The sequence below is a fragment of the Typopeltis vanoorti genome, chromosome 4 (assembly GCF_054136105.1).
Source record: "Typopeltis vanoorti isolate ZY-2024b chromosome 4, IOZ_Tvanoo_1.0, whole genome shotgun sequence".
Taxonomy (NCBI): domain Eukaryota; kingdom Metazoa; phylum Arthropoda; class Arachnida; order Uropygi; family Thelyphonidae; genus Typopeltis; species Typopeltis vanoorti.
Genome location: NC_143552.1, coordinates 60,163,648 through 60,235,736, shown reverse-complemented (window position 1 = coordinate 60,235,736; position 72,089 = coordinate 60,163,648). Strand labels below are relative to the sequence as shown.

The following is a 72,089-nucleotide window of genomic DNA, read 5'->3' as shown; positions in this document are numbered from 1 at the left end:
TTTGAATTAATGCTAGATTTAATATCCACTCGATTTTTATACCTTTAACTCATAAATTTAACTCATTGTTTACCATCTACCATAGATCTGTACCTTCATCAACCACTTACAGAAAATTCCCATGAATATAATATAATATTCAGTCTGTAATGTCCTTGGCTCAAAATGCGTAACGTTGCACTTAATATCATTTTTATTTGACTACAGAATGTTCAATGTCAGCCTGCAAGATTTATCAGAAATATCCCTAATCAACTCGACCTAACTTTTCATCATCAGCATATAAATTGAACATTTCCGTCACAACCATCTCCAGTGTCATTATACAAGTTAAACAGGATTGGTCCAAGGAAAGAACTGTGTACTCCACTAGTCACCCATTCTCTTAAATTCAGCTCCTCCATCCGGAGTGTGTATTATTCATCACTCTGTACTGGAAATTTCCTTAATGTTCTATTAAATTACAGTAATCTCTCTATCATGCAAATCATGTAAAGGAATTTTCCTCCCTGAATCATGCATTGTGGTTTATGCCAAGCAGTTCTTCTGTGGAAACAAAATATGAATTTGTATGCAATGATCTAGCATAAACCTGTTCTAATGTGGATGGTTTGGAGATAACCGTGTGATGCATGATAGGAGGAATGCATCATAACAAATCCTTTAAGCATTCTCCATTCCTATTCCCCCCCCACACACACTACCGTTGTATTATATGTTGTCTTCTTTCAGTTCATGATACAACCCCAGTATCATGATGTAGATCAACTCTGGTTATGTAATTAAAATAAAAATTCTCACTTAAAAAAATCAGGATAGAAGCATGCTGATGAGTTCCTTAAACTTGCAACTCTGTCCTATTTTCAGTAATTCACTTGTCTGTAATTATACTATGCTGTGACGTAATTTGTCACTGGTACACAATATTCAAGAAAAAGAGGATGTCTACCAGCTAAAAACGCTAGCTAGGCTTTTCAACAGATTCCTGATTTATCTTTGCAGCAAGAAGTAAAGGAATTTTCCTCCCTGAAACTCGAGTTTTAAATCTCACAACACAAAAATATAAAATGCTGAATTCACAGTTGCATCCATATATATAACGTTTGCATATATAGCACTAGGCTACCAAAAGAAACACCATTATAGGTTCGATTGCAGTAGCTGACAGGGGTACACTCTGATCCAGCGTTGCTCTAACAGCTATAGAGCCAAGTCAAGGTTTTAAAAGTTAGATGGCTGGGAGCATTTTTTTTTTTTAAATATATACATATAACACGATGCAAACATAAAGATGACCTGCTTAATTTATTAAAACAATTAAGCTCTTAATTAATATCAGAACATTTCAAATTAAAAAAAAAAACTTACTGTTAAGGAGATCACTGTGAACGCTTAAACGCCACTAAAAGTTGTTGCATCTTCGATGCTTATCGTTGAAAGTCGAGAGAAGTATTTGCACAAGAGGAATCATTCATAATATTCTGGTGTTCTGACTTCATGTATCTCCTGCCAGAAAATACCTTCTCGTATATAAGTACTTCCAAACACAGAAATCATTTTTGATCCCAAATATCGCATGTTTAGGTATTTCTCAGTGAAAAAAAAAAATATATATATATAAATAATTCCACTGTAGTCTCTGATCAAGCTTTAATAAATGCATTTGCTTAGAGTTCATATACTCCATTTGATAAACAAGATTTGAGCTTTCAGTGCCAACATTCAATGACCTGAGGTCAAATTATTTATGCCTCCATCAAAATTCTTAATAAGAGTGTCGAGCAGACGAACAAATACATTATAGTTTCACCAAGGATTGTCATTTCATCAAAAAGCTACCTGCCTGCCTGCTGGATTCAAAGTGAGTCAAAGTATTTGATTTTAACAAATGGCAACTTGTTACGAAAATCAGCTAAAAGAGTATGTCAAGACTATAGATAATTTGGTCTTTCCCTTTTATAGCAATATCTAACGCATTCAAATTCTGCGTGATATTAGTTAAGAAAGCCAGTGAGCCAAGGAACGCGGCAAGACTTTTAGTAAGATCAGTATCGGATTTTATTTTTTCTAATTAAAAGGGATGAAATCCTTTCTGAAGTTTGAGAAGTTTCACTAAACGATTTTCCAGGCAATCACGAATAGACTCTACAGAAGCCATACCGGAATCAAGTTCGTTTAATTTTTTTTTTTTTTAATGAGCATGAGCACGGGTTCTGCCATTAATCAATTTTCACTACCTGGCCCATTGCATTATATAGCCACACACAATGCTTGTTGATGTGCAATGTATTATAACGTTTGAAATTTAATTTCATCTCTTTCAGCAACTCCAATACTTTCCTAATTCATGCCATTGTAAAGTCAAGCGGTCAGTAACAAGGAGCACATAGATGAAGGTGTGCTCAATTATTTTGAAATGAAGTAAATATTACATTTATTAAAAAAGATTATAGACCTATATACCGCTGCTAGATTACGACTGAGAAACCGTGCTCTAAGAAATGATAAAAGAGCAAAGAAAATTCGGATGAAATTTAGTTTATTGTTTATTTGAAGCGCTGCAAAACTTCATTCAGCGGTCCAAGGGTCACCAGTTTGGACGGCAATGCTGTAATCTTTTCTGCAAGGCTGAGGTGTTCCTGAGTTAGTCGCCCTTCAGCAGCAAGTAGGATCCCCCCCCCCTAGGAAACTCGGATTTTTAACACCATACACAAAAAAATTCGACCATGCCATATATCTTCTAGTAGAGAATTCATTCAAGTGCAGCAAACTCCTGCTTATCTTATACAGGTAGTTCTCACTTTATGAATTTTTATTTTAAATTGTGCGCAGCGAAGGACGTAATGATCGTAATGACCAGTTGGAACGAGCCCTGGCGACACGAGTGTGTTATTCGTAGTTTTCTTCAATTACACCCCGATTTTTTAGTTTGTTTTCTTTTTTAACTATAACTCTTGCACTTTTCCAATAATGTCAAAAAGAAGCAAAAGTGCAAAACCAGAAAATTAGCAAAATAAACAAAGAAAAAGGAATTACGTTAGGGAAAAAATACGAAATTATTAGCAGCCATCTAGCGGTTAGCACTGTTAAAAGCTCTTTCTGAGAAATTTTCTCTTGCTCCTTCTATAGTTTGCACCATTTTAAGGGATGAAGAAAAATATAAGAAAGAAGTAAAAAATGTGCAATCTATGCTGTCTACATGGTTGCATAATAAAGAAAAGAGCAGTATAATTCCTCATATGAAAAAACTAACTGCTTGGATAAACGACAAAACTCAACGATTAAACATGCCTATTACATACGCAACGATTTGTACTAAAGCATTAACCGTTTTTAAAATGCTGAAAGACCAAAAAGGGGATGACTGCAAAGAGACTTTTGCTGCAAGTATAGTTCGTCCACCATTTCTAGATCCCTTCTTGGCTTAGTGCCAACAATAGTCGATTCATGCTAAAGGGGAGAAAGAAATGAAGGATGAACGAATTGGTCGCCAACATGCGAAATCACGTGATTTCTTGTCTGTCGCTGTAGTAGTACTAGCTTGATTTTTGTTGTTCTCTTTTTGCATTATTTTTTTATTATTAATTTGTATGATGGATCCAGTACAGTCAACAAGTTCTATTGTTACACGTTTCAGTAGCTCTTGCAAAAGAATACTGAATAATGTGCTGACATTTTGCGAAAAAGAATCGTCAGAAGGCTGTCTTCTTGTTCCCCTTTCTCAAGTCATAAAACGTGCAAGTGCAATTGCGGGCGTATCGGGGTCGACTGTTAAAAGAATTCGTAGGGAATCAAAAGGTGAAGGTAAGCCAAAATTTAAATCTCCTAAAAAAAAGCGCCAGAGAAAGAAAACCATCGAAACCGTAGCTTTGAATGATTTTGATGTAGACGTTATAAGAATAGCTATTCACGAATTTTACGTGGTCGAGAAAAGAGTGCCAACTGTTCCGAAATTGATTCCTGTGCTTAAAGAAAAAATTAATTTACTTTGGAAAAGAGAAACTTTTAGGAAAATACTTCATGAAATCAGATTTTGTTTTAAAGTCCCAGAATAAAAGGAAACTTATCATGGAGCGAAGTGACACTGTTTTATGTAGAACGCAGTATTTGCACGTATTAACACTCTACGTACATTTTTCCAACTGTTATACAAGCAAAATAGTTACACTTTAAAAACAGCAATGTTCGTAAAAGAAAAGCTAAATTTTCCGACCTGTAATAATAAACAAACTCAGTTTGTTTATTATTACATCCCAGAAGACAGACTGATTACCCTATTATTGGAATGGATTCTCCTTTTTCTGACATGCGCAGAAGTGTTGAGGGACCTCAAATCGGTGGGCGAACTTTTTTTTATAGTGGGTGGTTTGACCGCTATAAAAAGGGAACTGGTTGGCTAACATTAAAGTACAAGGTGAAGCTGCAAGCGCCGATAGCGACGCTACAAAATCTTATCCAGAAAATTAGAAGAAATGATTAAAGAAGGAAATTACTCGCCATTGCAAATTTTTAACATCAATGAGACGGCCTTTTTTGGAATCGGATGCCTGCAAGAACTAACATCACAAAAGAAGAAGAATTCCCAATGTCAGGTTTTAAAGCGTCAAAAGATCGCATCATTCTACTATTAGGAGGAAATGCTACTGGCTATTGCAAATTAAAACACTTATTTGTGCATCGATCAGAAAATTCAAGAAGCTTAAAAGGAATCAATACAGATACTCTCCCAATAACACGGAATGCAAATAAGAAGGCTCGGCTCACGAGTTCCCTATTCGAAGATTGGCTTATTTTTTTTTCTTTGTGAGAAAAAAAAATTCAATTAAAGTGCTTCTGATAATTGACAATGCACTTGGCCATCCCTCATCAGTAGCTTACATTTGATCTAATGTAAAAATAGTCTTTTTAACTCCAAATACAGCTTATCTTTCACAACCAACGTGGATCAGGGAGAGACTGCGACGTTTAATGCATATTATCTCAAAAAGACTTTTGAAATGTTAATAGAAGCAACTGATAAAGATGGAAACTTTTCTATCAAAGAATTTTGGAAGAGATTCAACATTTTAGACACAATTCGAGTAAAGCAGAGCTCCTGACATCAACTTTGTCTTCAGTTTAATAATAATTTCGAAGACTTTGAAAAACCAACAAAGATTGTAAATTCTGAAATTCAATGAGCTGCTTAAATCTCACACTATGGAACTCTCACCCAATGATCTCCTTGAATTAAAGGAACAAGAAATAAACGAAGAAGAAAAAGACAAAAATAACGAATATGAAGCTCTAACTAGATTTTTCAGCTTAAAAGGTCTAGAAGAAACATTTAAACTTCTCGAAAAAGCTCAAGCAATCTTTGAATAACAAGACTGAGATATTGAACGATTTAGTAAATTTTCCCGCGAAATGAATAAATCTTAAGACTAATACATTTATTCCAACGATGCTCCAGGCCCTTATCCAGTCCCTGTAGTGGTTCTCCTTAAGATCTGCAAAATATGCAGCTGCAATCACCTGTTGATTCGAAAAAAAAAAAAAAAATGCTGACCGGCGAGGAAGATTTTTAGTTTTTGGGAAGAGACAGAAGTCAAAGGAAGCCAAATCTGAGGAATTGGATGGATGCTCCAACAATTCATAGTGCAGATCCTTTAATGTTCCCATTGCCAAAACACCTTTGTTGGCAGGTGCATTGTACTGATGAAAGGTGATTTTTTTTCTTCTGCTCACGAATTTTTTCCTGTAGTCTAGTTCAGTGTTTCATAAAGTGTGGTACGCGTACCCCCGGAGGTACGCGAAAGTTCGTTAGGGGGGGTACGTGGCAATTTTCGGCTATGCATGATTAAAGGAGTCATTGTATTTTTCAACAAACAGTGCAATTAGAGACAACCGGGATTAAAAACGGCACTAACTAATGAATCCCATCCCATCCTCCAACATAAACTGCTGTATAGACTGACCTTGCAAAACCATATGTTGCCGGTGGAACATATAGTTTTGCTTGACACTACCCCGTCGTTAACGTGTTAAAACTTAGAAATATATACTGAATGTGTTTCAGATATTATGTTATGAAATTCAGTTGAAGAAAATTAGCATTTCAACTCAACTGTTGAAATGGATTTATCTTTGGTTCGCGCGATCTTTTGTTAATACCGCACCAAACATATGCAGTTCTTCGCTGCTCTACGTATCTCAAGTCTTGTAAATTACTGCTAATTTTTGCTTGAAATAATGGGAAAGACGATGACGCTATTTGGGTAGATGACTTTGACGATGCACACAAATAAACTATTCTCGATGCAAGTAGTAAGTCGCACCATTTTCAGTTTTTTTTCTGAAAACTTTAGTTTCCGAAAATCCCCGCACATATCTCGCAATACGATTTTTTAGCTTTAATTTCGGGAAAATAGTTATATTCGAGTAAATACGGTATTTTTTTTAGCTTTCAAATTCTTACGTATGGATCATTGGTTAAAGATTGGATTTATAAAACACCCAAAAAGAGAGCAATATAGCAAATACAAGTAGCTATAAGCAACAAGACAACATTGATATTTCATCTAGATCAAATGAAATTGATAAGTGTGTCACCTGACATCTGTAGAGAACCAACTAGGAAGAGGATGAAAATCCTTTGTAAGTATATGAATTACTTAAAATGTGGATTTTCATGGACAGGAAATGAAGAGGAACCTATTCCAAATTTTGTTCTATTAAAAATAAATCATATTTTTTGTTTACATGAACATAAATGCAAATAAAATAGATATTTAATTATTTTAAATTTATTTATTCTTTTTTAATTAATTTATTTTTTAAATTAATTAATTAGGGATACTTAGTAATAATGAAAATTTAAGTAGGGGTATGTGGATATCTGATGTTTGAGAAACACTGGTCTAGTGAAAAGATCCGAATAATATTCCCTGGTTATTGTTAATGCCTTTGGCATCCCAAAACACCTATGCCATGACCTTTCCTGCTGATGGAACCGACTTTGTCTTTTTTGGTGCTGAACCGGCTTTTGTCCACTGTTTGGATTCTGGTGTGTAATGGTGAACCCAAGTCTCATCCATAGTAATAAATCGACGCACAAAATCAGTTTTATTCTTGTTACAACACTCCAAGCACTGTTCAGAGATTTTCATGTGAGTGCGTTTTTGATCTGCTGTACGCGTGGCGGCCGGTGAAAATTTTAAGTGGGAGCGCTGCATATACAAAAAAAAAAAAAAAAAAAACTTTTTTCCCTAATCAGTAACGAATTTATTAATAAATTTACATATTAAAACTTTCTTCATTAAAAATATTTCATCCTCACCACGAGCAAACACCAATATTAAGTTTCGTGTAGCAATGACAAGCGCAAACGAATATCGGCGTTAGATCGCAGTGCATTTGTTTCGTGTAACGATAATTGAATAAAATATAATTATTTTCATATTTTCAACAGTGACATTCGTCGTAATTCAGCCTTGTATCTATACTAAATAAATGTTATTTTAAAATAAAATAAGATTGACAAAAAATAGTTCACCATGCACACGCACCAATAATGAACATTTCATATCCCACGGAAATAACGTGCGTATGGACACTAAAATACACTGACGTTTGGGCAGTGCTGAATGACGTAACGTGCAATGACAAGTGCCAACGAATATCGGCGTTAGATTGCAGTGCATGTTTCGTAATCTAAAGCGTTAATCGAACAATCCCAATTATTAACTATTCAATGTCAAAACATAAGCTGTAACCTTTAACATGTTGTATTGCATTCATATATTGTAAACATTATTATTTATAAACGACCGCGCGGTTAGCCTAGTGGCTTTGTGCTTTGCAACCATATGACTGGGGAAGGAGTGTCCCAGGTTCGATTCCCATTGTAGACGTGAGGAATTTGAGGATCTTCCTCAGGCATAGCCAATTTAGCTGGTCTTGGGCGCTGTCAGTAGGGTTTTTTCCGCCAGTTTATCTGGCGTTTTTCCTCCCGCAAACCGGCCCCGTGAACATACGCCTCTACAGTCAAAAAATATATATCTCTCCCCCCCCCCCCAGCGGCAGACCAGGCGACGGGACGGTTGGGAGTAGTACTAACAAGAAGTCGCATCTAAGTAATTCCCGCTTCCCTGCATAGGAAGCAGGAATAACGCGTAGAAGATTATTTATAAACACAAACAAAATTTTCACTTTTTCCTTGGGAGGTGCTGCAGTACTTATGTATGGGCCACCACTGCATGGCACCCATTTTGCGCAAAGCTCTTTCATTTGTAATTCTTCATGCAAAATATATTTTACACCTACTTTTGAAATGCATATAGTCTCAGCAATTTCACGCACTTTGACTCGCCAATAATCCAATACCATATCGTGCACTTGGTCAATGATTTCTGGTGTTTACACTTTTTTTTGGACGTACTTCACGTGGATCATCTTAAAGACTGGTACGGTGGTGTACCTAGAGCTTTTGCAGCCCGGGATGATCCCCGAGTTTGCTGCCCCTCTCAATACACACCAAAAATACTACAAAAAGTCAAAACGACGTATAAGGAAATAAATTAAAACACTATGCTTATTTTGAAGTAAAACTTTAATTTCAACATTTTAAAATGTTATTTTTCTTGATTTTTTGTTAGCAAAATCGTCGATGACATTGGCGAAGTCTATTTTACAATAAGGTAGGTAATTCTTAATCAATTTTATTTAGAAAAACTCACAACTAGCAACACATACAGCAATTGGGAGGAAAATTCGCAGTAGCATGACGCAATAGCGAGACTGTATTTTAGAATTAACTGCAAAAGTTCAAAAAGATTCGAAGTGCGGCCAGGGGCAGACCGGTCCCTCTGCCCTCCCCTAGCTACGCCTCTGCTAGTATGGCCACCTTTAAACTCGGCAGCCCATTTCTTAATTGCCGAAAAAGGAGAAGAGTGCATATAAACTCTTATGATGAATTCCTTTTGGCGTTAAACCCTCTTTACTAAGAATTTTATAACCGCACGATGCTCAATTTTATCCATTTCAAGGGATAAAATTCAGACAACACTTTTACTTCAAACAGCTGTATAAAACAAACTACTTGACAGAATGAGTTGCAATTACACATGGATGCTTATGACAAATGTACCAACTAAGGAAAAAAAAATCTTGCCGATAGTGGTGCCATCTATGGGCGAGGTCGTGAACTTTTCAGCCCACCCTCGCATATTCCTACTACCTCCAAGAATCCACGACTGCCGATTCACCCGGTGATACAGAAATGAGCTAATTTTTTTTTCAAAGAATCTTTTTTAATTTAAATTTTTTTTATTTTTTAAATATTCAATATTCAAATCTTTGGCCAGTGAAGTCTTTTTTATCATTTATATGTTCCTTCTTACGAAGGTAACTCTCGCTTATAGCATTATTTCTAACAAATACTCCCACTTTACGAATGGTCGCCAGGTACCAATTAATTCATAAATGCGGGAACTACCGATATATGTTTTGAACTAATTTATAAACATTAAATCTCCTCTACATCTCATGATAAATTCAGGGCTGGTTTTTCGTGCGTCAGACCAAGGCCCAGCACTTTCAAATTTCTAAAAAAATTTTATAATAGAATTATTATTTTTGATAAAAGCAATAGGAAATAGTTTGTAAATTATGTTTAATAAAAGTATGATTTTTCGATAAAATTTTTTTTGCAAATATTTTGGGACCGCACTAGTAACTTTTTCCCCAGGCCCCACAAAACCTTCACCCTCCCCCTGGATAAATTCAAAGAATTACAACGGACTAAGAAATAATTATATTTCATAACAATCCTGTTTCAATTCCTGGATGGTCTTCTATAAATACCTTCGACATCCACTGAAAACCTCGACGACTAGAACTATCAACCCACAATTTAATATCGGCATGAGTAGAGACTTATATAATGGTATAATAAATTCGTCTCCTACAAGTGGTTTCTTTTAATTAATCCTATAATCGGCTGACTATCTTACCAATACAGTTGAATTTAAATTCTCTATCAACCAAAATCGTTAACAGCTATGAGAATGCGAGCAACGTTCAGCATTCTTTACGAAAGCGTAAAAGCCCAACAAAATCGAGATAGGAATGCGCAAGGCAGTACCACCTGAAGTACAAAATATGATTTGGGAACTAGCACAAAAATGCAGAGGCAGGATTGAAGATAAACTTGGAGAAGAGAGAAAACCAAAGTAATGTTCAACAAATTTACAGATAAATCATATATGTTGAAGATGTAATGCTGAAAAATGTTAACTACATTTACCTAACTCAAAGAATTACAGATGGTAGAATCCAGTGACAAATAGATGTATGTATGAAACTGATATGTAGTGCTGAAAGTTTCTTTTTCACTTGATTAGACTATAATAAATTTAGTTTAATCCTTTATCCAAGTGTGAGCAAACAAAGTTTGCACCTGAAAATATCTTCAGGACTGAGCTAAGATGGTGCAACACCAAGCTTTTGCAACGAGTTGCCTGGTGTTGCACTACCTTAGCTCAGTCCTGAAGATATTTTCAGGAACAACCTTTGTTTGCTCAAACTTGGAAGGATTAAACTAAATTTATATGTAGTGCATTTGGTAAAAAAAAAAAAAACATATCTTTAAGAGTGCCTTACCCCTTATGTCCAAAAATTCTTAGCTATGGAGACTTAATCCTTACCCAGAAAGACATCCAAAGGCTGGAGACTGCTCAGAGAAGCATAGAGAGGTGATGATAGGAATTAGAAATGAGAAATGAATTTAGACAATAGTGATAGCCAGAGTTGAAGATATCGTTACCTATGTGAAAACCCTGAAATGGCAACAAGCAGGCCATATTGCTAGAACTGACCAACACTGGACCACAAGAGACTGTAAAAGACCAAAATGACAATTTAGCCAGCAGAGAGATGAAATCAGGAAACAGAGTGACCTAGCAACAAGAAGCCCAAAACAAGATTAAGTGATCTTGGAAAACCTTCATCAAGCAGTAAGCTGAGAACGGTTGATCAACACAATACCCAAATCCATATATTCATTAACTTTCTCTGAAGCCTGCTCATTCAATGTATATTCATTTAATATCTTTACTGAATCGTTTATACTTACATTTGTTCCCATCATCACCTTATTGAACTATATATATTTACATTCAAACTTAAATAACTGAACTTATCATTCACAAATATATTAATATTTGAACTTAAATCATTTATAAATACAGGGTGTTCGGGATAAATTTGACAGTTTCGTAAGGAAAAAGAAAATCTTCTTTGTATCTATTAAATTTAATGAATTGACAAAAAAACATTACAGCAGAGTTAATTACAATACTATCAACAAGATTTACTCAAAATAACCACCATTAGCATCGATCACAGCTTCAATTCTGCTTCGGAACCTCGAACAAGCTGATGCTACAGTCTCCCTGGGAAGGGCCGCAAAAACTGTTTTAATTTTATCCATTAACTGGGCTTTTGTATTACTGGAAGTGCGATTGGTGTCTTTTTCAACTGCGCCCCATACAAAATAATCCATGGGGTTAAGGTCTGGAGAGTTTGGAGGCCAAACATTTGGACTGGTGAAGTCGTAGAAATTTTCAGACAACCATTTTTGACTTTTCCCAGAGGTGTGGCAAGGGGCCGAATCCTGCTGCCATACATACGGCCTACCATTGGCTACCCTTGTTATCCAGGGCTTGACTACAGTTAGCAACTCCACGAACAAAGCCCGAATTCCAATGCCAGGGTTCTTCAACACCTGTTCCTGCAGATTTGCGAGGAATTCTGCTGTACGAACGCAATCAGATCGTCTGCTAGGGATCTTTCTTCTTGCTACATCCTCGTAGTCACCATTGCAAGTCTCTAGTTCATGCCTGATTGTTTTTACTGTATTCAGGGAGCATTGGGCAGCAGTCGTAATATCCTTATTTTGATGGCGGGCACGAATCATCATGATACAAGTTATTCTCTTCCATGATTCAGGTGGGTTCCAGCTATCCATCCTTTCTGACATCTTGTATATGAATGAAGAAGGGTCCAAACTTTTAAATGAAGAGAAGTGTGTGTTAATACATGTAACTTACGGAAAAATATAATTAATTATAAATATGTCAAATTTATCCCGAACACCCTGTATATTAAACAATTTGAGTCTAACAGCCTCGTTATTTGAATATCTCACTACTTCCTGTCATTTATCACTTTGTCTATCTCACTAGCTGATCACTGATACATATTTTAATCATTAGGTTTTATGTGTTGGACACTATCAAAAGCTTTACTTAAAAAAAAAAAAAATCACTGTAAATTACCTTGGTTTATTTCTCTCGTGACTTCAGTATAACAAATAGACAGGTCTTGTCATAATGCTGTCCCATTAACAAAATGTTGCAGTGCTCAAACAAGTAATCAATATCAACAAGTAATTTTTAAATCATTATCAGTCCCCATGGGTAGAATGTTTGTTGGTATCTGATGCTTTTTACACCATTCATAGCTATCTGTCCATTGCAAGGTGACTCAAACAGTGTCTACACCATCCTTTCACTTAATTTACCCATTTTCATTTTTGATCAAAATATTGGACAGCATAAACATTTCTGTTTATACTGTCCAATGTATAAAAGATCAAAGTTTTGATCTTTCTATTTTTGGCCATCCTGCAGACATGACCAAAAGCTTGTTTCCTTCAAATTATTTACTGCATTAGATTCTTTGCGGTTTACTTTTCTATACAATGCATTTGTTTACCTTTTGCAAGGTAAAATGCCATTATCTCAAGTCTCTGACCATTACCCAAGTCCCATAACCAAAGAACACTTGTGAACATGCAAGTTTCCAGAAGTCACAGCTTTGTAGCAAGGCTTGCTGATTTACTTTTCCATGTCCTGTCCATTACCTGCAGGTTTACTTTCGCTTTTGTTATTCGCAATCTTCTCTTTTCTTACAGTTTAAATCATATTGCCAGGTTGTGCCCTAAATAAATGTGGTCACTAATCTCTTCCAATTCATGTCAGTTGTGCCCTTTATTTGCTTTTTCATCCTCAAAGCCAAATATCGTTTTAATTTTTTTCAATGTTAATCATGTTGCCGTGCTCAAGCAATCAACATTCTTGCACATCATCTAATTATTTAAACTCATTGATTTTTGCATCATCCTCAGTGGGGTCCAATGCTGCTCTTTTTCACCATTTTAGTGGGTCTCCCATGATAAGTCTCTTAACTCCATGGAAATATTTATAGAATAACAATTATCCAAGAGGCTCTGTAGCTGCTGGTTTCGATGTAGCCCTTTGGAAAGACCCGAATTAGAATCCTGTCTATGACACAAGGAATATTTATAAGAGACTTTCAATCAAAGGTGAGTTAATTAGTCGCATACAGGAGAAGAGTTTTTTTTCCCTCAAAAAAGGCAAACAGGCCCTGTGAACACACACATATCTAAAAATAAAATACACACCCTTAGGGATAGAGCAGAGGAGTAGCAAAATGACTGCATTAATTGTCTAAAACCCTAATTATAAGACTCAACCCATCTATCCATATCTCTTGCCTTCTTTACTTCAGCACTGTTCATTCTAGTTCATCTTCTTCAATAATGAATGTCATCTCCATCATCCATCAGTGTCTTTAATAGGAATTTAAGCACCCATAGTCTTCCAAGTATCCTTGGACTTCCGAACCATAATGTGGACAAGGCAGTTATCCCCATGCCTCTAAGTATTCTTGTCTGTAAATTGCATGTTCTACTGGCCGGTTTGTCTGTTTTGAGGGATAAAAAAACTAGAGTTTCCAGGAGAAAAAACCTTCTACCTCCATATGGGACTAGCTAACTCACCTTTAGTTGGAAGAGACCAGCTAAATGTTCATCATGTCACTGACAGGAATCGAATCGAATGAATATCATCTACAAATCATAAACTATTGATTTTTATGCCTTGAATAAATTTCCCTTATATTTTCCTTTATGACATCCATGGTTCTTTGCAAAAGAATGAATGATAAAGATACTTGGAGATATTGGGTCTCCTTGCCTCATGGCTCTTGTTATATTAAAGATGCCAAGAAATTATGTTCTTGTTTAATTCTTTAAGTGTAAGCAAAGTTTGCATGTGAAGTATCTTCATAACTAGGTTACTTGCATATAGAGGCCAGTGAATTCAAATTAATATAATTAGTATCTCATACCGCACGGTTAGCCTAGTGGCTTTGCGCTTCGCAACCATATGCCTGGGGAAGGAGTGTCCTAGGTTCGATTCCCGTCCACGACGTGAGGAGCTTAAGGATCTTCCTCAGCCATAGCCAAGTTAGTCGGTCTTGGGCATGGGCAGCAGGGTTTTTTCCGCCAGTTTATCTGGGGTTTTTCATCCCGCAAGCAGGCAAACCGGCCCTGTGAACACACAGGTTACAGTCATAAATACTTACGGCAAGGAAGGCAACGGGAAACCACCTTGCTCTAATCATCTCTCCCTAGAATGGTAGCATATAGCTACCCTCCCTCGGCCATATGGCAGATGGGAACCAGAAGAAGAAGTATCTCATAATGCAAAAGCACATATCCTTTTGGGTGTGTGCTTTTGCATTATAATGCTATGCATTATGGGAAGGGCAACTGCCCAGACCAATTTCAATTTTTATTGAGGTCTCATCTTTGGGAGCCAGACCCAGACAAGATATCAAGCTTGAAGTAATGCAGAATTCATACAAGTAGTGAAAAGTGTAACACCTTAATATTAAAATTATCTGGATTATAGCATCAAAACATAGCATTATGCTATAAAATTATGACAGTTGTAATGCTGCCAAAAGTAATCACATAATGCAGATATTAGATGCACTACCAGCAATCTAATTAATATTTCCTTAAATAATGCCATACTGGTGTGTTGTGTGTATGTGGGGGAGAGGGAGGAACCACCACTAGCACCAAACAAAATAAAATTAAAATATCAAAGTAAAAAAGTTCAGTAATTATCTTCCCAAAATTCTAAGGGAAGATAATTCCAAAATTCCAACATTCCAAAATTCTAATTTCACATATGCAAGTAATGAAAAGGTGTATCACCTTTTCATTACTTGTATATGTGAAATATAACTATCTCCGATCCTGAGCATTGGCACACCCAGGGAGGGGGTGTGCCAATGCTCTGCCCCCCCCCCCCCCACCCCCAAAGAAAAAGGAAAAAAACACTAGAAAAATTTCCAAAAATATTTTCTTAATTAAAATTATTATTTTTTAAATTTATGTTGTATATTCTATTTCTATGCTACTTATGAATTAGCGATCACATAAGGTGGGAATACCCTATAGCACTCGCAAATCCTGGCCACTGTGAACACAAAGCGAATGAAGTAGTGCCAGGGCACTACTTCATTTGCCCATGTCAAGCCAGAGGAAATCACGGGTATCATGTATTGGCGATCACTGCAGATGCTTAGTCATAGCTCGTATGCAATGCGTAGTGTGTATTCTCAAATCGTCTACCCAACTCCCCCCCCCCCAAGATTAAATCCTGAGTGTGCCACTGATCCTCAGTATTTCTAATACTCAGGATCAGAGATAGTTGTAGAAAGCTTTTTTTTTTTTTTTTTAACTTGGTTATAATTTAAATTAAACTTTCTAAGAAATTATATTCTATTTTAATCCTTTATCCAAGTACAAGCAAACGAAGATTGTGTATGAAGTATCTCTTCACAAATACCCTACTATATAGAGGCTGATGACTTAACATCAATTGCCTTATTGTCTGCACGGTTAGTCTAATGGCTATGCGCTTCGCAACCATATGCCTGGGGAAGAAGTGTCCTGGGTTCGATTCCAGTCGCTGACGTGAGGAGCTTAAGGATCTTCCTCAGCCATAGCCAAGTTAGCCGGTCTTGGGCGTGGATAGCAGGGTTTTTTCCTCATTTTATCTGGAGTTTTTCATCCTGCAAGCAGGCAAATCGGCCTTGTGCATACACGGATCTACAGCCATAAATACTTGACACCCCCCCCCCCCCCCATGAGGAGGCTCAACTCGCCACAATAAGGATGGGAGAGAAAAGGGAGGAAACTCCATACGAATAAATAAAATAAAATAAAATAAATTGCCTTATTATTCCATAATGCAGGGAACACATCCTTTTAGACATATAAGGCAATGAATTATGGGAAAGACCACTATCCAGACTGGTTTCAATCTTTATTGAGGTCTCATCAGAGGGAGCCAAACCCAGAAGAGATACCAAGGGTGACATAACACAGTTGTCAAAACCAGTCTGGGTAGTGGCCCTTTCCATCATGCATAGCATTATTCATATCCAAAAGGATGTGTGCTTTGTATTATCGGATACTAAGGCAATTAATGTGAAGTCACTAGCTTTTATATGCAAGTTAGCCTAGTCACGAAGATACTTCACATGCAAACTTTGTTTACTTACAGCTGAATAAAGAATTAAACAAGAATATAATTTCTGGGCAACTTTAATTTAATCTATAAAAGTGAAAAAAACTTTATGTCTGTTGTTTGGAACAATCTTCCTGTTTCTCCACAATTTCTCACAGCAGTCCATGCATTAACACTGATATTCTGCAAAGACATATCAGATTCCTGTCCACTCCATGAGATTTGAGTATAGTCCATGCCATTTTCTGATCTACACTGTTGATTCCTTTTTATTTATTTCATATGGGGTTTCCCCCTTTTCTCCCTTGTCCCTTAGGACGAGTTGAGCCTTCCAAATGAGGGATTAGGAATGCATTGTATGTGTGTGTTCATGGAGCCGGTTTGCCTGTTCTGAGGGATGAAAAAAACCAGTTTCCAAGTGAAAAAAAAAAAAAAAACCCTCTATCTCTATATGAGACTGGCTAACTCACCTTTAGTTGAAAGAGACCAGATAAATGTTCCTCATGTCATGGATGGGAATCGAACTCAGGTCTTTCCAACCAAACGGCTTCATCTATACCGAATGAGCTACGGAAGCTTTGATTCTTTTCTGAAAGTCAACAATGCAGGCATGAATATATCACCACCTACCATCATATTTCAGCATCTCCCCAGTGACCTCATCATTTCCAGGACTTTTATGGTTCTTCAGGTGCTTTACTGCCTTTACATCATCCCTCAGTATATCTGTCTCTCCCTCTGTGCTTGGTGGGGGGAATTCATCAACCAACCTTTTTTGCACCCCAAAGTCTCTGTGTCTTATACAACTCTGAGCAGCATGTTGTCCATGTGTCTCTTTTGTTTATTTCTTCTCTGTCCATCAAGATTTCATCCTTCTCATCTTTTATGGTTCTCTGCTTTAGGCTTTATTTCTTGTTGATGCAGCTGATCATCTTGTAACAAAAACATCAACTTTTCTTGTTTTGTATTCATCACAATAAAAGGCAAAATATTATTTTCTTTTTCTATAGTAAACCAGCCTTTCCCAGATATCCTAATCCTGAGTCTTCCTCAGTTTACAAAACACCCATACACATACCTACACTACATAAACTTTCCCACCATCCCCTCTCAACAATATGGTGTTATCAAACCCTTGTTCATTAAAAGAGCCTCAAATCTCTGTTCCACCCCAAGCTAAATTCTCCTTTTTTTGTCAGACCGTCCTGTCCAATGGTTACAATGCCAAAAAGATTAACAAACTGGTTGTTCCTCCCATCTCTTCAAATCCATCTCAACATACAGACTACAGTAATGCTATTACTATTCCCTATATCTGAGGCACCTCAGAAAAAAATATCCAGAACTAAATCTATAGAAATATATTCTCTCTACTGCTTTCAAACCTTAATTGAAGGATATAATCTAGCTGCTCTCATCTCAAGGATCCACACTTTCCCTCTTTGTTCCACGTATTTACAAGGTTCCTTGTTATTGCACATCTTATGATCAAAGTGGGAGACTGCTGATGCTATTACTATTACAATGCTATGCTATTTCCTATATCCCTGGCACCTCAGAAAAATAGCCAGAACTCTAAAGAAATAATATCTCCACCACTTTCAAACCCCCATCTGAAACTGGCTCCCTTATCTGCTCTCCTAATGATTTACGCGTACACACGCACACTCTCTCTCTCTCCTTCTTTGTTCCAGGTGTTTACAAAGTTCCTGATTCTTGAATTATCTTATGGTCAAACTGGGAGATCTTCAAATATCCACCTAGAAGAGTAAGAAATACAACTGCTGCCATAACTATGGTTACTCAGATCTAGTTGACCATATCTTGGATTCCTTGCACAGAGGAAAAAAAAAAAAAAACAACTGCAATGCTTAACTGCAACAAATATAAACATAAACTTTTCTTAGAATCAGATCTGAGGGGGGGAAAAAATCCATCTTAATAAATAGTTGTTTTAAATTTCCCAAGACTTGGAAAACTAATTCTTTGAGTTCACATTCAACAGTTAAGGCAAAAGTACCCATAGTGAATGCCACTCATAGGACTTTAGCCTTTTAGTCACTTTTTTTTCCCACTTAGTTTGTGTGTTCTTTTACAAGTGACTGTATCTTTGTTAATGTCTCTGTGACAGAGATAAAATATAGGATCCATTAAAATTGTGTTTAATTGATTCATGCACTATATTCATTTCATTAATACAATTTAGGCATATGTGTGCAGGCTAATGAGTTTAGCAAGCATATATGCCTAAATACTCAACCAAGAACAGAGATCTTGTCTTGACTTTTGAGATGAGCATTATCAAAGCTAAGAGTTGAGATTGATTTTGTCAGGAAAAAAAAGACAAAATTGTGTTTTGAAAACACTGAAGTTAATTAAGTTATCAATCCCACTACAAGATGGCATGGCATGACATGGAGATCTGTGTTTAGAACAATAGCTGTAAAGGATGTTGAAGCTTAAGATGTCTGATTAGTGTAAAGATTGACCCAAACACCATCTCACTGGCATCAAATCTGTGGCTAGTACTTGAGGTCAATGAGAAGGTATTTATGTATGTGAAGATGGATGAAATAACAGATCCCTAGAACACCCACATTAGTAGGAAATTCTGAAGAAAGAATGTTTTCTACCATTACAGTAAATGGTGGACCTGAGAATATACTGGCAATCCAATTACAAAGGGTGAAAGGAAGATAGAAATCTGTTGAGAAGCCATTGTTATCAGACCTTATCAAATGCCTTAAAATGTCAAGTGTATAACAGGTCAGGTTTCTCTAAACCTTTCCATAGCACAATGCCTAGAGGCAGATGATGTAGGTGAGGTGATCTACCGAGAACCAACCAGTGGAGTCCACATTGTAGTCACTGATTAGTTTAGAACATGTTTGCCAAGTTGAGAGTAACAGGTCAATAGCATGCACTTAAAGTTGGTACTTAGTTTGCTAAAAAAAACTATGCATCGCACTTTTCAACTTTGTGTTTAGTCCTAGTTTTTATAAAAAATTTTCTTATTGTAAATAAAGTAAAATATGTAAAGATTTACATCTGAGCTGTTAATGTTCATTTTAGAAAAAAAATTACTTTATAATTGACAATTTTTTTTTCTTTACATGAATGATACTTAGTCAAGATGAGTACTGCACTATGTATGGTGGAAAAAACACAAGTTCCATTTTTAAATACTACAACCTAAAATACATAGACTCCACCTGCTCTGATCCTAGTTACAAATTCTTGACAGCATTAATATGAAGCAGCATTCATTAAACACACCAGGCGTACCATGATAATGAAGAGATTCTACAGATAGAGAATTACATTTTTTTCCCAAAGAAATTCTATTCCAAATTTGCCTCCCTCTCCCTGTTTTTTTTTTTTTTTTTTTTTTTTTTTTTTTTTTTTTTTTTAGCATTAGGTACAGATGATAGCATCCGGGAACATGCCTGAACATACTGGAGAGACCACAAACCTCTCCCGTTTAAGGGTACAGCAGTAAAACAGTTCTGCAGATGTACAGTTCATCAGGCCTGTCCCATGTAGTATTTGGATGTTAGATACTACATGAGACAGAACCCAATAATGCATCAGATTTCTCAATAAGGTAATAATGATCCTGCTACCACTTACTTTGTGAGGTCATGCTTTTTTTTTTTTTTTTTTTTTTTTTTTTTTTTTTTTTTTTTTTAATACCAACTCCACACATGACAAGTAGCAGAACCAACAACACATTAGTGCTGTGTACAAGGTAAAGGTGAGAACTGGAAAAGAAGTTTATTGACATTTTTCATGAAGATTTGGAGGTTGTAATTGTTTGGGAACACTTCACAAGGAAGGCTGTTCCAACAGAAGTGGATAAGATAAAAGAGGAAGAGGTAAAACAAGTGTGTTTGCAGTTGTAGTGAAAAGAGATGTTGGACAGCTGTTACTCTCAACAGGCCAACAGAAAGTGGAGCAGTGAGGAAGGAAGTACCTGAAGAAAAGACACAGGGCTAAAACAGTGTGTGAGATAGATGTTGATGTGAGTCTGTTGTGAGGAGCGTATCATCTATGAGCTGCTCTCTTCTGGACAGTACTGAGAATGTGAGAGAACTGATGCACCCCCCTCCAAACAAGTGAACACTATTTTCACCTGCCCAGCTACTAACTCTATATCCATCCATCCTTAAAATACTGTTATCTATCTTAAGTGGGAAAGAATGCCTATTTTTTAGAATAGGAAGCTATGGATGTGAGGTGTTTATGACAAGAGAGACTGAAATAACTGTCATTCCAAAAAAAAGGAGATACGATCCTGTCTAGTGATTTCTGCAGGGCCATCGCCAGATTAGATTGAGGCAAACAATTAAATATCGCCCCTGATGGATTATAAGACAAAAATAGAAAATCTCCAATTGCTATTTTGTTTTTATTACAAGAGAAACATTAATGCAAAACAATTACACAATAATATTAATTAAATGTTTGCTCTATGAGGATATCGTACAATAAAACTGTTTTTAAGCTCTTCTAAATTTAAATTATAAGCTTATGTCCAACTCGATTGATATAGTTGCTAGACCAACCAATCTTTCTTGGGTCATTGCTGTTCGCAATAATTTTTAATCGGTTTAAATTTGAAAAAATTTTTTCCTGCACTTGCTAGGCTAACAGGAATTGTTAACAATATCCTTAGGGAGGTGGTTACATTGGGATAAATTTCTACAAGATTTTGGTCATATATATATATAACTTTGATATGATAAAATTTGGTGAGGACCACTTCTCTCGTATTATTTTTGAGAGAATTTTTAATTCTTCTCATAAATCTATTGCATCTACATCAGATGTAAAATATCTTGTTGCCATAACACAGCACCTGCTGAACAAACACCCTTATTAAGTGGCACTGTGAGACAGGCTGCCTCTATGCTAGACCCTGTCGATGGTATTCTGTATTACTGAGAGAAGGGGAAGGTGAACTGAGATCCCTTTTTGCAACAGAACAAAAACTGTTTCATGGAGATCATTGTTTAAGGCATTGATTGCAGTAACCTTTAAGCTTGGGATGTCTGAGCACCACAAGGTTTACTGAATGAGAAGGATGAATGGAGTGTACTATCATAAGCAAAACCGTGGACAGGATTAATGGTGACTGAGAGTAAGTAATTTATATAGAAGAGAAAGAAGCAAGGTAACAGAACAAGTCACTTTGATTGATGGCAAAGTGCAAATAAGAGGGAGCCACTAACCATGACTAGAAATGTATAACCAGAGAGAAAAAGCTGTTAATTAAAGAGGATGGCAGGTAGACTAAAAGATGGCAATTTGTTTAGTATGCCTTGATGCCAGACATAATCTGAGGCTCTGGATATGTAAAGAGTGACAGCACGTTTCTCAACATGATACACGTCAGTAATAAGTAATAATTGGTAAATTTGCTCGAATCTTATGTAGTATTATTTACTTTTTGTATCTTAGCATGTCTGGGTGAATTTTGTGCGTTTTTCCAAGTTGTTTCACTTAGTAATTTGATAGATACCATTATTTGTGCACATGGCGCTGATAAGAAGAAATACAATGGCTTCCAGGTCGCCATCTTTGTCTAAAAATTTTAATTTAAAGCATTTTATTCAGTGTACCGTTTGCGAAATGTATGTTTTGAGGAGAGCGGTTGGAGTCTGGTTAGACAACGATAGTGGAGTGAATGTGTGCAGAAAGTGAGGATTTAAAGAGTGTTTCAGGTCGTGACAGTGATATCGTTGTTGAAAGTGAGAATATAGAAAATAGTGATATGCGAGGTATGAATAGTGATATTTGCAAGGTAATACCAGATAGCTGTGAGAGTGGCGTTGAAAGTGAGAATGAAGGTAAATATACAGAACGAATGAATGAATTAACAGATAATAAAAATGACGAGAAAGATCAATGAGTGAGATCGCACGGTTACGTGGAGCGATACACAGGGCAAATCGGCAGCTGGAACGTTGGCAAAAATGTTTACCGAGCGTACCACCTAATAAACTGCAAAAGTATGATAAGAAAAATAAGAGTATGATAGTGAGTGTAAACAAAATGAAAGAGCGAGTATTGTATGGAGAATCATTAGTAAGAGGTGTGATAGATGAGAGTTTAAAAAAATCGTACCAACCCGGTGCGAACATTAAGGATGTAAGAGAGTCAATTAGAATGCGAAAGCAGAGGGTGAAAGAATTGATAGTAGTAGCAGGAACAAATGATTTGAAAGGAGACATAATGGCTATGAGAGAGAGGATTTGAAGGAATTGCTTGAGATAGCAAAAGAGAAGAGTGAGAGAGTTAGGATAGCGAGTCTGTTGCCACGGTATGACAGTGAACAGTGTAGGAGGGCCAAAATTGTTAATGACTTCATGAGCGGATTATGCAGGAGGAGTGCATAATCCGCTCATGAAGTGTGGAGTGCATAATGTGTGGAGCGAGTTCGATGGGCAAAAGGATTTATATAAGATGGATGGTTTACATTTGAATGGATTTGATGTACGGACACTTGAAAAGGTGTTGTTGAATGAAGTGGAAGTGGATATGCAGAATCAGGGAAACTAGAGTTATTAAGGGGGGGGGAAGTAGATATGCAGACTTTATGGAGACAGGTGAGTGTATGAATGTGTGTAATATGCCTGAGCGAGTATGAAGGATAACAAATCAGGATGGGATAGTTAGTATAAGGCATGAAAATGGGAATGGGAAAAATGGGCTTCTGAAATTCATGTATACTAATGCCAGAAGTATTAGGAACAAGAAGGAAGAATTTTTGGCCTTGGTTGGCTCTTCCAGGCCACAGGTTATTGGCATTAATGAAACATGGATGACAGAAGATGATATAGCTAATGGGATTGAATGTGAGGGGTATGGTGTGTTCAGGAGTGACAGGGAAAATAAAATGGGGAGGAGTGTTATTGGTGATAGCTGATGAGCTACAGCCAAGGAGAATAGAAGTGGAACTGCAGGATAGAGAAAAGAGCACATTTGAGGCTATTTGGTGTGAGATTGAGACTAGCAGAACAAAATATACAGTTGGGTGCTGCTATAGACCAGGCGATGGAATAGATGGTGGAGATGGTATGCATAAGCAAATAGAAGAAATGAGTGGAAGGAGGGTAATTATTATGGGAGATTTCAACTATGTTAACATTGATTGGAAGGAGGAGAGGACACACGGGAGGAAGGAATTGGATTTTATGCAGTTATTAAGGGATAACTATCTGCGACAGCATGTAATGGAAAATGCTAAGGGTCAGAGAATGCTTGAGCTAGTAATTGCATCTGAAAATTTGGCTGTAATGAATATGACCACATTGCCACCAATTGGTGAGAGTGATCATAGGGCCTTGACTTGGGACATGGCTAAAGGTGTGGAATTTACAATTAAGACAGGATACATATGGAATTATCGGGTTGGTAATTATGACAAGCTTAGGAGTTTGATTAGTTCAGTGCCATGGCATGTAAAACTGCAAGGGCTGGATGTTGATAGTGCATGGGAGGTGGTTAAGAAGTTTGTATGAGGCAATGGCTGACTGTATGCCTAGAGCCAAATAATAAATCAAGTAGGGATTAAATGGATGAATAACACCATTAAGCTTGAGCTGCAAAAAAAGAAACTATGGAGGGAATTTAAGGAGAAAGGTAACCAGCAGACACATGAACAGTATAAAACGTACGCCAGAAAGGTAGCGACTGTGGTAAGAAAAGCAAAACCGGATTATGAAAGAACATTAGCCATGCAAGCTAAAGAGAATTCCAAACAGTTTTTTCGATATGTAGCAAGTAAAAGGAAAAATGTACATGACAGAATGATTTAAAGAATGCTGATGTAGGGAGGTAAGCAAATCAGTTGATATAGTTGAATTACTGAGCGAGCACTTTGCAAGGGTATATCATCCAGGTAGTGACATTGCAGGAATGAATGAACCAATAGCTTATACGGGAATTGTGGTGGATGAAATGGAGATGAATAGTCTATTACAAAACCTCAATGTCAATACATCTGTGGGATTGGATGGTATACCAGCTTGTGTTGTACATGAAGCAGCTAAAGAACTGTCAGTGCCCTTGACCATTTTGTTTAATTTGAGTCTCGGGTCTGGGTTAGTCCCGAAGGGGTGGAAAGAGGGGGAAAATAGTTCCACTGCATAAAGGAGGTTCCAAGACTGCTGTTGTAAATTACTCACCGATCAGCATATCAGGAATCGTTGGCAAGATCTTGGAGAAATTAGTCAAGAGAAAAATACAGGATTGGATAGATGAAAATGGGATACTGTATGGGGGAACAGCATGGTTTTGTGAAGGGTAGATCATGCCTCAGTAACTTGCTCACGTTTTATAACACAGTGACGGCTAAACTGAATAGGGGTAATGGGTTTACAGTGATTCTACTGGACCTTGCTAAGGCCTTTGACAGGATACCACATGGAATTCTAATCAGTAAACTGCAGCATATGGGGGATGGATATAGGGTTGGTGAGATGGATAGGAGGGAAGTTGATGGAGAGATATCAGAGAGTGGTTTATTCAGGAGTAGAGTCCAAAAGAAGGCATGTGACTAGTGGTGTGCTTCAGGGTTTTGTTCATGGACCACTACTTTTGAATTTGTTCATTAAAGATATAGGAAAGGATCTGAGAGGAGGTGTTCATTTGTTTGCTGATGATGCAAAGTTGGGTAGAGCAATTGTGAGTGCATAGGATATCAAAATTTTGCAAGATGATTTGGATAGTTTGGAGGACTGGGATAAGGAGAATGGATGTCAATTTAATGTGGCAAAGTGTAAGGTTATGCATTTTGGGGTGACAAGATTAGCAGCGGTATATCACATTGGTGGAATCGTACTCCAGGAGATTGACGAGGCAAGGGATCTGGGAGTGTTGGTAGATAGGGAGTTGAAGTTTAGGGGGCACATTGCAAAAGTGGCTAAATCAGCTCATCAACTCACTTGGTTGTTGAAAAATACCTTGACGAGCAGAGAAAAACAAGTTATTATTCCACTGTATCGAGCCTTGATAAGACCTCATCTAGACTACTGTGCCCAGATATGGGCACCAGGGTTTCTTCTTGATGGGGAGGAGGTGGAGAGGATCCAGAGACGAGTGACCAAGATGATAATAGGTCTATGGAATGAACCTTATGAGAACAGGTTGAAGATTTGTGGGTTGCAGAAATTGGTTGATAGGCGGAAAAGGGGTAATATGATTGAGACATTCAAATTACCGAAGGTTTTCTATAAGATTAATTCAGAAGATATTTTTGAGAACAGGACTGGTGGTGGGAGGACTAGGAACCATACGTGGAAGCTGGACAAGAGTGTGGTTAGCAAGGGTTGTTAGAGCTAGGTTTTTTACTTGGAGAGTGGTGAATGAGTGGAATAAGCTGCCAGAGTCTTTGTGTGTGCCATGACTGTGAATGAGTTCAAGGCAAGGTATGATAGATACTGTGTGAATGTCGAATAGTTGTTCTTGACATGATGTTAGGACCTCCTTCGAAAAGTCTGTTGACTCCTTGAAGTTGCTCATAATAATAATAATGTCCAGTGGTGGGCAACACAGACCAAGAGATCAATCAATGATCCAGATTGGCAGAATCCATACAGGGCATTGCTGATTAACTTGGGACCACTAGGTAGTTGAAAGGTTGACTGTTAATGATTTTCTCTCTCTCCATTATTATGGAAAGGACTGAAGTTATAGTGATTGGTTGGTAATTTGATTGTAGACTTATTTTTGGAATAGGCTGGATATATGTTTGCTTCTATGCATTGTGATAAGAGTTAGCTCCACAGCACAATATCTCAGTATCAATGGGGAAATATCATTGGAACCAAAAGACTTTTTCGTTCATGTTTTGAGTTTTCTTCTGATGTCTTCTTGTTTAAAAACCATGATGCACTCAGGTTCTGGTATTGCAGGAGGCAATTTGCCTTTTCATCTATGTAATAAAAGATTTATGCCATTAGATCAGCTTTAAGTGCTATAGTAGTGATGCCATCGGTAGAGAGAAGCACAAGTGAGTATGTTTTGTCCAGCGACCTTTACAGTAAACATGAACATGGCTTTCATTTTGAAGCAGGTTTCCAGTTATTGGCTTTCATAAGTTAACTGATAAAGTCATCTTATAAAGGCTGATTGCTGTTTTGCATTTATTGCTTTCTTCGTTATAGACTCTGTATGAAGCAATGGTTCTTGTTGTAAGCAACCTGCAGTGAGTGAGTTCTCTTGTCTTGGAGAGTGGATGAGAATTTGATAGAATGGAGAATGAAGGTCTTCATACTGGTTAAGATAATTTCTGTGACTTGCTCAGAGCAAGTGTTTGGGGCAGAAGGAATACTCTGACAATGGAAAGGAAGAGTAGTAGTTCTGTAAGTTATCCCAACTTGGTATCTTTATAATGCCAAAGGACACAGAGTTGGGAGGATATGAGACAAAACTTACATAAGATTGTGATCTCAGTTACTAAGCAGTGACTTCTATGGCATATATGAAAGGAGAACTGGTTGAAAAAAAAAAAGATCAAGTATACTGGGAGAGTATAGAAAGTTACCAGGAATTCTTGTAGGTAGATATACAATTTTGTCAGGTCACTGTTTATAGCAAAAACTTTTGCAGCTTGGTCAGTGGTATTTTAAAAGGAGAAGCCAGTTGGAGTTGTGGACTTAGGTAGGAAGCTGAATTCACTCTTTTGACATCTGGATTGCAGAAAGTAGAGTTTCATATACAGAAAGTTAAACAGGTCAGAGTGGTCTTTGGAGTTTGGAGAGTGGTAAATACAGCAGAAGAATGCTGAATGTTACTGAATATGGTAAGGAAACTTTGAAACAGAGGAGATCACAAATGCAAGGGATTCTAAATATCAGTTCCCACAAAGACTCAGGTGAAATCCTTGTAGCAAAAGGAATCATTAAATGTATAATTTGGGTGGTTGATGTAGATGCAATTTTTTTCTGAACAAAGTAGGTCTGTTAAAGATACCAAGCAATTTTAAACCTGGTTTTACTCCATTTCCCAAGTAAGCAAACAGACTAAAAGTCAAGTTTGCGCCTGCAATTGATGCAAGTCTAACTGATCCCACAGGTAGTGCAGGACCAGGACAACTCGTGGCAAAGGTGGAATAAGCTCCGATCACTAATCTTAATATTTACCCTTAATGCCAAAACACATCTCCAAGAAGGGGATGTATGATGTTTTGTATTAAAGGCAAGGGGCCACTACCCAGACCGGTTTCGACCTTTATTGAGGTAGAATGGGAGTTCATGCCTTTCATCACTGGCCTCTTTAGATTTAAAAAAAAAAGTTGTGCTGAGAGTCAGCTTGATAGTGAGAGAGGAGGAGAAAAGATAGAGTGGATAGTAGTAGATAGTTAAGAGGCCTCAGTCGATCTACTTGGCCTGACTTAAATGTCAGCACCAAGCAGATCTCCGACATTATCTCCCTCCATCCGTTCTTTTCAGCTTTCCTCGGTCAGTCACCTCTTCAGGTGTCTGCCCGAGGAAAGTGGGGAAAAACAAATGAAAGAAGCACCACATGAAAAAGAGGAACTAGTAAATAACATTAAAAATTACATATAACAATTTGTAAGAAACTAGATAAATTATGAAATTTCAACCTGAATGACCAGTTTAATACTGAGAAGAGCGGGGGCAGAGCCTGGCCTGGGTGATGCAGCCCACAAGGAGCTGCACCGCCTTGGTGTAAGCCTTCGCAGCCCAGGTTCTCAGGATACCCCCTCCTGTGTGGAATAGACATAGACCTTTTTTACAACAAAAATTCTAATCTGAAAGAGGACAAAAAGAAGAAAAAAAACAAACCAGAATTCCCCCCCCCCACGCACTGGCAGATCCATACTAGGAGTCGACTGACTTGTTAGGCGAGGTTTAAATCCTCCTGCTGTCTATTGTTGTGGGTTTTAATGATGAGATCTGCTAATTTGTCTCCACGGACGTGGTTTCGCATGAAGAGGCCTCTGTGCAGTGCTAGTCCCACGTCGTCCTCTGCATCGATAAGACCAATGATCTTTTCAGGAGTGATTTCATCTATATTATCGACAAACACGTCGTTCCATTCTGCACTGACGACTCTTGGCCCGTTTTGTCCTGTGAGTATCAGTTGAATGTCTCCGAATGTTTCTATTGCTTTTCGTAGTCTCGCCGCCTCCTCGGGGAAATCTTTTAAGAGATGCAATATAGGTGCATTGGCCTTTGCATGAGGGAACTTTGTGGGTTCTGAAGTTGACTTTATATTTCCAACTTGTGCCGGACTTCCTTGTTTCGATTTTTTAATATTTACTTCTTCAGGGCTGGCTGGCCTCTTTTGTGTGGTTTCTGCATTGTTGATTTCCATATCTACTGCCTCCGTGTCCTCGTCTATTGTGACTGCAGTGATAGTTCCGTTTTGTTGGTGCTGCTGGTTATTTTCGGTTGCTACGTCTGTAGTGGCGGTTTGATCGGTGGCCAGTTCCTCCTGCCCTTCATGTCTCCTGGTTGCAGGCTTCTCCACTGGTGTACTTGGCAGTGTTTCGGAGGTGGCGGCATGATTCTTTGTTGTTCCCTCATGCGCGGCCTTCAGGGTGGGGAAATCATTCGGTTCTGCGCCGATAACATTTTGGGCTGTTGTTTCCTTGTTGGACGTAATAGTGCCTCCCAATTTTTCGGCCAGATTTCTGTCCGGACAGGTGTCTATTTTATGGCTGTTAATGCCGCATTTTAGGCATGCCGATTGGCACTGTGCTAGTGTATGACCCGCTGTTAGGCAGTTCTTACACTTTAACTTCGGGCACTGGGCCCCGAGATGAGTAAGGGCTCCACATTTAAAACATTGCCTCTTTACTCCCGGGTAACTCACCATTACCCTGGCCGATCCGATCATTACAAAATTCGGAACTTCTGTTTTCATCGTTAACGAGAACGTGACTTCCCCCGACATCCATTCAGGGTAGTCAGCGTCTTTGCCTACTTGGACATCTCGTACGGTTCCCCATTTCGAAAAGACTCGATTAATTATGTCGTACCCTCCTTCTAGGTATTCCAGAGGGAATTGCTCTATTCTCATCTTTTTAGAGATGCTACCAACGACTAAAGGATGGCAAAGTTTCCCTTGACACTCAACCCCTTTGAGTAGTTTCTCCCTTGTTGTTGTATTTTTGCAAACTACTTGATATCTGCCACCCCCATAGGGGGTAAAGCCACAATTATAATAATAATTAATAATGCCACAATAATTAATAATGCCCCTACGCAGTCAATTAGCGCTTTCGCAAACGTCCTCTTGTGTACACTTGCGTCGATTTCGAACCCGAGGGTTCTTGCTCTCGGTAGAGCCGAAGACATACTTCAAAAAAAAAAAAAAAGGGAAGAGTAGACCCTTGTACGATCCAAGTCCACAAAAGGACAGACCTGTAGAAAAGGCCAAGCTTTCCCTGTTTGCAGATAAGAAAAACCTGTTAAACTTAGGTACAGGGGGAACACAAAGAACCAAAGAAGAAAAAAAAAGACAAAGGATTCTTACCAATGCAGCAGGACTGTATGATGTTTGTATTTGCCTTTAATACAAAACATCATACATCCCCTTCTTGGAGATGTGTTTTGGCATTAAGGGTAAATATTAAGATTAGTGATCGGGGCTTGTTCCACCTTTGCCACGAGTTGCCCTGGTCCTGCACTACCTGTGGGATCAGTTAGACTTGCATCAATTGCAGGCGCAAACTTGACTTTTAGTCTGTTTGCTTACTTAGAAAATGGAGTAAAACCAGGTTTAAAATTGCTTGGTATCTTTAACATATTTATACCCAAGGTAAAAATACTTTCTACATTTATATCTCCTCCAGAGATTTTTATTTAATAAGGTTAAAACGCCTTATGGTAACTTGTTTTGGTGAAATACTTACAAGCTCTGTATTACTAAATCTTGGTATTTCTAGCCTAGCTCCCACTGACGAGACCTCAATAAAGGTCGAAACCGGTCTGGGTAGTGGCCCCTTGCCTTTAATACAAAACATCATACATCCCCTTCTTGGAGATGTGTTTTGGCATTAAGGGTAAATATTAAGATTAGTGATCGGAGCTTGTTCCACCTTTGCCACGAGTTGCCCTGGTCCTGCACTACCTGTGGGATCAGTTAGACTTGCATCAATTGCAGGCGCAAACTTGACTTTTAGTCTGTTTGCTTACTTGGGAAATGGAGTAAAACCAGGTTTAAAATTGCTTGGTATCTTTAACATATTTATACCCAAGGTAAATATACTTTCTAAAAGTAGGTCTGATTTCTTATGTTGGTATTTATTTATGCCACGCGTTGATAAAAGTAGGTCTGATTTCTTATGTTGGTATTTATTTATGCCACGAGTTGATAAAATGAATATGAGTATGAAAGTGAGTATTTCTTGTAAGGATTATGGCATGTTTTGTGTATTGTGCTCTGATTTTTTTTATTTTATTTTATTGTTGGGATTAGTTTCTGAGGAGATTATTTCATTTGCAGTGTTACTATCATTACTTGTATGTTTCATTTTTGATTCAGAGTCAGATGAAAGGATAGGATAGGGACATGCAGTGAGATGAGATAAGACTTTTGGACACTCCCAAGACATTCTCCCTCCAGGCAAAACATAGGAGAGTGTATAAGCAGCTAGATTATGTGCCAGAAGAGGAAGAGAGTTCAAGAGTGCAGAGAAAATTGAGACCATAAAATGAACTGGAAATTGGGATGCTCTCTTTATTGTGGGAGGCATACTTTTATTTGTTAACATTAAACAATCATTAAAAATAACAAGAAATTTCATTAGTACTGCACCTTCTTTTGATGACTCATCAGAAGAATACAGAAGCTTCAATATCAACAAGTTTCTGTTCTTATGCTCCTGAACTAATAACAGTCCTGTATCATCCTTTCAATCTCATATTTATCTCACATCTACTTTTCACCATGGAAATTATATTTATTCAACCAATCCCAAAGAAAGGAGTTAAAAGCCAGCAATCCAATTATTATTCAATTGTGTTCATCTTAGTTCCATCAAAAATAATGAAGAAAGTCATCAACAATCAACTCCTCACCACCTAGAAGCCCACCAGTTAAACAGCAACCAAGATAGATTCTGTCACTCTTGGTCTACAGTAGATCTCTTTGGCAATCTCACTTCTACATGGGCCCAAGGCAATTTCTCTGGTCTTCTCAGTCTAACTAATGCCAGAGTATCCCAGGACTCTGTACTTCTGCTCACATCTTTCTTATTCATAAATGAGCTTATATCACTAATCTCAAATCCTATCTACAGTTTTGCTGAAGACAGCACAATCCATTTGTCTTGCAATACAGTATAAATTTACATTACTGTTATGACAATCTTCAAGTTCTGCTTTTTTGAATATTTTTGACAGAATACTGCAATGACCATTTTATTCTTTGACCATAATACTATCTCCATTCACTGGAATAAGCTAAAGACATAAGTTCATGATCATTGCCAGATCTCATCTAATTCAGTGATTCTTAACGTGATCTGTTTGATGGTGCTGAGTAAGAGTTCTTCCAGCCATCACAAATTACTCCATTAAATAAGTCCAGTGTCACATATAGGAACTACAGGAATAGTTTTATACAGTGAATATTCATTATAATGAATAATGAACTATAATAAATTTCTTTTAACAAAGCACCATGTCTATGGGGCATTGGCCAGGACTTTTTAGTAGTTTGTTAAAATGATTTCTACTGTAGAAAGAGTCAAGTGTATATTATTTTTGCTAATAAACCAACTTATACAACAGACTCTCACTACACTGTTCATTGTAACAAAATGATCAAAAGTCACAACAAAATTTCCATACGTCAATGCTATGCTGAAAGAAATTCACTACAGCAAATTACACTGTAACAAACTATTCCTGTGGTTCTTGTAACAACTTTGCAATAGTTAGAGTCAACTGTAATTAGCACATTAGTTTTTTTTTTTCTTTTCTGTTCAGCCTATACAACCCCTGAGGGTACACATCAGGAATTTGAGGAGGGTGATGACAACTGTTGCTGATGTTTACTCTCTTCAAAACCAGATCTAAAATCTTCATTATTAGGATTTAATAGCATGGCCTTCTCCATATCTGCAACAGCCAAATCAAAATCACCTGCAGGAAACAAATACATATAATTAAAAAGGAGAGACTTCAAACTATATTTATTATATTAACATTATAAAAAGAGCGAGAGAGAGAGAGAGAGAGAGAGAGAGATTTACTTTATAAATGTACAAATATTCAGGCCTCGTGGTTTCATTAAAATCACAAAATAAATTATACATGACAAGAAATTATATTCTTGTTTAACAATTTATTCAAGTATAAGTAGACAGAATTTGCATGTGAATTATCTTCATAACTATGCTACTTGTATATAGAAGCTATTGACTTCACATCAATTGCATCAGTATCTCATAATGCAAAGCACACTTCCTTTCAGATATGCATATTGTTAAGCATAATGGGAAGGATCACTACCCATAGACGGTTTCGATCTTCACTGAGATCACTTCAGTGGGGGCTAGACCCAGGAAAATACCAGGTTAAATTATATCAATTATAATTGAATTACCTATTCAGATATGAAATCTACACTTGGATTAGGTTCATAATTTATGAGCATACTATGAGTCTATTGTGGACATACTGCATTGCATGAAATTCCTCCTCTTCATCAAATTCCTGATATTTATATACCCTCAAGGGGTGTACAGGATATGACATGAAATATTTACATCATTACTAACTTCCTATCTACAATTTACCTCCAAATCAGTCTGTTACCTGCCAAAACTCCAATATTATCAAATCTTATATTTCTGTCTTCTAAGGCACTTTTTACTATCAATCCACCTATATTGTGGTCTTCCTCTGGGTCTCTTTCCTGCCAACTTGGCATAGAACACTTGTTTTGTTAATCTTTCCTCTCCCATTCTGTTTAAGTGACCATACCACCTGAGATCAGCTCTGCTAATGCATTCCTGGATGCTGACGATGTCAAGTTCTTTCCTAATATCCTCGTTTTTAATATGATATTGCCATTGATGCCATTTATTCATTCCCCTAATCTTTCTCAGGACTATCATATCTGCAGTTCTCTAGTCTTTGGTCAAGTGTTTTACTTCTAACCTAGTTCTCAGATCCATAAGTTAAAATTGGTTTGAACACTGACTTGTATCCAAATAATTTAGTGTTTTGACTAATTTCTTTGTTATTCCATATAAATTTGTTCAGTTGACTCCCTACCATGTCAGAATGTTGTCTATTTCCATATTTAATTTATCATTTTCACTAAAAATTGTGCCTAAGTAGCTGAAATGTTTTACTTGTAGTATAGGTTCTCCATTCACGAGTTGATATTTTCAATGATTCGGACTATTTTCAATGTCTTTGTCTTTGTAATGCTGACCTTCATACTATATCTATTACAACAGTTATTCAATTTAGTCAGGAAATTTTGCAGACTTGTAGCGGATTTATTTAGAATTATAACATCATCCGCATAAAGCAAAGAGCTGACATTAACATCTCCAATTTTGATATCAGCTTTAATACCACTTTCCTTCATAATGTGATCCATGAAGATAATGAATAACAGAGGGGATAATATACATCCTTGCCTGACACCAGATTTAACATTAAACCATCTTTCTGTACTTCAATTCTAACTGCTGACTTACAACTTCCTAGGAGGGACCTTCCACGATGAGTCTTGATAGACTTGCGTTTCCTAGGAAGGACCTCTCGCAATGAGTCTTTTGACTCCTTGGAGGCGTAAATAATAATAATAATAATGCCTCATTGACACCATATAACTGTATTCCTCATGTTATGCAAACTGGCTTCATTCTATCTACCTGCCACTGTCTATAACCGGATAGACAGGTTTCTCTCTGGTCATTCAAAGCATGTCATGATGGATGGCATTTTCTCTTTGAACTTTGCCACTGGTGCATAAATGCCTTAGGGCTCTAAGGCATTTATGCACTCTATTCTATCACTTACCCTCTTTTTCCTATACATAAATGACCTACTCTGAATCACCACTAATCCTATTCATAGTTTTGCTGATAATAGTACAATCCATTCATATACTCTTTTGACAAATCATGTAGTTCTCAAACATCCTAATCTTCAAGATCTGCAGCCAATACCTAAACTTTGATCTCCATACCATCCTACAGTGAGACAAGAATAATCTGGTCACTTTCAATGCAGCGAAATGCAGTCCTACCTTCTCTCAAAATGGATTCACCCCACTTTTCCTTCCCCCTCAAGTAACATACAAAGAGTTTTCGCTCTCTTAAGGTTTCTGCCTAGTCTCTGATGAAAACCAACCAGTTTGAAACAGCTGTCAGAACGGTGAAATCTTATCAAAATGGACCAATAGGAGTCGAATATATGGATGCTCTGGCAATAGCGATCATGTCTCCTATAAGGTTTAGCTAGGGCAACTCGTAAATGCTGGCAAGTGTTTTCCGGTAGGCTCTCTGGTCAATTTTCATACAAAATTCTTATAGTTTTTATATTTGGCTTTGAAATAATGCTGGATTTAATATCCACTTGATTTTTATCATTTTTGCATCGCCAAACTGAAGCCTTTTGGCTCTTTATGTTAGTAAATGTGTAAAAGCTTAGCAGCCACATTTCCATGGTAGTTAAGACATCAGATTGGGTAACTAACTGCAATGTTGTAAAGAACACTAATTGTGAGGATAACGTCCCCCCCCCCTCAATTTACAATGGCTTGATAAGACTATATTTGAACTACTGTGTTTAGGCGTGGTCACCTGAGTTCCATGAGTTCCAGAGAGATGAAGCAATCTAAAAGGATCAAGCACTGGCTACCAAAATCATATTGCTTATGGAATTTTTGCACTTGAAGACAAATGAGTGTGGCCTTCAAATTTGAGAACAATGAAGAGGAAAGGAGGAAATATGATAGAAAATCTTAGTTGACAAGAGGATCTTGCAGCATGTATACAGGGAAACTTTTGGAGCATTATTATGGCAAATTATAGCAGATGGAATGGGAAGGGGGGGGGTAAACTTGGTGTTATCCCTGAAACCTGAGTAAGAGTGTGGTCAGAAACAGTAGCGGCTCATAAGAATTTGTAGTGGTGGGGCTGTAGCAATAAAAGTAAAAAAAAAAAAATCAATATAGATTGAAAAAATTATATCATTTACTTGCTAAGTCAAGTTATACACATAAATACAATTGAATGTAAAAAGAAAAACAATGTCAATAGATAATTCTATTTATATTTAAATTCCCTTCTTCATTTTATGATTTACATATTTATCTATGACCTTATTAAAATTTGTCATTTATTTAACAGAATTCTTCTCTTCGTTCATTTTTACAAATATATAAATTAAATGCTAATAAATGCACAATTACTATATATAATAAATGCCTCTTATTCACATCAACTTCCTAGAAAAATTTTTTTTTCCAAGTTGGAAAAAAAAAATTCTCTCAAACTGAGCATGGATTACACTACCAATAGAACAAAATGTTTTCACTATATACATATATTGTTCAAGCATATATGCCCTCATGTTAAACCATGTTTCAGACTGTTACCACTGGCAACAAACACATTCTTCCAAGTCTATCATTCTAATTAAAACCAAACGTGTTCCTGTGTATTAGGCCTGGTTGGCCGAGTTGTTAGCATATTCACTCTCCAGCCAAAAGGCTGTGGGTTCGAATCCAGCCGTGGGCATGATGTTTGTGATTGTCTGTGAAAATACTAGTAGTGTGGTGGAAGATGGCGTTGGTGCAGATGATGCGGTTCACTGTAGTTGGTGGATTGAGTGGTAGAAATGGAGAATTGTAGAGTAGGTGCCCTCCCTGGAGGTGTCACATAATAGTAATAATTATAATAATAATTTAAACTAAAGCATCTGTTTTGATAATTTCTGTATTATACTTGACAGATATGCACAAAAAATATTTTATTTTTTAAGTAGTGATAATGTAAAAATTTTGTTACTTACTGAGTCGATAATGAATGGTGCCCCTGTTATATAATGCAACTGCTAAAGTATTATAATTTAAAGCTTTTGTGTAATCTTCTATGGCTTCACCAAACTTTACTTGCTTGTAATAAACAAGACCTCTATTATTATGGGCTGTGGCCAATGCTTTACAACTGAAATTAAAATTTGAAAGTGACAGTTTGTAAATAGAAAACCTTATATCTTATTAACTGTAAAGTAAACTATAAACTAAATATTAATACTCTAATCTCATTTCAATGAATCAGTTATGGAACTGTTTTATTTTGAAATATGGCAAATTATTAATCTGAATGTAAATGTATCTCATTAGTCTTCAGATTAATTCAAAAATAATATCATTTTATATACAGCTAACTCTCCCTATTGCCAAGTTTCTTTAAAACACTATTATAATGACAGTGTTTAAACAGATGGAATTTTAACTGGAGTATTTCAAAAGTTTATACTGAATGATTTCATGATAATGAAATCGGCTATGTGATTTGTTAATTATATATGTATAGTTAATTCCATTTATGGCTAAAGTTTTCATGCTAAAATAATTAAGCATAACATGAAATCTGCTCAAAAAAGTTCCAAGACATTTTTCGGCAGGATAGGAAGGGAAAGTGTAGTGGTGGAGTGCTGCTTATGATAAGTGATGACTTATGTCCTCCACTCTTCCAAAGAGTGGAGGCTTTGGAAGGCAGTGACACTAATGATTTTGAAAGCATATGGTGTAAGGTAGAGATAGGCAAGACGGGATATTTAGTGGGATGTTGCTACAAACCAAGGAGCACAGAGGGTGGAGACCATGAGATGTTTAGACAGTTGAGCTTGGCAAGTGCATGAAGAATGATTGTTATGGTAGATTTTAACTACAGCAGTATAAATTAGAGAGAGGAAGATGCATGTAGCAATAAGGGAATGGAATTTCTAGAATTCTTGAGGGACAAATGTCTTAGGCAATGTGTTATAGAGGGAACAAGAGGTTCAAGAGTTTTGGATTTGGTCATAGCATCAGAAGAGTTGATAATAACTGAGATGACATCTCTCCCACTAGTTGGAGAGAGTGATCATGTGGTTTTGACTTGGAAGATGAATAGACATGCAGGAGTATCAAAGAGACGGGAACACATGTGGAATTATAAGGCAGGTGATTATAATAGTCTTAGACATCAACTTGGGGAAGTTTCATGGATGGAGGAATTCGAAGGCAGGGATATCATTAGTGCTTGAGAAATTGTGAAGGAATATTTGTTAACAGCAATAGTAAGCTGTATTCCACAAGTGAAAAAGAGGACACAATTTGGTGTAAAGTGGATGACAAACAATATTAAACAGGAAATGCATGTGAAAAATAGGATATGGAAGAGATATAAGGAGACAGGTGAAGAGAAGATGCATGAAGAATATACAATACAGACCAGGAGAGTGACTAGTATGGTAAGGAAGGCGAAACTGGAATATAAGAAGAGATTGGCCCTAAGATCCAAAGAAAATCCTAGGGAATTTTTTTTGCTATGTGGCCAGTAGGAGGAGAAATGATTGTGGAAGAATGGCATTGTGGGATAAAAATGGGAATAGAGTGACTGATGCAGAGGACATAGTGGAATTGTTCAATTAACACTTTATTGGTGTATTTCATCCTGGAGGATTAAATTTTAATACTAGAGGGATAGGTCAGGTTCGAGGTTTAGAGATGCAGGAGGAGAGCATGTTTCAAATACTGAGTACTCTGGATGTCAGTAAAGCTGTGGGATTGGATGGTATTTCACCACGAGTTTTGAGACAATGTGCTAAAGCACTTGGAAGATGAATAGACATGCAGACTGGTAGCAGACTGGAAATGTCTAATTATAGGCCAGTTTGTGTGTGTCATCAGTAGTTGTTAAGATCTTGGAGAAATTAGTGAGGGACCGTATACAGCATTGGGCAGATGAGGGTAATGTTATCTGTGAGAGAGAGAGTCAACACGGATTTGTGAAGGGGCACTCTTGTTTTATTAATATGAACTGGCCTTTTATAATAAAGTTACAAGGCAGTAGATGAGGGAAAGGCATATACTGCCATTTTCTTAGATTTAGTGAAGGCATTTGACAGGGTGCCACATGATAAGCTGATATTTAAGTTGCAGCACATGGGTTTAGATGTCTGGTTAGTTAACTGGATTCAGGATTGGCTGTCCGATAGTATCAGAGAGTTATGTATGGTAGGGCAGTTTCAAGGAGGCAGAGGGTTACAAGTGGGGTCCCAAAGGGCTCAGTACTGGGACCTATATTGTTTAACCTTTATATCAATGACATTGTCAGTGGATTGTAGGGGAATATTCAGTTGTTTGCAGATTATGTGAAGCTGGGAAGGGTTATTAGTAATAGTGCAGTTGTGGTAGCCCTGCAAGAGGATTTGAATAAGCTAGACAGATGGGCAAATGAATGGGGAGTATCGGTTTAATGCAGCAAAATGGAAGGTCTTGAGGTTCGGGACACATCAATGGGATGCTGCAATCTATTGGAGCTATACTGGAGGAAATAAGAGATACAAGAGATCTGGGGTTGATGATTGATAGAAACCTGAAATTCAGGGGACATATTGCAAAGGTGGTGAACGTAACACAGAGGATTGCTGCAATAATAATAATTATTATTATTATTACAGGCAACTACAGGGAGTCGTTAGACTCATCGAGGGAGGTCCTAAACATCATGTCCACACAACTATACGACATTCTCACAGTATCTCTCATACCTTGCCTTGAATTCACTCACCGTCATAGCACCCAATAGACTCTGGCAGCTTATTCCACTCATTTACCACTCTAAAAGTAAAGAACCCAGCTCTAACATCTCTACTACCCACACTCTTGCCCAACTTCCATAGGTGTCCCCTAGTTCTCCCATCACCAGTCCTGATCTCAAAAATATCCTCTGAATTAATCCTATAGAAACTCTTTAGCAATTTGAATGTCTCAATCATATCTCCCCTTTTCTATCAACTAATTTCTGCAACCCACAAATCTTCAACCTGTTCTCATATGGTTCATTCCATAGACCCACTATCATCTTAGTCACTCGCCTCTGGATCCTCTCCACCTCCTCCCCATCAAGAAGGAACCTAGGTGACCAAATCTGGGCACAGTAGTCAAGATAAGGTCTTATCAAGGCTCGGTACAGAGGAATAATAACTTGCTTGTCAATGCTCGTCAAGGTATTTTTCAACAACCAAGTGAGTTGATGAGCTGATTTAGCTACTTTTGCAATGTGCCCCACTAAACTTCATCTCCCTATCCACCAAACACCCCCAAGTCAATGGCCTCATCAATCTCCTGGAGTACAGTTCCACCAATGTCGTATACTGCTGCTAATCTTTTCACCCCAAAATGCATAACCTTACATTTTGGCACATTAAATTGACATCCATTCTCCTTAGCCCAGAACTCCAATCTATCCAAGTCGTCCTGCAAGATTTAGACATCTTCTGCATTCACTATCGCTCTACCCAACTTTGCATCATCAGCGAACAAATGAACTGTTCCTCTTAGATCCTTCCCTATATCGTTAATGAACAAATTAAACAGCAGTGGTCCAAGAACAGAACCCTCCGGCACACCACTAGTCACAGGCTGTCTTTTGGACTCTACTCCTGAATAAACTACTCTTTGATATCTCTCCATCAACCACCCAGCTATCCATCTCACCAACCCTATATCCATTCTCATATGTTGTAGTTTACGGATTATAATTCCATGTGGTATCCTGTCAAATGCCTTTGCCAGGTCCAGCAGTATCACTGTACCCTTATCCAGTTCAGCCGTCACCTTGTTATAAAACTTGAGCAAGTTACTAAGGCATGATCTACCCTTCACAAAGCCATGCTGTCCCCCCATACAGTATCTCATTTTCATCAATCGATTCCTGTATTTTTCCCTTGACTACTTTCTCCAAGACCTTGACAACAACTTCTGATATGCTGATCGGTTGGTAATTTGCAACCATAGTCTTGGATCCTCCTTTATGCAGTGGAACTATTTTCCCCTCTTTTCACACCTTCGGAACTAAACCAGACCCTGAGACCTAGATTAAACAACATGGTCAAGGGCACTGATAATTCTTTAGCCGCTTCATGCAATACCCGTGCCGATATACTATCCAATCCCACAGATGTATTCACATTAATGTTCTGTAATAGACTATTCACCTCACCTTCATTCATCACAATTCTCGTATAAACTAATAGTTTCTTCATTTTTTCAATGTCACCACCTGGATGATATACTTTTGCAAAGTGCTTGCTCAGTAACTCCGCTATATCGACTGATTCGGTGACCTCCTTACATTCATCATTCCTTAAAATCATTTTGCCGTGTACAGTTTTTTTCTTGCTTGCAGCGTATTGAAAGAACTGTTTGGGATTCTCTTTAGCTTGCATAGCTAGTTTCATTTCATAATCCGCTTTTGATTTTTTTTACCACACTCGTTACCCTTCTGGCCTGCACTTTATAACTTTTGTGTGCCTACAGGTCACCTCTTTCTTTAAATTCCCTCCACAGTTGTTTCTTTTTTTGCAGCTCAAGCTTAATGGTGTTATTCATCCATTTAACCCCTACTTGTTTTACTATTCGGACCCTAGGTATACAGTCAGCCATAACCTCCTATAAATGCTCCTTGACCACTTCCCATGCTCTATCGACATGCAGCCCTTGCAGTTGTACATGCCATGGCACTGATCCAAGCAATCTCCTAAGCTTGTCATACTTGCCAGCACGGTAATTCCACATATATCCTGTCTTAATCGAAAATTCCACACCCTTAGCCGCCTCCCAGGTCAAGACCTTATGATCACTCTCACCAATAGGTGACAACATGGTCATATTCATTACAGACAAATTCTCAGATGCCATTACCAGGTCAAGCACTCTCACACCCCTAGTATTTTCAATTACATGCTGTTGCAGATCCCTTAATAATTGAATAAAATCCATTTCCTTCCAATCAACGTTACCATAGTCGAAATCCCCCATAATAATTACCCTCCTTCCACTCATTTCATCAATTTGTTTATGCATACTATCTCCACCATCTATTCCATCACCTGGTCTATAGCAGCACCCAACTGTATATTTTATTCTGCCAGTCTCAATCTCACATCAAATAGCCTCAAATGAGCTCTTTTCACTATCCTGCGATACAACTTCAATTATCCTTGGCTGCAGTTCATCAGCTATCATCAATAACACCCTTCCCCCCATTTTATTCTCTCTGTCACTCCTAAACACACTATAACCTACACATTCTATCCCACTAACTATATCATCTTCCGTCAGCCATGTTTCACTAATGCCAATAACCTGTGGCCAGGAAGAGTCAATCAAGGCCAAAAATTCTTCCTTCTTATTCCTAATACTCCTCGCATTAGTATACATGAAATGCAGTGATCCCTTTGTCCCACCCCTATCTTGATGCGTTATTCTAAGTATCCCATTCCCATTTTTTGTCCTTAGTACTGGCTCGGTTACATTATATACATTCTTACACTCAACTGTCTCACTGATGTCCGCATTTCCACTTCCCCCCTCTCCTTGGTAGTTCTAGTTTCCCTGGTTCTGCACACCCATTTTCCCTTCATTCAGCAACACTTTTTCCAGTCTCCGCTCACCAAATCCATTCAAATGCAGGCCATGAGAAGGACGCTGACCTGCAGAGATAAAAGCGTTATCATTCCATTGTGTAAGACCCTGATCAGACCACACTTAGACTATTGGTCTCAGATTTGGTCCCTAGGATTTGAAGGGGATAAATTAACAGAAGACCAGGGAGTTCTTTTGCTTGGTTGAACAGCAGGAAGGAGTGATCACAAGGGGCCATCCCTGGAAGTTATGAAAGGAAACCGAGCAAGAGGGTGAGGAGTGGTTTCTTTGCATGGAAGTGGTTGAACTGTGGAATGCATTGCCTGATAGAGTGGTGAGAGTGAAAACGGTCAATGAGTTTAAGGAGTGGTATGATAGATTTTGTGTTTCCTAGGAGGACCCCCTCCCACGATGAGTCTTGATAGATTTGTGTTTCCTAGGAAAGGCCTTCTGAGATGAATCTTTTGACTCCTTGGAGGCCTACATAATAATAATAATAATTGAAAATATATACAAAAGTTTATAAGCTATAGGCACATATCCTTTTTGAAATATTTTCTTTCTGCTTCAATACAGCGTTCCAAGCATTTTTTTCCACTTTTAAAAGAATCTCTGGAACCGTCTAAAGAAATAACTTTGAGTTGCTCCATTGCATTCACTTTAATTTCATTAAGACCTTGAAATAGTCATCACTTAAGTACAGATTTTAGCTTAGGGAATAAAAAGAAGTCATAGGGGGCCAAATCTGGTGGATAAGATGGGTGAGGTATGACTGATGTTCTTTTGAGTCAGAAACTTGTGAGTTGGAAGAGCTGTGAACTTTGCAGTAATCCTCTTCATTTCCACATCTTCAGTCAGAATTTGGCATGATCTATTTTGCTGGCTCAGCCAATTGTTGAAGATCTTTTTCATGAACAGGAGCCATCAAATCATGGATGTGGGATATCAATGGTTGTCCAGAGCAAGAGTCATTTTTAAAGTTCAATCATCTGTAAATCTGATACATTACCATGGCACTTTTTTTTTTTTTTTTTTTTGCCAAGTTTAACACAAAACTTGATGCACATGTTGTTCATTAATTCATGACATTGGGACACTTAAAAATAAAAAAAACTCAGTTTGTTCATCAAAAGGTGACGTAATAACTTTGGACTTGATTCAGCATATCATGAATTGTCTATATACATATCTGCTTACAAAAAATACCTTAGCATGCCCAGTTTCTTTAAATAATAATTGTCTTGCAACTTTTTGAACAGACCCCATACGATATAAAGTTCGATCCAATGATATTCTATGATTACACTCAGCTTTTATTTGAAGCATAAAAGTACAACAGTGGGACCAAAAAATTACAATAGTGGGATGAGTAGTGGGACCAAAAAAAGTATTTACAACAAATTTTAGTTAAAATACACTACTTGCAAAGAATTCACATAGCTGTATTTTAAACAAATTCATTGATGTAAATGAAGACAGACAAAAGTTTAGAAGTTGATGAGTTGTATTAAGATGAGGAATAATTAATTTGTTTTAAGCAACTGAATACTAAGATTTGGTATCTAAGATCACCGAAGATGTTCGAAGGATTTCAGGTACAGCTCATGGCAAGATTGTATATCAAAGAGGATCTCATACAGTGCACTAAAATATGTTTTACATTATTAATCATAACAACTACCTTACAGCTAATAAATATTAACAGCAATTGGTATCCCTTATGAAAATACAAGAGTAAGGGAAGAACAACAGGTTAACTGTAGAAATTGTGTAAGGGTGTGCTGACCAGGTTATTTGCTTGGAGAGTGGTGAATGAGTGGAATGGATTGTCAGTAGTGGTGGTTGTGAGTTCCCCAACAGTTTAAGGAGAGGTATGATAGGCACTAAGTTAAAAATGGTTAGTGTGAGGTCTCCTGCAACGAGTCTTGAATCCATGGCGATACCCATATCATTGTTTATTTATAATTTTACAATTACAAATAGGGAAACAAATCAAAACAAATGAGTCTATGTACACTGAGATAGGACTTGGAGGTTCTTATGGCGTGAAGGAAAGGCACACTTTTCTGTCGTATTGCTAATTGATGGATCTCTAATGCGGAGAATTGGGGAGAATGTTGTTGATGTATTTCCAATATTGAGTTCAGGGTCTTTTTCTTTTCCCTATCTGTAGGGGCGTAAAGGACCAGAGCATCAAAAGGTGAATAGGGTGGGTGCCTGAGTTGGTGGCCAAGCAATTTTATTTGGTTTCTTTGAACAGTGCTGACTAGAGGATCTTGCGGAGATTCCTCTAATATAGTAAAGTTGGGAATGTGGTCTTGCAAGGAGTAGCTCATGATATTTCTTAAACAAGTAGCTCCAAAGCTGTTTATAATATTGGTTGCTGCTTTTGTTGGGATGTTCCAGGTCTGGGGGCCGTACAGAAAGATAGACTGGCTGATTCACTTGTAAGATGAATCTTCATCTCCTTTGAGATGAGGCTTCACTTCAATACTTTTTTAAGACTTCTATGGACTGCAGCACGTTTTTGTTTTCTTGTCTTAATGTCTGTACGGAAAATGAAATGTGTGATCCTAAGTATACAAAGTCCTCTACTTCTTCAAGGTAATAATTTTGATTTATATGGATGTGCCCATCTATCTGATTTTTTAATATCTTTGTTTTTTTGAGAGTTTATTTTTAGTCCAAATATTTCTGCAGTTCTCCTAAGGCTGTTGAAGTGGTTTCGGGCATCTGTGATGTTAGAGTCAATGAGGACTATATCATCTGTAAAGCTCAGGTCTACAAGGTGCATCTGTGCATATGAGTCTTTGATGAGGATTCCAAATTTAACTTGGATCAATTTAAAAATATAGTCAATCATTTTGTCTCCATTAACTAGTACTGTAGCTTGATAACCCTGGTAAGGTGCCTTGATAGACCTGGTAATTTTTGGCAGAATGCCATAAAGTTTGAGTGTTTCCCAAAGTCGTTCCCTATCAACAGAATCAAATGCTTTAGTAAAGTCTATAAAGTTCAAAAGCAATGGTAAGTTCTTGTCCTTTGAACCCTGTATTCTAGAGTACCAAGTTTTTTGATGAATCCAGCCTCGTTTGTATGAAGTAATGGAGTTATATGTGGCTCAATTCTATTTAATATCATTCTGCTGTAGATTTTTAGTGGAGTAGATAGGTGTGTGATTCCTCTGTAGTTTTTAGCTCTGTTCAGGTTATCCTTTTTTGGAAGTGGGATTATTAGACCCTCTTTCCACTGTTCAGGAACTTTCCCAGAGGAAAGTGCTAAGTTATACATGTAGGAGTTCTTTGATGTCTGTAGAGCAGTGCTTAAAAGCCTCAACTGTGATACCATCTACTCCTTGTGATTTTCCTGCTTTTTGCTGTTGAAGGACCATTGTGAGCTCCTGCATGGTGAAATCATCGTAGTCGATGCTAAGTTTCTGGTATTATAGTTTCCGAGATGAAATCAATGTTTGGGGTTGGTGTGTTTAGCAGAGTTTGAAAGTGTGCCTTCCATTCATCAAGTTCTTCAGTCTTGTTTTCAAACGAGTTTCCATCTTTTTTCTTGATTATCAATACTCTGGGTTTTCTTTCTGCCATGCTCAGGGATTTGGTTATTTTATAAGTTTCTCTTATTTCGTGCAAATTTTGACAGCTTTCTAGCTCTTGGCAGAAATGCTGGATGTGGGCTTCTTTACCTTTTGAGAGGGCTTTATATGCCTCTATGTTTAATTGTTTTAGTTCATTTTTATATTCAAGGAAATCTTGGGTTCTTACTTTGCATTTTATTTTATTGCACTTGTCAATCAGTAAGTTTGTTTCTTTGGTTACCCATTCTTTATCTACAGTTGTTTGTGTTGGATTGAAGAAATGTTTGGGAGGCTGCGTAGTGGATGACGTTAGTTATTGCTTTAAATATATTGTCTGTATTATTATTCTATGCTGCTTGTAAGTGGTAGTTCTTTGTAAATTGCTGAAACTGATTTGGCTTGCTAGGGTCATTTAATTCTTCCCAATTGTATCTGAGATGTTTTTTCTGCAATTTGGATGCTCTTAGTCATGCAATTACAATTCTGTGATCAGAGTTTAATTCTACGTTGTTGTTGTTGTATGCTTTACAGGTTTTGATAGGTTTCTTTATTCTCTGCTGCTTCTGTAGATGCACATATAATTGTTATTTTTGGGTTTGCATTTATCGTAATAGCTATTACTCTTTTTGAAACCCTTTCTATTGATAGAATATTTTTGTAAACTGTTGTTTACCAGGATTCTAACTCTGCCGCTTCCAGATTGATCTTCAGATGAATACACAAAGGTCCATTTATGATTTGGGGACCTAATTTCATTGAATGCCAAGTGGGTTTTCCATCGGTGCTCCTGTATACAGATTGCGTCCACATTTTCTGCCACTGCTCCTTTGTAAAGTTCATAAAATTTTCTGTGTTTTAGACGGGTGCGAACATTGTATGTTGAAATGATTATGGGTTTCTTCCAGAAATGATACCCATATAATAATAATTATGTAACACCTTTAGACCGCCTAGTCTACAGGTAACTGTATATTAAGATTTTTTCTCTAATCTCTAAATCTATTTATCTATCTGTAAGCAGATAAGTTTGTTGCCAATTCCATGTTGTAAAATTTGGAGGGCACTGATAAGATGTAGTTATTTATTTGGTTGGGGTGTATTGAGGGAGGTGGAATAGATAAAGGACTGTGATGGTAAACAAGAGACCCTGAAATCTAGGGAGGATATGGCAAGAACTGCAAGACCAAAACAGTGGATTGTGGCAATGAGGACACTGACATGTACAGATAATGGACAAGGCTGCATATGGACTACTGTGCTCCAATTTGGTCATTCTGGTTTTTGAGGAGAAATTTTATAAAAGGTTCAGAGAAGATGACTGGGTAGTGTTACAGAGAGAATGACATCTGGAAAACCTAATGGAGCCAGGGGCAATAGGAGGATAGGTGATATGACAGCCATATATATAATGGTGAGTACTTTGGACCAGATTAGAGTAAAAAAATTTTTTTAAAAAAGTAGAGGAATATGGGAGAAGCAAAGGCCAATACCTGGAAGTTGTATAAGGAGGGTGAAGGTAAGGGAATGCAGAGGATTTTTTATCTTGGAGAGAATGGTAGGTAAGCAGAATGTACTGACAATGTGTGATAAGTCAGATAGAAAACAATGCATGCATACTGTTTGGCAAGACGATCATTGCATTTAATAGTGAGGACTTCCTTTGAATCTTCTGACTCAATGAAGGTCTGTGATATGATATAATATAATAAAACAGTTTTGTTTGTTGTGAACTAAGATTGATGTGCCATTTTCTTCTGTATTTCAACAGCAGCAGTAGAAATAAGGAAAGCGAAAGGATCTGCTGATCTGCTGTCAAACTGGTACTAAGGCTTATATGTTACAGTTCATGTTAATTTTTTTATAATGGCTTTAATTCACAACACATGGCAATAACAAGAAAATAAATAATACATTTATTTACTTGGTTTTTATACTGAGCATTTGCAGATCACAAACAGTTTATTACAGTACACAAACAGCAACAATTAGTTAATGGTGGGAACAGTTTAAAACTGTGATGGACAAAATAAAGAATTAGTCCTAATTAGTACCATTTATTATTGGATAAAGAAAGAGGTTAACAAGTATTAATTCAATCTTAAATAATGAATTTATAATATATTTATGATGTGGTTGAGTTTTTCTTACAGCTCTTCTTTGGAGTTATAATGCAATGAGTATCTGTTAGGTCAATCAACACAGGAAGAGTACTTATGTAAGAATAAGTATTATTATTATTATTACCCCAAGACCTCATGGAGTCAAAGACTCATCTGGGAGGTCCTTTTATCTCACACACACACACACACACACACACACACACACACACACACACACACACACACACACACACACACACACACACACATTTCTTCATACCGGGCCTTAAACACACTCAAACTCCTTGCAGACACCACACTCTCAGGCAAGGCATTCCAATGATTCACAACTCTGCATGAAAAAAACCTGCCTCTCACTCCCCTACTCACACCCTCTTTATACAGTTTCCAGAGATGACCTCTGGTTCTCCCCTGATCTCCCACTATTCTCTGTAGAACTTCTCCACCACTGATCTTATAACAACCCCTTACCAACTTGTAGGTCTCTATCATATCTCCCCTCTTTCTCCTCGCTACCAGACTCTGCAAATTACAACTTCTCAATCTTTCCTCATACTCAATATTCCAGAGGTCAGAAACTACCTTAGTCAGTCGCCTTTGGACCCTTTCCAACATCTCTTCATCCGTCTGAAAACCCGGTGTCCAAATCTGGGCACAATAGTCCATGTGTGGCCTAATCAAAGCCTTATACAACGGAACAAGAATCTCCCTACTTCTACACGTCAGTGTCCTCAGCATCATTCCCAGAAGCCTTTGCGATGTCTTCACAATTTTGGCAATGTGTCCCCTAAATTTTAGATCCTTATCCACTATCACCCCCAGATCTCTTACTTCTTCCACCTCTAACAATATATTCTCACCAAGCATAAATTCTGCATCCCATCTTTGTTTCCCAAATTTTAAAACCTTACATTTTGCAACATTGAACTCACATCCCCATTTCCGTGCCCAATCACTCAATTTATTCAAGTCTTCTTGCAAGGCCACAACATCTTTGCTACTCTTTATGGTTCATCCCAACTTTGAATCATCTGCAAACAACTGAATATCTCCATCCAAATCTTTGCCAATATCATTAATATACAAGTTAAACAGTAATGGACCTAAAACAGACCCCTGAGGCACTCCACTAGTGACTTTCCTTTTCCTGGATATTGCACCCTCATACACAACTTCTTGATACCTATCAGATAGCCAGTCTCCAATCCAATGCACTAATCTAATATCCAACCCCATCTGCTCTAGTTTGACTGTTAACTTATCATGAGGTACTCTATCAAAAGCTTTTGCGAAATCCAAGTATATTACTGTGTATCCTTCTCTTCTGTCCAAGGAAGCAGTCACTTTATTGTAATAAGTAAGTAGATTACTAAAACATGACCTCCCTTTAGCAAATCCATGCTGTCCATCAAAGATTATACCATTGTTATCTACCCAACTCTGGATCCTAGTTCTCACAAGCTTCTCCAACAACTTAACCACAACAACTGACACACAGATAGGCCTATAGTTTGATGCTTGAGTTTGATCACCTCCTTTATGAAGTGGCACAATCTTGCCCTCCTTCCACTCCTTAGGAACTTGACCAAGTGCAAGACTCGTATTAAAAAAATATGTCAAGGCAGTTGTCAACTCTCTGGCACTTTCCTTCAGAATACACAGTGATATATTATCAAGCCTTATTTACATCTAGTTTACTCAACTCCCCAAACACCTCTTGCTCACTTACAGTCAGTCTCTCCTCCCCATCAACAACTGCTCTCAATCTCTCCATGAAGTCACATTCACAAGATTGAAAGATCTTTATGAACTGCTCATTAAGTATCTCCACCACACAGTCTGCTACAGCTGTCTTTATACCATTTTCTCCAATCAATGTCATCCTTCCATAATCATTCTTTCTTTTGCTGGCTACATATCGAAAGAACTCCCTAGGATTCTTTTTGGCTTCATTAGCTAACTGCTGTTCATACCTCTCTCTTTAGCTACTCTCACCAACAAAGTCACCCTACTTGCCTGGTCTAAGTATGTGAACATAAACTTGAAGAAAAGAAATAAGGAAATTATTATTATTATGATTCAAGACCTCCATGGAGTCATAAGACTTATCGTGACAGGCCCACCCTAGAAAATAGTATCATACCACTCCTTGAACCCAGTCACTATTTGTGCTCACACCTACCTATCAGGCAATGCATTCCACAGTTCAACCACCCTGCATACAAAGAAACTAACGATTGAGGGCCTACGTTATTATACCTTAGTGTACTGCAATGTGATGTAATCTTTACTTTAAATCTTTTACACTTTAATCCTTGCTCTATCCTAGTAATATATTCTTTATTAGAAGTGCTTTTGCTTTCGTAACCTTTCTTACTTATTCTGTTGCGTACTATGTTTATCCACCTTTCGTATTTACTAGTCATATGCCTATGAACACTGGAAAATTTATTTGTTAAGACTGCACCACCAGTATCTCTATATCAGCATAAGACTCAGCAATGCATCTGGTAGATCTCTCTCTTACTAGCATAAATTGCTTCGATACAGTTTACATATATAGTCATGGTTCTTAAGTACTTAAACTACACTTTTAATGCCTTAGTTGTTTCCTGCTCACAGGTCTGAGTTCATTTAGGAACAGTGCACTGTAAAATAAAAGATCAGGCTGCACTTGACATATAAATAAAACACATTTATTTGCATTAATAACAAAGTACATTAATTAAACGATAGGGAGGTTACTCTCTCTACCTATCTATTAGACTTTTAGCATAAAGAAACAAACTTTTCCTTTTCAATACTAAATGACTATACAATATAATTACTCAATTACTTCTCTGCTTATTAAATCAAATTATTGAAACTAATTTACTCACAAAGAAGTTAGCTAGCTATGCCAAGTTATCTCACAAATTATATTCCAATTAATAACAAATCAGAGAACTCTCTTATAGACACTTCTTATTACTATTTCTTATCAGTCCATCTATAACGTATCTCCTAGATTACAAAAGGAATGTACAACAAAAGATGGAATAAACTTACAGAGTCTCTGTGTCACACATGTAATTTTCCAGTACTCGAAAAGCTCAGGCAAGAGTTTCAGCATATAGGCTTGAAGATCGTTCTGCAGCATTTGGCTTCAGTTGACCTCCTGTGGCAAAAAGACATCCGACTGACACTGCCTCGAGTATTTACATCAGCTGTTCTCTTGTCATTCACATTCTTCTCCTCTGGCATGGGTTCACTGTAACATCTGGTCCTCTGGATCCTACTGCCAATATTGCTGCCGACTCTGATAACTGCCCACAGCCTCTAACTGCCGATTCTCTGGTTCTCTGCTGACTTCTCTGTTCGGATCAGTCCCTTTTTATTTCACATTCTCTGGGACCTTGCACGAATGGTTGTAACTCCCCGAAGAATTCAGGACGGCTCCTTGATCTTCTGTTAAGACTGACCCGTTCTTTCTTCTCCTCTGTGCACTCCTTTAATCTTATCTTGTCGGGCAGTGGAAACTTGTTTGAACCTTGCCAATCTCTTTGACACTAACTTTGAAGGTGTTTATAAGCAGAGCTCGCAAACAACTTTCTCATACACTTAAATTGTAAACAACTTTCTTGTGCCCTTATACAAAGTTCCAGTGGCAAAGCATTGCCTTCATTTTTGACGTTCTAGAAATTTTTGTTAAAGCAGTAAGTACAGTCAATTCCCATAGGGTTATTTACATTAATATTTAGCATAAAATATATAGAGACTTACAAGGTTATTTTTGTAACAATCTCATGAGACCTGACCTCTGTAAAAATCAATATAAAGCACTCTGGTACTTCCAAGCTACATCGAGTTTTACAAAACCACTCCTCATCTCTCGGCTCATGACTTCCTTTCACAACTTCAGGGATTCCTGCCCTCACCCCCTGTCTTCACTCCCTCCAGTTCTACCCAAATGAAAGAATTCCCCAGTGTCAACCCTGTAACTATCCCCACTAATTTAAATGTCTCAATCATATCACCACTCCTATCTACCAAACTTTGCAGTCCACATTTCCTCAGTCTATCCTCATAACTAACATTGTACAGTCCTGATATCATTTTTGTTATCTGCCTCTGTACTCTTTCCAATGTTAATTTATCCCTTGCAAATCCTGGGGAGCAAATTTCAGCATGTAAAACTACTAAAGGTAATTACTTAATGGATTCAGGGTTTCAGTGCTGGTTCTGATAAGAACAAAGCATTTGTCCAGAAATAAGTTAGCCAATTTGCTTCAGATTGAGAAACGTGACTATGCAGTTTTCACCTAAGAGGTGACATGGAGTTGTCATGGAATCAGAAACTGCAGAGGAAGGAAATTAGTTGCATGGAAGGTGATCAAGAAAGTGGTTATGGGGAAGATAGAAGTACAGTGTGTGATGCAAGCAAGAGATACGAAGTAAGAGATGAAACGAGAGATCAGGAGAGTGGTACCGAAGAGAGAGATGTGCTTGGCAATTGAAACAGTAATAGTGCGAGAGAGAATGGGAATGCAAGAAGAAGAGAGAAATGGGGAGAGAGCCCAGGTGGACAGGGAGACATGGCACAGGGAGAGCAAATGTTGGAAGTAGTAGTGAATGTATGTGTGGGGGGGGGATGATCAGCATAGAAATGGAATACATCAGAATCTGATTGAGGAAGTTGAGACTGAGCAGATATGTGGTGAGCAGTGATAAAAGTGATTGGGCAGGTGTGGTCGGGAAATCATAACCAACAAATGGCTTGGGTAGGACTGTTTGTAGACTTAAAAGTAATCTGTTGTGTTTATTTAGAAATGCCATGAGTATCGGAAATAAGGGAGATGGAATTGTTTCAATGATTGTGTTTATTCACCCCAAAATGTATAAACAACTTGGGTTAGTGAACAAAGGAACAGCAATTATTCCAGGCGATTTTTCTGTCCACAGGAATATAAACATTTTGTGTGTGTGTGTGTTTCACAAGGATAGAAAGGACAAGAAGGGGAGTGAGAGTGGTGCAGATGACAGCAGGGAAATTACGTCCACATAAGGTAGACATGAAAGAGGGAAATAGTAACAATGGTTATAAGGCAGTGTGGTGGAGGTTGACAGGAAAACATATTTAGTTGGATGTTGCTACAGGCCAGGGCATGTGGAGATTGGTGATGAAGAAATGTAAACAACTTAGTGAACAAAGGAAAGATGATTATTATAGGCAATTTTAATTACGGCAGTATAGATTGGAATGGAGAAATAGCATTTGGAAATAAGGAAATTTAATTTCTTGAGAGACAACTATCTCATAAAGCATGTAAAGGAGGCCATGCAAGGATCAAGTTGTACATGGATGTGCAGTATCCCAAAACAGGAAGGTCACTATGGTGTACCACAGGGATCGGTTTTGGGACTATTGTTCAATTTGCATATTAATGATATTGGGATGGGTTTGACTGGTGATATGCAGCTGTTTGCAGATGATGCAAAATTGGGGAAAGCAATGCAGTCAAACAGATGTTAAGTCTTACAGGAGGAATAGAATAGATTGCATGAATGGGCAGGTAAGTGGAACTATCAGTTCAACGTTGCAAAGTGTAAGGTTTTAAAATTTGGTAAGCAACAATGAGATGCAAAGTATACACGGCAGGAAAAATAAAAACAGTGTTTTAATTTATTTCCCTATATGTTGTTTTGACTTTTTGTAGTATTTTTGGTGTGTATTGAGAGGGGCAGCAAACTCAGGGACAGCCCCAGGCAGCAACAGCTCTAGCTATGCAACTGGCTTTATATTATGGGATACTAAGGCAATTGATATGAAGTCATTGGCCTCTATATCAGTGGTGGCCCATACATAAGCACTGCGACGCTGCAGTACCCCCAAGGAAAAAATGAAAAATTTAAATTTTGTTTCTGTTTATAAATAATAACAATGTTTACAACATTATATAAAGGCAATGCAACACGTTAAAGGTAACAGCTTATGTTTCAACAGTGATTGAATAGTTAATAATTGGAATTGTTCGATTAATGCTTTAGATTACGAAACAAATACACTGTGATCTAACGCAGTGTCGATATTATCACGTTCGACCAATCACAGTCAGACTTGTCGATATTTGTTTGTGCTTGTGATTGCATGTTACAAGTCATTCCGACACTGCTCAAATGAGTAGTGTATCGTATGCTTGCGCACGTTATTTCTGTGAGATACGAAACTTTTATTACTGGTGCATGTTCGTGGTGAGGGTGAACTATTTTTTGCAAATCTTATTTTATTTTGTTAAAATAACATATAATTATTTATTTATTATAGATACAAAGCTGAATTATGACGTGTGTCACTGTTGAAAATATGAAAGGAATTATATCCCGCGATGAGTCTTCGGATGCCTTGGAGGTGTTACGAATAATAATAATAATAATATTTTTCAATTATCGTTACACAAAACAAATACACTGCGATCTAATGCTGTGTCAGAATTATTGCATTTGGCCAAATGCAGCCATCTCGCCGATATTTGTTTGCGCTTGTGATTGCACGTTACAAGCTATTCCGACACTACTCTTTTGGGTAGCGTATCGTATGCTTGTGCGTTATTTTTGTGAGATATGAAACTTTTATTATTGGTGTTTGTTCGTGGTGAGGGCAAAATATTTTTAATAAGGCAATTTTTTAATATGTAAATTTAGTTATTAATAAATTGGTTACTGGTTAGGAAAAAAATAATATTTTTTTATTTTTATTATGTTGTATATGCAGCAACCCCACTTAAAATTTTCACTGGCCACCACTGTTCTATATACAAGTAGCCTTGTAGATTGTTCTGCATGTTCTCATAACATAGAGGTAGCCTTTATTATCATAAGCAAGTAGTGCAAAAGAATGGCAATGCCTTTCCTCAGATTATTCTGGCAGAGTCCCAAAGAAGTGAAACAAAGTCAAGCCAGTTCCATTTCATAAAGGAGGATTCAAGACAGGAGAAATGAATTATATATTAATATTGGAAAAATTAGTTAAGCAAACATTCAGGAATAAATAGATAGGAAGAACGTACTCTGTGTGAGGAGAGAGTGATCATGATTTTGCAAAAGAAGTCTTGTCTTAGTACTTTACTTAATTTCTATAATAAAATGAGAGTTGAGTTGAATAAACATATACCATGATATTTAAGTCGTGCTAGAATATTTATCCAAGTATGAGCAAACAAAGTATCCATGTGAAATATCTTTATGACTAAGCTACTTATGTATGGAGACGAATGACATTACGTTAAATTGTTCTTGCATCTCATAATTATAAAACACACCTCCACTTCCTTTTTGGACACAAGTATTTCATGTTGGAAGCTTAATGGATTGTATACAGCACTCAGAAAGGATTAAAACAGAATTTAATACTTCCTATATTTCGTCTCAGTCACAGAGACATCTTCATGGATTACAAAAAACTAATGTAACATATACACAAATACCATACAATACTAAGTCAACCACGTGGATAACTCTAAGGTGGTGTGCCCTCTATGGGAAGTTGTAATGAAATGTAAGGTGGGATCTCTGATGATTAATGTTTCCCAAATCTTCGGAAGTTTAATGCAACTGTATTTATTTAGATTAGGTTGATTTCTGAGAACTGCTGCAGATTCTAAAAACAGTCTTTCTTTTTTGAATTTACTATGGTAGAGCATGGCGATTTTTCTCCAGGAGATCCTGTGGGTTGTATCCAAAACATAGTCTGCAAGGCTAGATTGACCATAGTCGTGATTGCAGATGTATGATTTGTGTTCTTCTAAACGAATGGTTTGCTGATCTACCTGTCAGTCCAAAGTACACCAGCTTACAGGAACAGGATACTTTATAAATTCCAGGCACTGAGAGAAGAGGGAGCTGATCTTTTGTAGAATGGATAAGGATAGCAAGTTTGTGGTGGGGCTTAAATGCTGTGTGAAGGTTGTACTTTTTTAATATCTTCGCTATTTTTTCTGATGTGCCACAGATGTAGGGTATGGTGATGACATTTCTAAACTCTTTCTGAAGAGATGGTTGGGGATTGGAGAGAAGATTGTGTATGTGGTTGATCTCATTTGAAAGGGTGGTTCCATTGGAACAAAGATTATGGACTCTCTTGATTAGTTTTAATAATGCCATATTGTTGAGCAGGATGGTGGTGAGAGAGTTTGTGAATGTATCTGCCTGTGTGTGTAGGTTTTCTATATACAGTGAGGGAAGGTGCACTATTAGGAAAGCATGTAACTAGATGTCTAGGAAGGTCAAACTATTCTTCTTTTCCTTTTCCATTGTTAACTGGATTCTTGGACTTCAGCTGTTGAGGTAACTTAGGAAGGACTCTAATGTGTCTGGGCCAAGAGGCCAAATAGAGAACACATCATCTACATATCTTAGCCAGACAGAGGATTTAAGAGGGGCTGAGTCTATGGCTCATTTTTCAAAATTTCCAATATAAAAATTGGCAAGGGGGAGAGAGGGGGAGAACCCATGGCAGTTCCCTTTATCTGCTTGTAAATTTTTTCTTCCAAGAAAAATAACCAGAATTGATGGCAAATGAAAAGATATCTAAGATGTCCGTAGGAAAAAACGTTTTCTAAGAGTGTTAAGATATCTATTAAGGGAATATTGGTAAACAGTGAGGTAATGTCAAAGCTTACCAATATGTCTATGTTATTTAAGATTAGATTTTCTATTAGGATTTTAAAATGGGTCGAGTTTTTTTTATATAGGATGTGGTAAGTTCAGTGAGGGGGTGGGGTGTCAGGGTTAGCCAGCTGTTTTGACAGTTTGTAGCAAGGTGTGGTAGTGGAACCTACTATAGGTCTTAGTAAGGAATTAGGTTTGTGCATTTTTGGTAAACCATATATTTGGGGGGGGGGGACAGAAAGGTTTGAGTTTTTTCATAATGTCAGGAGGCCAGGAAGATACTTTTTTAAGTAAAAAATAGCCATGATTTTAAAAAAGTACAACCTTCACACAGCTTTTAAGTCCCACCACAAACTTGCTACCCTTATCCGTTCTACAAAAGATCAGCTCCCTCCTCTCTCAGTGCCTGGAGTTTATAAAGTACCCTGTTCCTATAAGCTGCTGTACTTTGGACAGACAGGTAGATCAGCAACCATTCCCCTTGAAGAACCATGACTACGGTCAGTCAGGCCTGGCTGACCATGTCTTGGATACAATCCACAAAATCTCTTGGGAAAAACCACCATGCTCCAACACAGTAAATTAAAAAAAGAGAGACTATTTTTAGAATCTGCAGCAGCTCTCAGAAATCAACCAAATCCAACTAAATATGGTAGCATTAAACTTCCAAAGATTTCAGAAACATTAATCATCAGAGATCCCACCTTATATTCCAAGCCACCTACAACTGCCCATAGAGGGTGCACCACAACTCTACAGTCACCCACATGGTTGGCTTAGTATTGTATGGTATTTGTGTATATGTTACATTAGTTTTTTTGTAATCCTGAAGATGTCTCAGTGACTGAGATGAAATATAGGAAGTATTAAATGCTGTTTTAATCCTTTCTGAGTGCTGTATACAATCCATTAAGTCTCCAACATGATGTCCTCACAGCACTTAAGCCTCAACACATGGACACAAGTATACTGCTATGACTTATGGGTAGACTCACTACACCAGTTTCAATCTTTACCAAGGTCTTATCAGTGGGAGCTGGACTTATGCCGATACCAATAAAACCTCAGTAAATTATTTCTAATTTGCGCAGAAGCCATATTTTTCATATACAAGTATGAAAATGGTGTATCATCATATTATTAAAATATTGTACTACAGATCAAACAAAAAAAAATTTGATATGTATACCACGTTATTGCTAGACCATGCTACTCCTATCTAGTCTTTGTATTTTGTATATGAATGGATTGACACTGGACAAATATGATGGTTCATTGTGTGTTTGTGTTTATTCACTTTGGGCTAAAAAGATTACAAGCTGTGAATTACATTGATGGGACTGCACCATAAAAATACTGTTAGATATTGATAAATGCAGACAAGAAAGGGTAAAGAAGTATTATCTCTTTTTATAAGGTTCTGATATAACCAAATCTGTGTACAGTATTCCAGATGTCCTGAATTTCTTTGGGACGGAAGGGGGGGGGGGGGTAGTGAGAACATGGTGAAGATCCAGAGGTGAGTGACCAATACAGTGACAGCTCTGTCAAATTCTCCCTAAGCATAGGCTGAAGATTTCTTGGTTAAAATAGTTGGCTAAAAAACATGCGGCGGAGATACAATAAAAATATACGAGTTGTTAAGAGATTTTATGTTAAATGCATAAGAAAATTATTTAACACAGGTAGGATGGGAAAGAACAAAGTATCACATCACCTGTGGAAACCAAGTCTGTATATGACTGGCAAGAATGTGAGTGCTGTTGCTTTTTTTTATTTTTTATTTGGAGAGCAGTGAATGAATGGAATGGGCTGCAAGAAAGGCTTGCAAGTGCAATGTCAACTAGCACGTTTACAGAGTAGTTTGATGGGTATTGTGTGAATAACATTTCACAGGCCTCCCACAAAGCCACAATAATATATATAACCACGCAACGCTGCAGGTTAATTGGACCCATAGTTTTCTTTTGGCTGTGGACTTTCTGCTACATGTGGGTTAAATTAAATGATCAGTCATGCGTCTGCTTACCACAAGGGCATGCCCACTATATCCACAGTAACGAATGTCTAATGACAGCACAGTACTCTAAGATTCTCCTTTGCGGAGAGATTTCTTGGCTTATATTAATTTTTAATTTTCGAAATTACTCTTTCCCTTAAATACATTTGTCAATCATATGAAAAATCATACCACTTCTCCTTCTCTTCGTCGCTATGGGCTTGAAGTGAACGAAGCTGCTCAATGACTTTTGTGTACCCGCTAACCGCAAGTTCATAAAATCCCGCTAACCTCAATCTGTCCACCTCGAATAATTCGGTTTCATACATCTCTAAAAATCACCTTAATTGGCTAACTACATTATTCAGGAGGTTGTTTCATATGATAAAAAGTAAATAAAATACTTAATGAAAAATCAACTTCGATTAACACACCCAAGCGGAAAACAAAGCTTCCAATATTTCATACAAAAGTATACTCATATCTTTATCATTTATCAAAAGACCAGTGATGAAACGCCACCAGATAACCAGCAAAATTATTTATGTTCGGATAGCTAAAATCGATGCCATTTTCGCCCCAGAACAGCAATTTTTTAATAATCCCCTTTACAGTTTTCTTTCAACTCGCTTTCTCTATCCATCCTTTGTCAAATGTCAGCTCGTACAGCCTCCATCTGCTCTAAAATAAGTAAATCTAGTAACTAGTAACATTTCTGGCTTAACGGGTGAAGCAAAAGCTTTTCGTATTCCTGGCTATCTTAATAGAGACTGTGAGTAGAAAGAGTTTATGAGCTATATTGCTCGCCCTGAGTGGGCTAGGAGATTAATCCTCAGTGAGGGGGTTGAGGATGGCTTTAGGTCTTTTGTGCTTAGAATAGTCCATTGCATCATAGTCAGCGGCCAGTTGGATCAGTCTGTTAGGATGCACAGTTGCTTTTGAAAAGAATTTGGTTGCTATAGTTTGCATGAAGGTGTAGATATAGGGGAATCCGTGTCGCGGTGCAGTTGGACAGTTCGGATGAACCATGGAGCGCCCAGGATCATTGTAAGACACTTGTTCTGAATGCGTTGTAATTTAATGATATTTGAGTTTGAAGTATGGCTCCAGGCCGGTGAGGCATAGGTGAGTATTGGACGAACCATCAGTTTGTATATGAGAAGTTTGATTCTGGTGCTCAGTTTACTGTTTCTGTTTATTAGCGGATAGAGCAGGGCTATGGTTTTTGATGTGTTTGCACAGAGAGTCTTGATATGGGAGTTGAAAGTCAGTTTACTGTCCATTACTACACCGAGATACTTGATCTCTGTTTTCCACTGAATTTTTGTGTTAAGGAGGAGAATATCTTCTTTGGGAAGCACTGATCTTCTAGAGAATAAGACGGCTACACTCTTCTGAGGATTCACCTGGAGTCGCCATTTGGCAAAATATTGTTCTATTTGCAGTAGGTTTTCTTGCAGTTTCTTGATGGCTAAGTGAGGCTTTAATGATCTGGCCAATATCGCTGTGTCATCAGCGTAAAGAGCTTTAATTGAAGATAATGGGTTGTGTGGTATATCATGCAGGTATAAGGAGAATAGGATTGGTGCTAGTAAGGACCCTTGTGGAACTCCAGCCAAGATGTTTTTCTGTGAGGACACTACTCCACTTAATCTCACTTGCATGTGTCTATCGCAGAGGTACGTCTTGATGAGTTGAATGATTCCGATTGGAACACTGGATGATATAAGCTTGTATAGCAAGCCATAATGCCAAACCTTGTCAAATGCACTGGCTAAGTCTAGGAAAACAGCCCCAGTGCATTGACGCCAGTTAAAACCTGTAATGATATGTTCCACCAATCTGTGTATTTGTTGTGTAGTACTATGCAACTGTCTGAAGCCAAGCTGCTCCTCAGGCAGGATGTTTAACCGGAGTACAGAATCTTGAAGCCTAGTAAGAATTACCTTCTCAGCAATTTTTCCGAGATTAGAGATGAGACTGATTGGTCTGTAATTCTGTGGCAAAGTGGGATCCTTTCCAGGTTTATGAATTGGAACAATGTACGCCAATTTCCAGTAGGAAGGGAAATACTTGTAGTGAAGTATGGAGTTGATTATGTTTGCCAAGTGAACAATAGCTTTGCGAGGTAGAAGTTTTATAACTTTGTTGGAGATACCGTCGGGTCCAGGAGCCTTTTTATTTTTGAATTTCTGAATAATAGTATATATTTCAGCAGGTGAGGTGGGTGTAATTTGAGTAGAATGTGTGGGAGCAGACTTGAGCGAATATCGGACATTACGGTGTATCTTGTAGATATGACTAATGTCAAGGTGATCGTATGCGGGTTTGCATTGATTTTCAAGGTGATTAGCTATTGCCTCAGCTTTATTAGCATCAGTGTGGATGAGATCTGAATCTGTTTGCAAAGGGGGAAGAGGTTTATTTTTGTTCTTGATCTTTCGGATAAGATTCCATACAGAGTGGCTGTCAGTGGAGATGAAGGTCAGTTTTTCTTCCCAGAGTTGAGTTCTATGAGCTGCGAGTGCATCTCTCACTGCAGAGTTTAACCTATTTAAGATCCGTTTATCTTGTGGCGCCCTATTGTTATGGTATCTTTTTCTAGCCCTATTTTTTTCCCTAATCAGATTCATAGTATCTTCAGGCAGGTGGTTGGATTTGTGGGTGGTTGCAGGGGTAGTAACTGCTGCACAGGCTGCTGTAATCTGTTCTGTTAGATTTTTGACAGCTATATCAATTTCTTCTTTTGATTTAATGATGGGAACAGGACCAATATATTTTGCAAGCACCTTGGAGAGCCTTTCCCAAGGAATAAATGAGTGAGGGGATGGGGATAATTTTTCAAGATTTCCTAATTTTAACCGTATTGGATTATGATCTGATGATAAATCGTTGATTGTCATTAAATTGTATTGGAGTCTTTATGTTGGAGGTTTAATGGATTTTTTACAACACTCAAAAAAGAATTAAAATAGAATTTAATGCTTCCTATATTTCGTCCTAGTCACTAGGACATCTATGGGGATTACAAAGACAATTAAGGTAACACGCACACAAAAACTTACAATACTAAGCCCAACCACGTGGGTGACAATAAAGTCCTATCTAGGTGGAGCGCCCTCTAAGGGCAGTAGTAGGTGGCCTGGAATGTGAGGTGGGACCTCTGGTGATGACTGTTTCCCAAATCTTCAGAAGCTTCATGCAACCGTATTTGTTAAGATTTGGTTGGTTTCTGAGAGCTGCTGCTGCTTCTAAGAAAAGTCTCTCTTTCTTGAATTTGCTGTGGTGGAGCATGGTGGTTTTCTTCCATGATATTCTGTGGGTGGTGTCCAAAACATGGTCAGCCAAGCCTGAATGGCCATAGTTGTGTTTAACGATGTACGACTTGTGTTCCTCCAGGCGGATGGATGCTGATCTGCCTGTCTGTCCAAAGTACGCAAGCTTACAGGAACAGGGTACTTTGTAAACTCCAGGCAGAGAGAGAGAGAGGAGGGAGCTGATCTTTCGTAGAACGGATAAGGGTAGCCAGTTAGCGTTATCCTTATCCGTTCTACGAAAGATTAGCTCCCTCCTCTCTCTCTCTGCCTGGAGTTTACAAAGTACCCTGTTCCTGTAAGCTTGCATACTTTGGACAGACAGGCAGATCAGCATCCATCCGCCTGGAGGAACACAAGTCGTACATCGTTAAACACAACTATGGCCATTCAGGCTTGGCTGACCATGTTTTGGACACCACCCACAGAATATCATGGAAGAAAACCACCATGCTCCACCACAGCAAATTCAAGAAAGAGAGACTTTTCTTAGAAGCAGCAGCAGCTCTCAGAAACCAACCAAATCTTAACAAATACGGTTGCATCAAGCTTCCGAAGATTTGGGAAACAGTCATCACCAGAGGTCCCACCTCACATTCCAGGCCACCTACTACTGCCCTTAGAGGGCGCTCCACCTAGATAGGACTTTATTGTCACCCACGTGGTTGGGCTTAGTATTGTAAGTTTTTGTGTGCATGTTACATTAATTGTCTTTGTAATCTCCGTAGATGTCCTAGTGACTAGGACGAAATATAGGAAGCATTAAATTCTATTTTAATTCTTTTTGAGTGATGTAAAAAATCCATTAAACCTCCAACATAATGTCCTCACAGCACTTAAGCATCTACACAAGAATGTATTGGAGTCTGATGTGCTGCAGTATGGCTATGTCCAATACATCAGCCCTGCCATAGGTGTTGTGATAGGTGGGATCAGCAGGGCCTATTACGTGAAGGTTGTTGAAATCAGCATAGTTCTGTAGTATCTGTCCATTTTTGTTAGTGGAGTGGCTATTCCAGGTAGAATGCTTGGCATTTAAATCACCTGCCACAATGGTAGGCTCTCCAGTATCAAATATAGCGTTCAAATCAGAAGGTAGTAATGATTTTTGAGGTGGATGGTATGCTGCAAAAATTTTTAATTTGCCTACTGAGCTCGTGAGAATCTCGGTGCCAGTGACCTCGAGATTGGAGGTAGAAGGAATGTTTATGGAGTGATGAGAGATAAAATTCTTGATGAAAATTGCCATGCCTTCACCTCTGTGGGTTGATCTGTCAGTTCTATACGACTGATATCCATAAATTTTGGGATTGTCCGCTGGTCTTAGATGCGTTTCATTTATTAATAGAACATCTGGCCGATGACTGTGGGCAAAATTTTGGAGTTCTAGGATCTTATTCCTTAAGCCGTTTGCATTCCAGGCTATTATCTCTAGGGCTTCTGGTTTTAATTTTTTACCGTTCATTAGTGAGCGCTGAAATGATGACTTGAGTGTCTTTTAGAAATCTGTCAGTAGAACTTTGTGAAGGATTAGATCTGCTGAAATCTAATAGCATATTTGCCAGGGACGCAGTAATGATAGCTGCCAAATTTGAACGTGATGGTGACTGTTCTAGAGATGTCTGTTTAGGGCGGGTTACATCCGCATATGACCTGGACTGCCAATTTAGAGTCGTTTTTGGAGGGACCTCAGTTTTCAGCAGATGGGCTTCTGAGTCTTTATTCTGAACTTTAGGAGGCTGTGAAGTAGCCGCAGATGTAGGTGAACTGATGGAAGGAGAGAATGTTCCCTCTTCAGATTTCCTGTTACGTGGATTGTACAAGCATCCTCTGTAGTTGGATGTGTGAGGACCGCCACAATTGGCACATTTGGCAGGGGTAGATTTTGGTTTAGAACAGGTGTTCGTTGGGTGACCAACCCCACACTTCAAACATTTAAATTCGGCCCTACACATTTTCTGGGCATGCCCAAACTTTTGACATCTATGGCATTGCCCAGTAGAAGCTCTCTTCCTTAACGGTTCTACCGAGATTTTCAATCCACAGATGGTTGTCAAGTCATATATGTGTTTATAGGTTTGACTGATCTCGATCAGCACTAATGGCATTGGAGTCTTGTCCCTCCTGGTCATCCTGCTGACCTTGATTGGTAGTAAATCACTCGAGTGCAGGTCTGTGATGATTTTGTCGGTGGAGACATCCTCAGGTACGCCTCTAATCACAACCTTGAGATTTTTTTCCGAACCGAGTGAAAAAGTATGGTACTGAATTCCTCTGGAATTTAGTTCTGTTGTTAACCTACGATAGTCTGTGACAGTTTTAGGGTGAATTTTTACACCATCTCTGATATTCTTTGCATTGTTATATGAGATCTTTAGGTTGTTCATTATGTTCTTTAGAGTCATCCATTTGTTCTTCTCACACAGGATAATCGGGGGGATCTTTTCCCTTGCGGAGGTAGGTGAGTCTGGGGCAGAGCCATCTTCTTCCATGACATCTATAATTGGTGATTCGGAGGTCGCAGTTTTGAGCTTTTTGCTTGCGCGAACCTCCTGAAAATCAGTGTGGTCAGTACGGGAATGATCTTCAGCCGTTGTTGTTTTTTTAGGTGGGGTTGTCTTGGAGTAGTTCAAGAAGTTGAACGTCGTCTGTATCAACTTCTTGGATTTCATGAACTACTACCTTACCTGGCCATTTTGTGTGTAGCAGATTTCCAATATGCTTAAAAATAGCCAGGAGCTGTTTGAAGGTGAGTTCCTCGTACGGTAGGTCTGTGGTTGGACCCACGTTTTGTTCTGGAGAACAGGACATGCTTTCCATTTCCAGCGTATTGTGATAATAGATAGTTTCTAAAATAATAACTGATGCAATGAAACAATGGCGATGCTGATGGCAGTAAGCCTAGCGTATCGCCGTTGTTTCGAAAAAGGTTAACTTACCTACTGAATTAGTTTTTATGAGCCTATTCAAGAACCAAACCGGTTGACTATACCAGTAGGACTATTCACTGCCAGTAAAAATATTTGTTGAGTTCATTAAATCACATTTTATATCAAATATCAGAATCGCGAATCATATGTATGAGCACTAGGCAAAACGCCATTTTCTCCATCTTTCCTTCAAATCACAAGTAAATCTAACACTTTTTTCATTCTCTAATATGAGCAGGCAGAAGAACTCTTTTAAGTCCAAACGTTTTTTTTTTTGTTTTTTTTCATCCCTGTTATAACGAATGAACTGTAATTTTCCTATCTAGTAAAAAAAACAAAAAAAAAACGTATTGTGTGTACAATAAATAGCCAAGAGGCTATTTTTTTCGACGACGTAAAATAAGTTAAGGGGACAATAAATCCTTCATTATTTCAAAGCCGAATAAGAAACTCGAAGATCGAAATCTAAAAGTTTAATGCCGAAGTACTTCCGGCGAGTCCAAGCGTAAGTCGACACCTGGTAGTACAACGCTAGGGCAACTCGGAGCAAAGGTGGAGCAAGTTTCGATCACTGTCCTTAATATTTTCTCATAATTCTCATAATTTAAAACGCAGCATCCTAGGAGATTATTACTGTTTTATATTATGAGGGAAGGTCACTACCCAAACCGGTTTCGACCTTTATTGAGGTCTCATCAGTAAGTGAACTTTTGTATTATCCAGTCCGCCTACTCACTGATGAGACCTCAATAAAGGTGGGAATCGGTCTGCGTAGTGACCTTCCCACATAATGTAAAACAATAATATATCTCCTAGGAGCTGCGTTTTACATTATGAGAAAATATTAAGGACAGTGATCGAAACTTGCTCAGAGTTGTCCTAATGTTGTACTACCAGGTGTTGACTTATGCTTGGACTCGCCAGAAGTACTTCGGCATGAAACTTTTAGATTTCGAGTTCCTTATTCGGCTTTGAAATAATGAAGGATTTATTATCCCCTTAACTTAATTTATTGTGTGTGTGTGTGTGTGTGTGTGTGTGTGTGTGTGTGTGTGTGTGTGTGTGTGTGTGTGTGTGTGTGTGTGTGTGTGTGTGTGTGTGTGTGTGTGTGTGTGTGTGTGTGTGTGTGTGTGCGTGCGTGCGTCGTGCGTGCGTGGTACATGGTCAAGTTTGCTGAGTTGCAGAATTAAAAATGAAAATCCTATTTCCATTATATCAAAGATTGACAAACTGTAAAATAGGCTGCAAAATACTTAGACAAGTTCTAGTAGATGATTAGAACAAACCTATATAGTATTTTTTCTGAAAAAGCATCATGAGGGTTATTACGATGAAACTATGCAAGGCTTCGTTTCTCCTCCTATCGCATTTAAAAAAAAAAAAGAAAGAAATATAAGTGCGGGCAGAAAATAACTTTTTGATTTTCAAATGCTCATATAAATTCTTTTTCATTTCAGTGTGTGTCTAAAATTTTAATTGAAATGAATTTATATAATGTACCTGTAAAGCTCGTAAAAATAACGTTTTCATCTATAGTGCCATGCCGTCTGAAGAAAGATCGTTCTAAGTTCGATGCTTGTCCCACATCTCACGAAAAATCGATCGTACAACTTACATTGTTAAAACAAGAGAAGATAATAATACGATATTATGATTTAGGGCAGAGATGGCGGTAGTTGATACTTTGGGCTTGCTATAAGTAAATGATTGAAAGACTGAAACTGGCTGTATATATATATATATATATATTTTATGCAAGTAAAAATAAATGAAACCATATCAACCAGACGCATGTTCCTTTTTTGTGCAAATTGTTACTTGAGTATGGCAAGAAAAACTATACGTCATTAGACATTAAAAGTTTCTTCATTTCTTTGTTTTTATGAGGTTTGTGAGCGTCTTCAGATAGTAAATGAAAACTCGCGTAGCTCAGTGGAATCAAAGGAACACATATACACGGAGAAAGTGACGCCAAAATTTTGGCATATGCTGATGACGTCACTTTAACACTAGGAACACAAAAATCCTTGGACACAACACTCAAAATAATAAAAGACTTCAGCAAAGCCTCAGCACTGAATGTGAATCTGGCAAAATCCCACTGCAAAATAATTGGAAAGTGGGAAAACCAACCAAGGATTCCTTCAGGAATACAGGTGAATAATTACATACCAGTTCTGGGCATCAACATCGGAAGCTTAGAATTACACGAAGAACAGTGGAAAGAACTCCATGACGGCATAAAGAAGAAAATTAATGCAATGCGCCTTAGACAGCTGTCCGTCAGAGGAAGGGCCCGGGTTTGCAACATCTACCTAACATCTCGCCTGTGGTACAAGATATACAACACCCCGTATCACGGAAGGAGGGCCGAAAAAATACACAGGCTATGCGCTACATACATCTGGGGCTCTTAGTATGAACCCATGCAGAGATCAACACTGTTCCATGAAGTTGAAGCTGGAGGTTTAGCATTGCTAAGCATCCATCTGAAAACTCTCATCGGCAGGGCAATAACAGCAGCCCCAACGCACACAAAAACCTATCATGCCTATGCGGCAACATTCTTACAAAAGTGTTTGCCGCATAGGTTTATAAGCTCACTTCCAGATATAAAAAAACCAAGCCTAAGAATGTTCAAAGAAATAGCCGAAGGGTACACATATATAATGAAACACTCAGATACCGAAACCTTACTGACAATTAAACCAAGAAAACTATACAAAACATTAAGTCAAGTGACATTCCCACCTCCCCAACACAGGGAAATAAGAAAAGGAGAAATTAGGCTAAGTCCAGTGCGTAGCAAAGTTTTCCGACTTCCAATATCACCAAAATACAAAACATTCTATAAAGTACACCATGCCTGTCTCCCCACAAAAATGTGGTGTGTAGAAAAAAAAATCCCACTACAAGGCCCAGCGAAGTGTCATTTCTGTCCGGACCCAGAAACAATATATCATATTATGATGTTCTGTAGCAAAACGTCCACAGTATGGAACACCATACAGAAATTCCTACATATGACACAACCATTCTCTGAAAACACATTATTTTGGTTGGAAGACCAAAAAATGAAAAAAAACAGAACTAATAATCATAATAATAACAATGTATGCAATATGGTCCCGCAGATGTGACAAAACACACGGAGAGACACCAGACCAGAAACACTAGCAAAAATTAACAATTATTTAAAGGAAATTATCATAAACACTACACAAACCAAAAGCATAACAACACAGCAATGGAAGAAACTCGGCCTACTTGAAGAAGCAGAAGAAGAAGAAGGAAAAATAAAACTTATACCGATAATGGAACCCCCGTAGTTTGTGGTAAACAATAATGATAACCCACTATCTGAACAAAAAGCATAATTCCCGACAAAGGTGCTGTTAACGTAGGCTCATTCGCCACAACGAGAGGAACAATGTCAACAAGATATCAAATCTAATAAAAAAATAAATAAATAAATAAAAATTAAAAAATTAAAAAAAAAGTATATATGTATATAAAATAATTAAAATAAATAAATAAGTAAAAGTTTAAAAAAATAATAAAAATATTAATAATAATATATAGGTACGCCTATATATAAGGGATAAGAATGTTTTATATATATATATATATATATATATATATATATATATATATATATATATATATATATATATATATATATATATATATATATATATATATATATATATATACAAAGATATATATATATATATATACAAAGATATATATATATATATATATATACTGTATATGTATATCTAATTGTGTAAGAAAAAAAAAAAGAAAAGTAAATAGCAAATTACTCCTTAAGATAAGTCAATAATACTCTAGTAATAAATATGTAGATTAAGATATACTACCAGAAATATGTATATGTTCTTGTGTATACAGACACAAGGACGGTAGATATGTCAATTGTAAGAAATGCAGATAACATAAGTTCATATCATGATAATAACCCAAAATGTTAATAGGATATATTATCCATTTATAGACCTGTAACTAATTCTGCAATTCAGAAAACTGTGTATATAAGAAATTACAGATTTACCTCTTAAGTTAAGCAAACAATATAATGTTAAAGCAAGATGGAATTCTTTTTTGTAAAAATAAGAGTGCCTACAAAAAAAATAAAATCTGCATGAGATATAGAGATACTACCAAAATATATGCATATATAAATGTAAATAAAAACATAAGCAATGTATGTATTTTAAGAATAAGATGTGCATTTAAATTAAGCTAATAAAATAGTCATCCAAAATATGTGAACAAAGATATAAAATGAAGATATATGTAAAACGAATTGTACATATGGAAAATGTCAATGCTAACATATATATGTATGTATATGTGTGTGTGTGGGTGGGTGTATATGTATATATGTATGTATGTATGTGTGTGGGTGGGTGGGTGGGTGGGTGTATATGTATATATGTGTGTGTATGTATGTATGTATATATGTGTGTGTGTGTGTATATATGTATATGTATATGTATGTATATGTATGTATATATGTATATGTATGTATGTATGTATGTATATATATATATATATATATATATAAACGAGAATAGACTGATCTGATAATGGAACTTATAAATAGACTGAAATCACTATGTAACATATACCAACAAAAATAACAGCTCAAACAATTCAATAGGACAATAAGGAAAATAGAAATTTGGCATGTGATGTTGTATCTTATTTAAACAGTGATTGTAAAACAGGTGTCATAAGTATATTGTAACGAGTAAATGAAAATGCCTAATAGAATTAGCAGCCTATGTACAAATTGTAAATAGCTGTATATATATTTATTTTTAAATGTACACAGCTGCTGTTGTTGATACAAATAACCTCAGTACAAGTAGCCTCAAGAAATGTAAATCAAAATGTCAATTAGAAAATAGTTGTATATATATATTTATTTTGATTGTACATAGATGCTTTAGTGTTAATAAAAAATATACTCAGTGGATGTGGCGTTTGGCCGCACGAAGGAAGACTTGGTTTCGAGTCGAGTCGGCGACTAGAAGAAATTTTTCTAAGGCTTTTTTCGACCGGTTCCCGAGTTAGTCGATCTCTGGCACGGGCAAGTAGGTTTTTCCTCCCGGAAACTCGGGTTTTTTGTCCTGTAAACTCAAGAAAATCGACCGTAGAACCCACATTATTTCAGACATTAAATATATTGTGTTAGGGTTAGGGACCACGAGATGGCGGCACATTTGAGCCGTCTCTCTTCACTGAGTACCGCTTAATTAGTGATAGCCTTGGGCCATCTATCTCTGATTGGTACCAGTGGAGATTGAACTGCTCACTCAGTCTCCACAAGTTAGACAGGGCTAAATGGCCTCGCCTACTCCCCGTATACGGGAATAAAAAGGCGTTAGCTGATTTTTTTTTATATATATATGTAAAATATATATGTGTGTGTGTATATATATATATATATATATATATATATGTAAAACTTTTTATTTTCTCAAGCCTCAATACTTTGTCACAGCTTTAATTCGAATGTGCAACCAGACACAAAATGTTCAGATTAGGGGAAGTGCAGCTCGACTTGAACCTATAAAAAATACAGAATTATTTAAGTACATAGTGAAAGTGTATTTTATAGAACATTATAACGTATACAAATAAATAAGCATATATAGTTACATTTTTTACATAGCGACAGTCACAAATACATGTACCCCTCTCCTGATGGCAGACTAAAAACTATATTGATTATATCGAAGGAAAGCATTATCCAAAATTTAAAAGCTTTAAAGAAAATATATAAAATTTTAACACAAAACAACCACCCCTAGGAAAAGATCTCTAAGCCTTGACATGTCAAAATTAAGGCTTCAATGTGCAAATGAATTTCATTAAAAAACTTAACTATAAAACGGAGATCTAAACTTGAAAATACAGAATTCGGGCGGGGTGATGCTAGGTGCAATAAAGCAAATATTGCTAAAAACAGGGAAGCCTAGTAATAACATGCTTTTTTACTGAAATAATAGACTTATGGTATCAAAAGAAAAGAGAAAACCCAAATACTGAGAGGCTGTCAGTGAGAACACACCTACATTCTTAGAACCACAAAGAGTAAAAATAAATAAATAAATAAATAAATCAACTAACGCCTTTTATTCCCTAATAGGGAGTAGGCGAGGCCTTTATACCCTATCTAGCTTTTGGAGACTGAGTGGACAGTTCAATCTCCATCGGTAGCCAATCAGAGATAGCTGGCCCATGTCTATCACAAATTATAGCAGCCGCCGATGAAGAGGCTGGCAAACAAGTGCTGCCATCTCTTGGTACCTAACCCTAACAAGATATGTCACTGTCTGAAATAATGTCGGTACTACGGTCGATTTTCTTGAGTTTACGGGACGAAAAACCAGAGTTTCCGGGAGGAAAAACCCGCTTGCCTGTGCCAGAGATCGACTGACTAGGCTTAGAAAAAGTTCCTCTAGTCAGCGACTAGACTAGAACCTAGGTCTAACTTCAAGCGGCCAAGCGCAAAGGACGCAAGCGCTACTTACACTGAGCTACACAGGCCTAATATAAATTAAATAAATAAATAATTCCTTCTGCGTAGAAGGAATGGATGTGATTTTGGATGTGTAGAGGGAGTTTGAGGGAAGATTGGATTTGTATAAGAGGGACAGCCTACACTTGAATGTGTTTGGCATCGGGAGTCTTGAAAAATTATTAATTGATATAATTATAAGACATGCAGAGAGTCAGGGAAACTGAATTCTGATGGGAGTAATCGTAACAATCTGTGTAAGAGTGACAGTGTTAGATAACTGTGTTAATAAATGGAATAGTTATCATTATGGAAACGATTATGAAGGGAGAACCATTCTATGTTCGTCCGGTTCGAACCTATGCACTTGTAAAGATGTCTGGATGAGAAAGGATATAGATAAGAACACAGATCTTCAAGTTATTGTAGTATGTCATGCAACAACAGACAAGTGTACACAAGAGAGCATACAAGTAATTTATTCTGTCTCTACATGAATGCTAGGATTACCAGAAAAAAAGGAGTCGAGTTTGTTGCCCTGTGTAATATATTGGGATCACATTTTGTAGGCATTAATGAGACCTGTCTATCAGAAGCAAAAGCATTAACTAGTATTGAGTGAAAAGGGTGCTGTATTTTTAGGAAGGATAGGAGAAGAGCGGGACGCGCTGCTAACGATATCGGATGACTTGAATCCAGTTCTAGTTGAGACCAATGACTGCAAAGCTAGTAACTGTTTTTAGTGTGGCAGTGAGATTGATGCCATCTAGTGTGAGGTGGAGTCTGACACGATTAAATACATAGTGAGGGGTTGTTACGGACCTGATGGATCGGTTGCTAGTGGTAAAGAAATGCATCACCAAATAAATACAATGGGTGCGAAAAGAGTATTCATAAAAGGGGACT

The 72,089-nt window shown here is 37.5% G+C and overlaps 1 protein-coding gene across 1 annotated transcript; it reads right to left on the bottom strand.

The window, feature by feature from the left end:
* Positions 1 to 31,081: 31,081 nt before the first annotated feature.
* Positions 31,082 to 58,855, bottom strand: LOC150107351 (uncharacterized). The gene is made up of 3 exons (XM_090391216.1): positions 58,582 to 58,855; positions 36,410 to 36,564; positions 31,082 to 32,515 (listed from the first exon to the last, which is right to left on the bottom strand). The coding sequence occupies exons 1-3, from the start codon at positions 58,716 to 58,718 to the stop codon at positions 32,385 to 32,387; spliced, it is 423 nt and encodes a 140-aa protein (XP_090247342.1). The 5' UTR covers positions 58,719 to 58,855; the 3' UTR covers positions 31,082 to 32,384.
* Between the last annotated feature and the right edge of the window lie 13,234 nt (positions 58,856 to 72,089).

What these genes read in the sequence shown, in the direction of transcription:
- LOC150107351 (XM_090391216.1), bottom strand. Translation starts at nt 58,718, where the DNA reads ATGTATGAAACCGAATTATTCGAGGTGGACAGATTGAGGTTAGCGGGA. An exon ending in GACGAAGAGAAGGAGAAGTG is followed by an intron (nt 36,565 to 58,581) that starts GTATGATTTTTC and finishes TTTTAATTTCAG; the next exon opens with TTGTAAAGCATTGGCCACAG. An exon ending in CACCATTCATTATCGACTCA is followed by an intron (nt 32,516 to 36,409) that starts GTAAGTAACAAA and finishes TGTTTCCTGCAG; the next exon opens with GTGATTTTGATTTGGCTGTT.